Source organism: Juglans microcarpa x Juglans regia, chromosome 1S (genome assembly GCF_004785595.1).
Source record: "Juglans microcarpa x Juglans regia isolate MS1-56 chromosome 1S, Jm3101_v1.0, whole genome shotgun sequence".
In the NCBI taxonomy this organism is placed as follows: Eukaryota; Viridiplantae; Streptophyta; class Magnoliopsida; order Fagales; family Juglandaceae; genus Juglans; species Juglans microcarpa x Juglans regia.
In genome coordinates this window covers 13,368,807-13,440,895 of record NC_054595.1, presented here as the reverse complement: position 1 = coordinate 13,440,895, position 72,089 = coordinate 13,368,807, and the positions used below count along the sequence as shown (strand labels likewise).

General features: G+C 39.2%; 2 protein-coding genes and 1 long non-coding RNA gene across 3 annotated transcripts; 1 reads left to right on the top strand and 2 right to left on the bottom strand.

Annotated features, from left to right (window-relative positions):
* Positions 1–20,906: 20,906 nt before the first annotated feature.
* Positions 20,907–28,041, top strand: LOC121246189. The gene is made up of 3 exons (XR_005937074.1): positions 20,907–20,917; positions 23,844–23,855; positions 27,911–28,041. It is a non-coding gene; the product is annotated as an uncharacterized LOC121246189 (long non-coding RNA).
* Positions 26,537–49,463, bottom strand: LOC121246187 (cell wall integrity protein scw1). The gene is made up of 9 exons (XM_041144238.1): positions 49,150–49,463; positions 48,842–49,021; positions 48,681–48,756; positions 47,743–47,872; positions 47,445–47,556; positions 38,581–38,672; positions 38,388–38,457; positions 38,198–38,280; positions 26,537–27,661 (listed from the first exon to the last, which is right to left on the bottom strand). Exons 1-9 carry the CDS (start codon positions 49,294–49,296, stop codon positions 27,565–27,567), a joined length of 987 nt encoding a protein of 328 aa, XP_041000172.1. The 5' UTR covers positions 49,297–49,463; the 3' UTR covers positions 26,537–27,564.
* LOC121246188 lies at positions 35,192–36,883 on the bottom strand. Its single transcript, XM_041144239.1, has 2 exons — positions 35,434–36,883; positions 35,192–35,380 (listed from the first exon to the last, which is right to left on the bottom strand). Exon 1 carries the CDS (start codon positions 36,151–36,153, stop codon positions 35,485–35,487), a length of 669 nt encoding a protein of 222 aa, XP_041000173.1. The 5' UTR covers positions 36,154–36,883; the 3' UTR covers positions 35,192–35,380; positions 35,434–35,484.
* Positions 49,464–72,089: the final 22,626 nt, after the last annotated feature.

Here is a 72,089-nt window from a genome sequence, read left to right as displayed (position 1 = left end):
TTTGGTTTACGCCATTAGACTAGGTGATTATTTAGGATTTTATGGTGCAATAGCTAATTTTCATAATTCCAGACGAAACACCTGTTCGAAATTGTGAAATTATTTTTAGAAGTACTTCGGGATTGAATTTCGATAAACGATTTTCACAATAGGTTAATATGAATATTTAGAATTTTTCAGTACTAAGTTTATTATGCATTTTTTGGAGTGAATAGTAATCTCGATAAGCGCACCTAGTGCAATGTTTTCAAAATCACAGTGTGGAATGTCCAAATTAGGTTAGAGAAGTTTTATTTGGACACTTGGCAAGATCTTAGCCACACATAGTGAATGGTATTAGACACTTGGCACAAAGAGGAACCATTAGATGGATTTGTGAATGAAATCAAGGTGTGAGATCATGTCATCCAAGCAAGACTTTGTTTCAGCTGATCAACCAATTTGTGCCAGACCAAAGAAGGTTTCAATCCTAACGAAACCCTAAATGGTTGGAATCTAATTGAAACCCCAAAAGCTTGGTTGAAACCAAAACCCTAAACGGTTTCCCTAAACCCTAAAGTTGGCCTCCAAACCCTTTTTAACCCTATTTCTAGCATTGTGTTTAATTACTTGATTAAATTACTTCCACATGCTATTAATTAATCAAATCTTTATTAAGACATCATTATCCAACCTTTAAACCTTGGAAATTTGATTGGGCCAAGAAAAATTGGTTTTGGACTTGATAGCATCTCAAACCCTAACCAAACCCCCTTTAAACCCCAAATTGAAGCCCACTTGGTTGAGGCCCACCAAAGCCCACGAAATTGGCCACCTTGGCAAAGCTTCTTGAAGAAGTTTCCTCCCCCACATGGCAGACCACCCACTGCCATTGGCTGCACCCAATAGTGCCTTGATGTGAAGAAGAAATCCATTCCATCAACCTCCATTTCTCACAGCTACTGCAGGTAGTCTTTGCTCCTCTCTATTCTCCACTTTATGTCACATAGCCACCTCCAATCAAGGGTCATTCAAGCCCATAACTTCCTCCTCCAGGAGTCTAAAGTCATGCAAGACGCACTTCTCTCCATTTTATCACTTCATTTCCCCGTTCTTAGAGAAAAACCCAAAAGAGCTCTCTCGGACAGATTTCTGGGTCTTTTTACGTGGCCATTTTCGAGCATTTTTAGGTATTTTCTCACGATTACTCCTTCATAAAAGTTGTTCTTATTTGAGTATAGTTTCTGTGTATATTTTATTAGTCTTATTCCATGCTCATTTGATCGGTAAAAAGTATTTTTAACTATAGAAAGGTTATTCTGGGCGTGAAACTGGAGAGTATGATATATTTTGGACTTTTTGACCAAGCTAATGGACATATCTTGGTCCGAAAATTTTATAGAGTGTTTTTAGCATGTGTTTATGAATGTTCATTGAGGTTTTATTGCATGATTAAAGCTTTTGATGATAGATTTCCTTAGATTTAGAAACTCGAAAACTGGAAGTGGAAAAACATTTTTTTTTTTTGAAAGTTTGAATATTTCATGGTTTGATCTTATTCCAAAGGCTTTGATATTTTTATATGATGATCTTAAGCCTCTTACATACATTTTAGGATGATATTTTGAAGATATTTAGTATTAATTTTAAAGATATGATTTCCTATGCAAGAGAATTTCGGTTTGGCCTAAGATTTGATGTTTTTGGGTTAGATCCATGTTTTGTTGAATTTTGGCCATGTGATTTTAAGTTTTATGGTTGGATCTTCTTTAGGACACATTGTTACACCATGTGATGTTTTAGTTTGAAGATCACATCTCTTTAAGCCATGGATCAAGAGATTGATCAAAGGTAGTTGAGAGAAAAGTTTCTGTTTTGGACTAAGTTTAAAACCAAAACCTCCAAGTGTTGTTTTGTGATTTTTGGTGACTTTTGTTTGATGTTTTAAAGCATGGTTGATCTTAGAATAATGTTATGAATATGTTAGAGGTAAGATTTGATTTTTTTTTGGAATTCTTGGAGATGTTTTTATTAAGGTCAAAACTTGTGATTTAAGGGTTTACTTTTTGTTAAAAAGTTTGGGTCTTTTTACAAAAAGTTTGGTGTTGATGATTAGTTTTTCTTAATAGATATTTTAAGTGTATTTTTAAACTTAGGTTAGAAAGATCCTTGTTACAAAATTTTGGTTTAATCATGAGTTTTGAAATTTGAAAGAATTGCAACCAAAATCAAGAGATTTGGCCTATGTAGGTTTCGGCCGTAGTGATTTTTCCATAGTTATGAATGGTTTTAAATTTTTATGAGTTGATATTTGAGTCTATGACAAAATTTACATGAGGAATGTAAATTTTGGTCATTTTTGGAGTTAGGATGTGAAATCCTTAAGTTAGGGGTAAAATGGTCATTTTCCCACATGTAGAGGGTAAAATGGTAATTTTACTTCAAGTTGTCTCTTTTCACATTTCTAATTGTTAGTAATTAAATTTCTAATTTTTTAAAATACTCTCTTACAGTTCCTCATGTTTCGCACTTTATCCTCGTAGAACGCGACTATCGAGGTAAGTTAGCTCTTAACTTAGTATTAGTTTACTGTGTATGTGTGATGGGTAAGGGAACTACAATTTATGTTCCTATGTTGTTATATATGCCATGTCATCACATGTTTATCTATTACACGAATTATTCTGTCACGAAATATTTATCTGTTACACAATATATTCTGTCTCATGTTACTATTTGTTGCAAGTATGCCACATTACGTATGCTATCTGTTACATGTATGTCATGTCACGTAATATTAACTGCCACATGTTATGCAATGTTACAAAATGTTATCTGTTACATGTTATGCCAAGTTATGAAATATTGTCTACTACATGTATGCCATGTTATGAAATGTTGTCTGTTACATTTTATGTCATGTCTATCGTCTTACGTTCATGTCAGGTTACGCTACATCAGGACTTCTGTCGTTTATGTCACGTTCATGTCATGTCACGTTACGAAATGTCATATATGCAGTTAAGTTATTCATGTCAATCACGACCCTAAGCTCTAGGATGGGGTAATATCCTAGTGAAACTCCTTTGATCATGCTGGAGTGTCTAAATAGGTGTGAAATTCCCTGGGTTGATGAAGTACAGTCAACAGGTTGCGAATGGGGCCTTACTAGCTGGTCAACGGAGCGCGCCAGGCACTAACGCCGATGGAGCCACACATTATGTTATGTGTGTCCACAGCAAGTGTGGCACAAACAAATCATAGGGCCACAACAACTGTGGAGTATGAAGTATGGGGCCACAACAATTGTGGAGTATACACTACGTGAGACACAGCAATTGTGATACATAGAATACGTGGGGCCACAACAACTGTGGAGTACATATTAACGCACTCACAGCTGGTATAGACACTTGTGTTGTGATGCAGTAATCGGCAGGGACACATGGCTCAAGGGGACCTGTGTAGCACCCATATAGTCACTTTATTAATTAAGTTCATTGAATAAGATTCCAAGTTCATGTATTTCACATTGAAGTCATGTTTCACGTCATGTTATGTTCAAGTTTATGTTCATGTCAAGTTTCAAGTTCACGTCAATCATGGTAATCCCATGAGACAAGAATATGTTTCAAGTTCATGTTTATGTCATGTTATGTTGAAGTTCACGTTCACGTTATGTTTCAAGTTCACGTTTATGTTATGTTGTGCTCAGGTTCATATTATGTTCAAGTTCATGTTCAAATTATGTATGTTCATGTTCATGCTATATTTCAAGTCCATGTTATATTTCAAGTTCACGTTCATGCTATGTTGCTAGTCCATGTTATGTTTTAAGTTCACGTATATGCCATGCCACGTTAAACTAAGTTTCAGTTTCAGTTCAAGTTATGTCATTTATGCCATGCTATATGTCAAGTTATGTCATGCTTACTTATGACTTTGATTATGCATTCATGCTTTTACTTCCATGCATGCATCATTAACCTATGTGGAAGTTTCCTGTTAATTTGCTGAAATTTGTAATCAAATCTCACCGTAGTAGTCCCAACTACCATTCCCCCTGAATGGTAGGCAATGTGTCAGGATCAGAGCATGGAGCAGACACTACTAGACTGGAGGAGGTTGGCTAGACGCTGTAGACGCAACACGGAGCTTGCAGCCTCCATAGTTAGGTCTTTGGATAGTATTCCGGTATCGTTAGTCGAGTTACTCAACGAACTAGCCCAATAGTATATTTTGGCAATGTAATTATGGAGCCAGGTCTCTGTTATTCTAAGACTCGTGCTGTAATTATGGATGTCTTAAGTATGCATGGTTTATGTTTTAACTATTTGGGACATTATAAGTTTAGTACATAGTATTGCTCAAAAAAAAATTATCCGCTACGAATATTGCATAATGCTAGATGCATATTAGGAACATTGCATCTTATATGTCATGAACGGGGGCAAGTAACCTTGTGTTGTATGTCCCGATACTTCGGATGTCCATTTGATCCCAAGCGAAATTTGGGGGCGTCACAACAACTAAGTCAACTGCTCCATTTATGCCTTGTTCGCCTGCTCATACTCATCATCCTCACTTGGGTGGTTTAAAAATAGGAAATAAAACTAAAATGAGTTGAAAACTCAGTAAGAAGCTCATCATAACGTAAACATAATAAACAAAGAAATTTTCTTAAAGTTTTTCATGCTGAGTTTAAAATTATGATAATTCATACATATGCTTATGATATGCATGACTTGTCTTGAATTATTTTACTTATCATACTTATCTTACCTTCCAACACACTTAACCCTGTGTGCGAGGTTGTCCACAGGCCCCACATCCTGTGGCCACAAGTGGAACCGCTAATAGTATTCTAGCATATTATGGTGGACCACACTTAGGTCCGTGACTTGCATAACCACCCGTAAAATCGCATTGGTGCCATGCATCTAAATTGTCATCTTATTAACTGATCTTATCTAATCTTATATTTGAACATAAGAAAGCTTATGTGTCTTATACAATGTGAGATGCATAACATACATAATGCTTACATAATTATAAAATGTTGAATTAAATGCGATACAGAATTTAACATGATCATGGACTATGATGAATGATATGATTGCATAAATCATGACATACGCGGTACATAAAAAGAGGTTATCAAGAATTGGCTTTAATAATAATAATCAAACTATATGCTAATCCTAATTTATGATCAAGTTACTTACCTCATTGCACTAATTCCAAAATCTTGCCTCGCAGTTCGTATATGAAATACCATATGTCACTAATTTTCTAGAAAAACGTGCTATAATGTTATCTTTAACTCAATAAATACTATGAAAAATAATTTAATAATTATTCTATTTTATACTAATATTATATAATTATATCTTCATTTTCAATTCATAACTAGTAGTGTAATTAGGCTTTATTCTATTAAAATAAGCTGTGAAAATCTCAATTCATAAAACAAATTAAATTTTTGATTAACATAATTATTCAATTTTACAAAAAACCAATAAATCCCAATATCATTTAAATATTCCTAACATATTTCTGTATTTTTTAGTAATAACTATAATATAACAATTTTATCAAATCTGACAAAATAATAACAGAAATTCATTTACCAAATTAATCTTAATCATATTTAAAATCCAAGTCCTGGTTAAAGTACTATTATAATCTAACAATAATTTAATACTATTACCATATTATAATTTAGTAAGAAATTATATTTTATTTAAATAGATTAAATGGCCGTGGAAACTCGTTTTATAAAATGAACTTATTCATTTATAAAGGGTTGAGAATAAATAAAACTTCTATTATTTACAGCTAGAATTTGGCTGTAAAAATTAATACTTAATAACATAATTTAAATCCTTAATTATTTTTTGTAAAAGTAAAGCTTTTAGGCTAACATATTCATCCAAGTAAAACTAAGCCCAATTTAAAATATTTATTCCAGCCCAACTTAAAATGACATAAAGGTTTATTTAATAAAATAAGATCAAGCCCATCGTACAAACAAAGCCAAACTTAAAATATCACGAAGTCCATAATAATTTGCCATGTCTTATAATTCAAGGGCATAAACGTAATTTAATCTCTAGGAGACTTGCTACATGTAAGTTTAACCACTGAAGAGGAGAAGAGCAGTCTTACTTGGGGTAGTGAGCAATGTGGGGTATGGCTATGGTTTCCAGCGACGTGTGATAGTGGCTCCAGGGCAACAAAACACAAAATGAGAGAGAGAGAAAAGAGAGAGAGATTGATGTTGTCAATCTATGAAGCAAAGGAGCATAGGGAGAGAGTGAGTTTGACAGTCATGGGCTTACCGGGGCGGCACGAGGTTGACGGAAGTGAATCAAACAATAGTTTTTGTGGCAACTTGGGTGGTTTTCGATGAGTGGATTGATGGTTTGTGGATTAGCTAGTGCGACCACAACGGAGCAGCTCCTTTGTTTGACATAACTAACGCTTCCATCGTGATGTAGATGTCCTCCGTCGACATGGGAGGAGCTGGGTTCATTGGTAATGCCAAGTGTGATGGTTTCTATGGTGTAGGAGAGAGCTTGGCAGCGTGAGGTAGCAAACGTCTAAGAGTATGTAGCGACTATTTCCCGTGGCTATGACACTTGCTTGGTGGAGAGGAAACCAATGTTGGTGGTCCTTTTCTCGACAACTTTGTTGTGCGACTAGTTGTTGGCCGTGAGGAGCATCATGCGGCGGAGAGAGGTGCACGGCTACGCTTAGGGTGTTGTGATAAGTGTGATTTTTATGTTATTTTTATTACTCTTTTATTTATGAAAAGTGTCAGTTTTCCTTCAATTCTATTGATTTTATTTTATTTCTATATATTTTTCTTTATTTTCTTCGATTTGAATGAATGAGAAGATTTAGTGCGAAGGGAGAGCATTTTGGTACAAAAGATGAGACTACGGATCCAGATCGAAGAGAGGCGACGAGATCTGAAGAGAGTTGAGGAGATTTAGGCGAGGAGACCCAATGCCGACCAGAATTGGCGACAAGAGTTAGGCAATGAGCAAGATGTTTTACCTCCTAGGCGAGAAGACTTGGCAACAAGGCTCCGAGCAGTTGGATTGGGCAACCAGTCTAAACAACCAAGTTAAAAGACAACCTAAACGACATATTGGGCAACAACTAGCAAAGGCAAGCAGCTTTACCGCTCTGTAGGTTGGTGAGAGGAGTTTTCATCCCGATCAGGAACCTTATATCTTGGCCATTGGACGAGGAGACCAGTTATATTCAACGCACATGGCATCTAGCCAGTGGGACCTTTCCTAGTTCCGCAATCAATCTGCTGACCACAAAATCCTCCCGAACTCCGCAAATCAAACCGCTTATTACTGAATCTTCTATTATAGATAATCTCGTTATTCTTTGGATAATTTTCTTTTATGTTAATATTTATCTCTAGAAACTATTTTCCAGAACTTTAGGCTAGATTGTAGCCTCATTTATCTTATTTCTGGATTTAAATTTTTTACATCTATTTAATCCCCAAGTTGTGGGATGAATAGAGGGAGTTTGAGTTTTAGGGTCCAATAGTCCAGAGATTATTTGTTAAGTTTCTTTCGAGGAGGCGAATTTGGAGGGCAGGGGCGAGAATTGCATGCTTCATCAACCGACTTCAACGAAGAACACTAGTTTTATTTTTTTCTTTCCAATTTCATGACGAGCTAATTTTATTTTCTAGAGCTTTAATGTAATCTAGCATTAAACACACAATTTATATTTTGAGTTATTTTATTTCTAATATTTCCATGATTGAGTGTTTATTCCTTATTCTTAATACTTGCAATTTTGTAGTTAATTATAGTTCGATCTATTGAATCGCAATGAGACTGAGAGGTGATTTGTGATTAGAGTTTTAGGATTAAGCACCATTAGTTGAGCAAAAGTAGAGATGCTTTACCGCGATTACTAAACCTCTTTGCAATCTGTTGATTAAAGATACTTGGTCTAAGTTTTTTTATGAATGCTTGCATGCTTTTGAAACTTTGAAAAAGAAATTAATTTCAGCACCTATCATTGTATCACTGAATTGAAATTTACTTTTTGAATTAATGTGTGATGCTAGCGATAATGCTATAGGGGCTATGTTAGGGCAGAGTAAAGATAAAAAATTTCATGTTATTTATTATGCAAGTCATACCTTAATAGAAGCTCAACTTAATTATGCTACTACTGAAAAAGCATTGTTAGCGGTTGTGATTGCCTTTGACAAATTTCATTCTTATTTCATAGGTTCAATGGTGGTCGTCTACACTGATCACTCCGCTCTTAAATACTTGATGTCGAAGAGGGATGCCAAATCGAGACTGTTAAGATGGCTTTTGCTCTTACAAGAGTTCGATTTGGAAATAAAAGATAAGAAAGGTACCAAGAATGTAGTGGCCAACCACCTATCTCGTCTTGAGTTTAAAGAGGCGGCTGGCGAGAAGAAATTTCCAATTAATGAGACATTCCTAGACAAGCAATTAATGGCTATACAAGTCATTCCATGATACGCCGACATGGTAAATTATTTGGTGTCCAGAATTCTACCGGTCGAAAAGACATATCAACAAAAGAAAAAGTTCTTCTCCGACTTGAAATATTATTTTTGAGAGGAACATTTTCTATACCGACATTGTGCAGACCAGATAATCAGGAGATGTGTGCCCGACGAGAAGATGGAGAGCATACTCAGACACTGCCACTCATTGGAAGTGGGTGGCCACTTTGGTGGAGCAAAAACGGCAACAGAAGTTTTACAATGCGACTTTTATTGGCCAACTATTTTTAAAGACTTTTTTAATTTTGTAAATTTATGTGATCATTGTCAAAGGGTTGGCAACATTTCTAGGAAACATGAGATGCCTTTAAACAAAATTTTAGTGATTGAATTATTTGATGTTTGGGGTATAGATTTCATGGGTCCTTTTCTATTCTCATATTCTAATAAATTTATTTTGGTGGCTACAGATTACTCCAAATGGGTGGATGTAGTCGCCTTGCCAACCAATGATGAGAAGGTTGTAATAAAGTTCTTGCGGAAGGACATCTTTTCCTGATTCGGTACTCCAAGGGCCATAATCAATGATGGTAGAAAGCATTTTTGCAATCGCCAATTTGAAGCTCTACTGACTAAGTATGGAATTACCCATCACGTGGCGACACCATACCATCCTCAAACGGGCCAGGTGAGGTGTCTAATCGGGGAGCTGAAGTGCATACTAGAGAAGACCGTGAGTATCTCTCGGACAGATTGGGTGAGAAGGTTAGATGATGCGCTATGGGTCTATTGGGCAGCATTCAAAACACCGATCGAGATGTTGCCTTATCGGCTCGTTTATGGAAAAGCATGTCATCTACCCGTGGAGCTAGAACACAGAGCCTATTGGGAGACAAGGACACTGAACTTTGATTTACAAGCGGCTGGCGAGAAGAGAATATTGCAAATCAACGAGATGGATGAGTTACGTAATGACACTTATGAGAATGCTCAGATTTACAAAGATAAAACTAAAAGATGGTATGATAAGCATATTCTGATAAAGGAATTCGAAGTTGGGCAAAAAATTTTATTATTTAGCTCAGGACTTCAACTCTTCCCAGGAAAGTTGCGCTCTAGGTGGTTAGGATCGTTTGTGGTGACCCGTGTCTTTCCTTGTGGGGCGGTAGAAGTCCATCATGAGAAAAAGGGACATTTATAGTAAATGGTCAAAGATTAAAACCTTATGTGGATGGAGACTTTAACTCGGAAAAGTGTTCCATCGATCATGCCAGTGATAAATTATGAGAAGATAATGTCTAGCTATAAACTTTAAATAAAGCGCTTTTTGGGAGGCAACCCAAGTTTTTATTTCTTTTAAGCTTTATTTTCTTAATTCTATTCTTTTGCCTTCATCTTGCAGGAACGAAGAGACCCAAAGAGATCTCCAAGGGGTACATGGCTACACCTTCAAGAAAAACATTCAATTGGAAGAATAGAAAAATAAAATAAAAAAAAATCAGATTTTCATCTTTTAACTTCTCTCATTCTCTTCTTTAGTTTTTCTTCATCTTTCCCATTGAGGACAACATGATATTTAAGTTTTGAGGAAAGGAAATTATTTTATTTATTTCAAAAAACAATATATATATGATGATGATGATGATGATGATGATGATGATGATGATAATGATAATAATAATAATAACAACAGTATGGTTTGATGAATAAAAAGCCTATGATAAGAATATGATTGAATTTTATTATAATTTTTAGGAAAAATTCTCATTGCTTAAGTTTAGTTGTTAATTCTTTACTTGGTCTTACTTAATTTGATATTTTCTATGTTCAATGAATGTTTATAATGATCATTAATTGTTTTGCATACCTAGAGAAATTTTATATGAATTTTGTGAATTTGTATTTTGATTGCACTCGAGGCGAAATCCTAGACAGAATATTACTGGAAAAATGATTAAGGCATTATTTGGACCAATTGAACTTTTCAAGTTTACCTATTTATTATCTTTATCCCTAGTCACCCTTTTGAGCATTATTTAGTTATATGTTGGCCTTATATATATTTTTCTCTTTCTTGTAAATTTCATATTCCCCACCCTATTTGAGGTTAAACACTTATTTCTTTACCTTTCAAGAGAACTAAGTTTGCACAAAGTCACAGACTCATAAGAGCATGAAAGGTAAGAGAGGTAGAATGTCTACATGTAAAGTTAATTATAGTCATATTATCAAAATCATAAGTTTGGGGTGTGAAAAATCAACTCCTCTACTGTGTGGCAGACAAGATAAGGCCGATGAGAGCCATCCACAAAGGCAGTCGAAAAGGTATAGTTTTATTCAAAAAAAAAAAAGAAGGAAGAAGTTCGATCTGCCGAATAGAGCGATAAAGAGAGAGATCCTTGAAAGTACAATAAAGAGAGGTATGTTGAGAGATTCACAAGATTGACAATCAATGTTGGTATTAGAAGTGAGAATTTTTTTTTTTCAAACTTAAGTTCTCTTGTTTTGTTTGAGTTCTATCTTTTTTTTTTTTTTGTAGCCATCACCCTAAGCTTACATTACAAGCTTAATAAAGAACTATTAATCCCTGGTGATAGTTTATATTCTACATTAGTGAATAGTGATTTGAAAAGCAAGCCTATGGATTTTTAGAGATCCATTATTTATTTACTTGTTTGTATAAAACTATTCGGGAAGCTAATGATGAAGTGAGAATAATAGGTATGCATGAATGTGAGGATGGATAATACGGTGGAATTGAGTTTTGAATTAACTTTTGGACTTGATTGATCTTGAATGATTCTTTTGAATTATAAACTTTAGGCAATCTTTGAGGCAATAAATTTTATGAATCAAACCAATGCTTATTTTAATTTTTTTTCCCTTTTTCTTTGCTCGAGGGCTAGCAAAGCTTAAGTTTTGGGGTATTTGATAAGTGTGATTTTTATGTGATTTTTATTACTCTTTTATTTATGAAAAGTGTTAGTTTTCATTCAATTCTATTGATTTTATTTTATTTCTATATATTTTTCTTTATTTTCTTGGATTTGAAGGAATGAGAAGATTTAGTGAGAAAAAAGAGTTTTTTGATACAAAAGAGGAGACTACGGATCCAGATCGATGAGAGGCGACAAGATTTGAAGAGAACCGATGAGATCTGCCTGGTTTGGATTTAGAATGAGTTGAGATGATTTTAGATGAGTTGAATAAAATATTGTTAGAATATTATTTTTAATGTTATTATTGTTTTGAGATTTGAAAAAGTTGAATTGTTTATTATATTTTGTATGTGAATTTGAGAAATTTATAATGATGAGATGAGTTGAGATGAGTCTCGAATCCAAATGAGGCCTGCGATGAGACCCAAAGGTGACCAGAATTGGTGACAAGAGTTAGCGATGAGCGAGATGTTTTACCTCCTGGGCGAGAAGACTTGGCGATAAGGCTACGGGCAGTTAGATTGGGCAATCAGTCTAAACGACCAATTAAACAGACAACCTAAACGACATTGTGAGCAACAACTAGCAAAGGCAATCAGTATTACCGCTTGGTAGGTTGGTGAGAGGAGTGTTTCATCTCGGTCAGGAACCTTACATCTTAGCCATTAGGCAAGGAGACTAGTTATATTCAGCGCACATGGTATCTACCCGATGGGACCTTTACGAGTTCCGTAATCAATCTATTGACCACCAAATCCTCCTGAACTCCTCAAATCAAGCCGCTTATTACTGAATCCCATTTTAGATAATCTTATTATTCTTGGGATAATTTTCTTTTATGTTAATATTTATCTTTAGAAACTATTTTTCAAAACTTTAGGCTAGATTGTAGCCGCATTTATCTTGTTTTCGAATTTGAATTTTTACATCTATTTAATCCCAACTTGTGGGATGAATAGATGGAGTCTGAGTTTTAGAGTCCAATAGTCCAGAGATTATTCTTTAAGTTTCTTTCGAGGAGGCGGGTCTTGGATGGCAGAGGCGAGAGATGCATGCTTCATCAACCGACTCCAACGAAGAACACTAGTTTTATTATTTTTCTTTCCAATTTCATGATGAGCTAATTTTATTTTCTAGAACTATGATGTAGTCTAGCATTGAACACACAATTTATATTCTGAATTATTTTATTTCTAATATTTTCATGATTGAGTGTTTATTCCTTATTCTTAATGCTTTTAATTTTCTAGCTAATTATTATTCAATCTATTGAATCGCAATGAGATCAAGAGGTGGTTTGGGATTAGAGCTGTAGGATTAAGCACCACTAGTTGAGTGAAAGTATATATACTTTACTACAATTAGTATGATTTTTAAGAAAAATCTAATGAACTTGATGAATCTTCAATTAATTAAATTTACATAGAGATATGGAGTTATTAATTGGAGATCTTTTTAGTATTGTTCGATAGAAAATATTGAATAGCTAAGGATTTTTATCATCAACTTGAGATAATTGGAATTCTATAACAAGTAAGAATAAATTGTGTGGGATTTGCTAGGTGAAATCAAACACTCTAAATATATTCTTATTATCTTTAGAATCTTAATTTTAATGCTCTTTTCTTCAGCTTAATTTAGATAATCTATTCTTTAAATTTCAGTTTTCTAAATAGTAATTAATTTAGTAAACTTCAGTATTCAATAGCATAATTAATCTTTATGGGTTCGACATTCGTTTTCTTTAAAATACTTTACTACTTATTACAATCCTGTGCTCTTGCAGATATTTTCAGCACAACATATTGCTTCATGGTCGCAGCTTGGATGCTTGGCTAACGTGATGGTGGTTGTTGTTGTTGGTTAGGAGAAGCATGCAGTGGTTCTCGAACGTATGCGATGCGGAAGAAACCGTGAAGAAGGTAGAAGTAGACATGCGTGAATTTATATCTTACAGATACATATATATATGCCGCTTTTGGAAAAGAAAACCTTAGTGCATGTGCATGGGGATGAGAACGTGCACGTGGGGCTACTGCGCGACGGCATTACTCATAGTTGGTAGAAGCAGTTATTATGCTTGAGTCGTATTCCAAGGCGTGTATGTATATATACACTCTGCTAGACCAGTGGAAAACCCTAGCGAAAGAGGAGTGAGAAGTCCACTTGCATGCAGCTTATAGACGAGTCGGAAGTTTGAGCAAATGTACTTGGGCCTTGGATCCTAGGGTTTTCTCTTGGGTCCTTGTTTTGGATTCTAAAAAATAAATAAATTAATAATCCGAATGGGAAAAATCTTAAATTATAAAATGAGCCCATCTCGCCTAATAAATGGTTTCAGACTTATAACATTATTTTTGGCATAATAAAAATTTAAATGGGGCCCATTTGATCCAGAAACTTTTAAATGGGTTTCAACCTAATTATTGAGCCCCAGTAAAAATTCTACAATCCAGCAAATTATTTTTTTATTTTTTATTTTTGGAACGTGACTATTTCAAATTTTCTAATGAATCGCAATTGGGCTTTTCAATATGGCCCCTAAACATAACTTAGGCCCAATAAAATCTTCCTTAGAATAATGGGCCAAGTCATTACAAAACTACTTATCCCAAATTTAACATGTCTTTCAAAATACGTTCATATCGTTCAGGTTTCAACTTAACCCGTAATCCAAAAGTCATTCCACACCCATATTAATGTTACTTCAAAAGATTATAAAGAACATAAGAAACATCATTTGATCATTTCCCTAATGTCCGCCATCACCAGCAGAACAAGTTCTAAGTAGAAAATGATCAGCTCTATTTTGTTATCAAAAGTGAGTTCGTCATCAACTATCTTCAACCAAGTTGATTTGCCTTCTCCATCCTATTTAGCTACTTCCTGTCCTGTCACAACTTATACCATTCAAGGGTGGGAATGGTCGTGGGACTACCACGGTGAGATTCCTTGAAATCTCAGTAAGTTATGCCACAAACATATACAGAGATAATATAAACCTGATTAAGGTAAATATGAGCATCTAGTTGATCATCATGGATAGGTTAAGGAGTCCCCAAAACATTCCTATGACATGTTGCCACAAATTTTATACAAGTAGAGCAAGTCCCCATGATGATTAGGGTAGAACATCTTCGTATTGGCCTCACTTGATAAACATGTATAAAGATTCCCTAAATTGATCATGTGTAACACGAGTATTAAATTATGGACTTAGATTTTATTATTATTATTATTATTATTATTATTATTAAAAAAACTGTTTTTTAGAGATGGTGATTTTGTTTGATTGGGTTTCTCCACTCTCTCCACTCGAATATCTCTCAATTTTTTTTTCTTTTTTTTGATAGAAAAGCACTTCATTTCATAAAGGCATAACACCTTGAGATAGGTTACAATAGTGTTGATCAATGAAAATTACATTCTCAATGATAGGATGAACACTATTCCACCAAATGAACATATCTTCAATGGACCATGCATGTCTTGCAAGTTGATGGGCAGCCTCATTTGTGAATCTGCTGCTATGCTGAATACTGCACTGAGGGAAAGTTTGCATCAAATCTTTGATATCCGCTACCACAAATCTTATAGCTGCATAAGACTCAGATGATCTGTTAACCTCTTCTACCAGGAACAAACAATCACTTTCGATAATCAGCTTAGGGATGTCCATACTCATGCACAATTGAAGTCCCCTCAATAAAGCCACAACTTCTACTTGTTCTAGTTCCAGTAAAGCAGTTTCAACTCTACGAACTGCCATAAGCACTTCACCCATGTGATTCCTCATAACAGCACCCATACTAGCTTTGTTTAAATCAAATAAGAGAGCCCCATCAATATTTAGCTTAAGAGAGTCTTCTAGAGGGGGTGACCATTTGTACAATAGGTTTTTACAATTAGGAAGCCCCAACTGATGCCTAACCATAACACTATGCAATTCCTTTGTAAAAGCAAAGCCAATAACTTGCTGAGGTGGTAAAGCAATCTGTTCATGAACCATCTTGTTCATTTTGAACCAAAAGGCCCAAACCATCAAGAAAAAATCAACAAGCTCCTTAGTAGAGCCTTTGAAGAGAATATCCATTGCAGTAGTGATAAGAGCTAATTTGGCCTCCATTTTGAATAACAGAAAACTTGCGTAGTAGAAATTCATGGATGGAAGGGCATAATATCAACACATGGCTCAAATCTTCAATTGGATATTGACAAAAACAACATTGCCCCTCAATGTCCAATTTTCTCTTCTGTAGATTGGCCTTAGTTGGTAAGTTGTCTTTACATGCTCTCCAAGAAAAAACCTTAACCTTATAGGAAACTTTTAACTTCAGAGCAGTCCATAACTTTTTCATCAAAGCCCCATTAGAGGACTCCCCATGTTCAGGTTCCAAGCAAGTTTTAAAGAATCTGTAAGCACTTTTGACAGAGAAAGATCCTGACTTTTCATGTTCCCACATCCACTCATCTATTGCTCCAGTATGACTAGGATGCAATCTGATAACAACATCCACAATATTTGGATTAAATAGAGCTCTGAATTTTGCATGGTCCCACCATTTAGTACTTGGATCAATAAGAGATCAAACTTGATTATCCAATTGGTAAAGTTGCTCAATACTCTACTCATCTCCCAGTTCTTGTCTCAAGTTTCGAAATCTAGGTATCCAAGCATCATTTAAATTGGTAACCAACGGATGTACATGCATTAAAACCCTCACATATATACTCTCTTTCTCCACAATATCCCTCCCTCATGCCACTGCCAGCCCACATTGAAATTGAAAGCCATCGTAGCAATCTACTCTAACCAAGGCAGCCACCTCATCGGAAAGAAACTACCACAGAATACGCTGACGATAGGTCTCCCTCCCTCCACGACGACGTTATCAGCATATACCCTTGTCTTATTTTATTTTATGTCTCGTGCCCTGAGTTGAGGTTGTGGGTTTGCTTTTAGCCACCGTCGACCACCACAGGGAAGTCAGAACACCACTCGGGCAATACAGAAACCGCCGACCAGTCATCCTCCGTCAGACTTCCACTATTCCGGTAAGCCCCGCCGAGATCTCCTTTTCTCGTTGATTTCTTGATTCAATGGTAAGCCTAGCCACGCCACCGTCGTAGTCCTCACCTCAGCCCCAGCTCTGTCGTGTGTTTTCTCCTTTGGTGAGTCTTAAACTCCCTTTTGTCACACGGTGCTCACTCACAAATGATATTAACTGTATTTGTAAACCACAAAAGTATCCACAGACCTTGAAGCCTCATTTACCTTACTGCCCATTTTGCTCTATCACATTTCCTCAATTGAAAGGTGCTTCCTAACCTTCCATATGTTTCAATAGAGTATGCTTCACATCTAGGCCTCTTATTGTTTTGGACTTGTATTATTTTAAGTAGGCTTTGAGTTTTAAGTTGGGATGAACTTCTTTACGTGGGTTGGGCTTAAATTTTAAGTTAAGCCTAATCTTACTTGGATAAATATTTTAGCCCATAAACTCTATTTTTTACAGAAAATATCCTTGTTTGGTTACGTAGTTCAAATGAGATGAGATAAGATGAGGTTTTGTTGAAAGTTAAATAAAATATTGTTATAATATATTTTTTAATATTATTTTTATTTTGAAATTTGAAAAAGTTGAATTATTTATTATATTTTGTGTGTGAGTTTGGAAAAGTTGTAATGATTATATGAGATGAGATAATTTGGTTTTGCGTAACCAAACCAGCCCTAAGGGTTTTAAATTACATTAATAAGTATTACATTATGATTAGCCTATAGTAATCATTTACAAGGATTTTAATATTAAGTATTATTAAGTCTATTTTATGAATCACATATTGCCACTATTATTTTATAGACTTAGATAAATTATATCCCTTACTAAATTATAATTTGAAAGTTAAGATATGGTACTAGTATTTAAATAATTATATGGTGTTAGTATTCACTAATTTTTGTATAAAATAGAATATTCATTAAGTTATTCTCTATGGTGTGTAATTAATTAAGTAGAATATTACAAAACGTTTTGCTAGAGATCTTACTAACGCTTAGTACCTCATATAGGTGACAAGCTACAAAGTAAAATTCAAGATGCAGCGCAAGAAGATAAGTAGCATGATCATAACCTTCATGTGTACTATAAGTATTCTATTTTACATGAAAAATGTGTTGTTTACCTTTGTTATGTACAGTCAATTCAAGGCTAGGCCCTCTTTTTATGAACCCTCGATGAATTATGATAATATTCTTATGATACAATTACGTATGCTATGCCATGAAAACCTCCAAGCATTCAATTAGATTTTAGTCTGTTAGCATAATCGAATTATGATCCGCTAAGGAAATGGATTGCCTTTTTTATTTTTTGAGGCACTTAGAATCATAATTGGGCAAAGCGAATTGCACCATTAGACTCGTATGAATTTTTAGGATTTTATGGTGCAATAAAAAAGTTTCAATTTTTTCGAGTGACCAAACATCCATCACATCACCATGTAGGATGTCCAAATCAACCTAGGATTACTAGGGGATCTCATTGGACACATAGCACTATCGCAACCCTCTATTTGGAGCACACTTTACACTTGTTAAGTGAAGTACAAATGTATAAGGTGGATGGAGAGAGAACCAAGCAACCAACATGCCTTCTTACACCACTCACACTATTTCAACCCCCAAAGCAAAACCATGACCAGCCACCAAAGAGGCTTTGAAACCCTAATAAAATCCCAAACCCTAAAGTGAGCTACTCGGTTTTGGCCATGCAAGCTTCTCTCTTGGTTTAAACTTATCCTACAAGCAACCATCACCTGATGTACTCTCTCTTATACCCCCATTACTCCCTTACACCAAGGTACACTTATTTGACCAACCCAATTAGGTTTGGACTTGAAACCTAAGTGAAACCCTAACTAAACTCCAAATGATGCCAATCATATTTTTTGGATTTTTCTCCAACCAAAAGGCCATCTATCCCCTTGGCTCTTCACATAGGCAACCCCTTTGGAATGACTACTCTCTTGTCTGAAATTGTACCTCTTAGTTAGCCAAATAGTGTATTTAGGATTGGCAAGTCAAACACTGTGACGCCCACATACCCCGCTTGGGATTTGATGGAGACTGAAGTATCAGGACATGTAACTCAAGACTATACACCCTCGTTCACGACAATTAACATGCAATGCACTTATCATATTTCTAGTAGTATGCAATATTCACATCGCAAAAAGTTTGATTCTAAGTAAGCATAGAGCAATATATGTATGGTACCAAACAAAGTATCTATAAAAAATCCCAATGTACTTGTTTGAAATCTCCCAATATAAGAGAAGGGTTTTAAACCATAACCCATTTTTCCACCGATCTGTGATGCATCAAAAGAAACTATTCTCTTGTGGAGCATAGTGTTCTAATTGTTGTATCTCTAGACTTCGAGCGACCCCTTGGGCTTCAACAATGTATCCCTATGCATGTATTATGTAGTCAGTCACATAGTCCATCCGGTTTTCTTGAGTGAGAGCTTCCTCAAGCTCGGGTGGCAACTACGGCGTAGAATTCTTATTTAGGATATCCTGGATCTCCCTAAGGAAGTGCGAGCTAGCCTTTAGACAATAAATCACAAAATAGAACGGGGCCCCCAGGGTAAAGTCATCAATGAGGTTAGGCAATTCTTCCATCTCAAACAAAGTCTTTGGATCATGTCACAACTTCTACCATTTCAGGGAGAATAGTAATGGAAACTAGCACAGTGAGATTTCAAGAAATCTCCACAAGTAAACCAAGGACATACAAGAAGATAACATAAGCATGCAAAGGCAAACAATGAGTATCACATGCATAGCCTTAATGATTCTAAGATACAAACAAATGAGGATATTTAGTCCTCATCGAGTCCTCTCTCTCAAGGTCGCTTCTTGGAAGTCTGGATTGTTCCAAGGCACTTTGACTAGGGGTATCTTCGGATTCCTTAGTTCTTATTCCTTTGGATCTATAATCTGCGCAATCCATTCTTCGTAGGACTGGTTAGGCTAGAGCTAAATGAGACTTGGCTCCATTATCATTGGTTGTCGTTCTTCGAACCTCTTTTCAGAGAAGATATGTGGAACATGTCGTGTATGCCCTGCATTTCTACTGGTAAGTCCAAACGATAAGCTGCAGGCCTTCCACGATTTCAAAGGGTCCTACATATTGGGGATTTAGTTTTCCTCTTTTACCAAAATGGGCCACTACTTTCAGAGGAGACACCTTTACATACACCCAGTCACCTACTGAGAATTCCAGGTTTTGTCTCCTACCATTAGCATAACTTTTTTGTCTACTCTAAGCTGCCTGCATCTGTTCCCTGATTAGCAGGACCTATTTCCTGACTTCATGCATATATTCAGGGGTCTAAACCATCTAGTGGCCAAATGCCACTTATCCCTTTGGGCCTCTTTTGTGGGCTTGAGCGCCTAATGCACTGGCAATAGGATAGGGCCTATGTCCCTCACTAAATGTTCACCTCACCATTACTATTGGGCCAATTTCTAATTGAACTAAGGCTAAAAGTAATGAAAGTAATAGGGAGGACTTAGCTAAGTCTGAGTCATCACAAACACTCAACTCACTTCACTCAAAACCATCACTCGACAAGCACCATTCCAACTAGCCAATTAATGCTTTCCCATTTTTACAAGCACTGTTCCATCACTAATCATGAAACTCACCCAATCAAATCAGCCCTCACTTCTTCCCCTTTTAGCCCACGTCACTCTCCATCTTCCATCACTTTGAACTTTCCATTCTCCTTCCTTGAGAGCAAACCAAGAGTGAGATTTGGAGAGAAAGATTTGTTGCTTAGTTCTTTTGGATCTTCAAGCTTGTAAGTTTTATTTTCCTAACTTCAATCCCTTTTATTTTATGATGCTTTGAGTCTTGAGTTTGTTGGAATTATGTTGGATATTTGTATTCAAAGTTTGAAGGTTCGATGATGATGTTTTGGTGATGAGGAACTCAGTTTGAGTTTGTTTGGTATTCCTTGGAAGTTTGTGATGATATTTTGTGTAGTCCTAAATATTTCGGTTCTATGGTGTAGTGTTTTGATGTTTACACAAATTTTTGGTTGGATTTATGGCATATGAGTATTTAGTAAAAAGATTTGTATGTTCCTCTCATGTGTTAGAAACCGAGTCTATCAAGCAAGGAATTGTTGGACTAAGTCTATCCTTTTAGCTTTAGAAACTTGAATCCATGGTTTGTTTCATAAAATCTTGTTCATAAAGCTTTAATTCATGATTTAAGTTGTATTTTTAAAGCTTTAAAACTAAGGTTTTAGTTGGAGTTTTTAGGAACATGCAAAAAGGTATGTTTTTATGCAAAGTTTGAAGGATCTTAACTTGTTGGTTTCTTTGATGTTGTGATTTGCTTTGATATGTTTAAAATTGTGCTTAGATCAAGCTAGGACATGAATATGAAATGTATGGATGTGTTATTTCAAGAATATATGCATGCAACTTAGGGATTTAGCCATTTTGTTCATAGGCAAGCAAGGATTTAGCCATTTTGTTCATAGCCAAGCAAGTTTATGCTTCGGGTCCTATGGTGAATGTGCAAGCCAATTTTCATTAAGTGAACAAATTAATTTTTGTTGCTTAGATATTCATAATATCAACTAAGTTTGAGTGATTAGCATGTTAGAGGTTATGACTTGTGATCCTTTGGAGTCCTTAGTGTCAAAATTCAAGTGAAAGGCCAAAGACATCAAGATTAGGTTTGGTTTGACCTAATCTTAGTGTTTTGTGTTGATTCTTTGATACAAAGTTTATGGTCTTAAAAAATGAATGATTGGTATCTTGGCATGTTATTAGAACTAGAAAATTGATGTTATGTTGTTAAATTTGAATCTTGGCATGATGGTGTGCTTAAGGGCCAAAGAGCAAGCCAAATGTAATTTTTAAGCTAGTTAGGTTCGGCCAAGTGAAATTCTTGTATTAGATGTGATTTTTTTTTTTTTGTTAATTCTAAGCCCATAGATGAACTTAGAATGGGATTTATATGAGTCATGTAAATTTTGATAAATTTTGGGAACCATTTGTAATTTTCAAGAAGTTTAGGAGCTTATTTGCAAATTCCCATGAGTTAAGGAATAATTTTGCACATAAACTTTTAGATTGGTAAATTTTGTTTCTATGTGGTTAAATGAGAATTGCTAAACCTAGAACATCTCTCATTTCAGCCCACTCCACTTTTTGTTACGCAAGGATATTTGTAAGTTAGTTCTTGACTTAGTTGTAGTATATTTATATATGAGAGATGGTAAGATTTATGCAATAAATTCATGTTATGATTAATATTTCTGTAATTTTTATGATATACCATGTCATTATAAGCATCAATTATGAATATCTGTCACATGTCACCATTACCATGTGGCATACAAGTATGTCATGAAACTTTTTCTAAATCATTCATGAATTGTTAAGTTTTATCACGATTCCAAATGTTAGGATGTGTGATTATCCTGGTGGACCTTACATGTTTGCTCTGGAGTGATTAAAATAAGGGTAGTCCCCTGGGTTGGCAAAGAACCCTCTATCAATCTTCGATAGGATCCAAAAGAATTCTAGAGCGAAGTCAAAGGCACTCAACACCAGTATTGCTAAAACATGCTACAAGCTCAAGTTATGGAATTACCTTCGAGTAAAACCTTCATGACGTACTTACAGTTGGTGCAATGACCTATGATGTGATGTGATACCAGCAAGAGCACACAGTTTATGAAGAACCATGAAGCATCCATCATCATGTAAAAATAAGAATAAGAATGAATGAGTTATGTTTATGCAAGCATGTCATGTTCATGAAAAGTTCTTATGTTTCCAAGTTATGTTTTTGCATAAGCAAGTTCATGTCCATCATGAATACATCATGCTTACTGTCATGCATAGTTAATATACTGTTGGTAACTTAGGAGCATAACTTACTAAGATTTATAAATCTTATTGTAGTAGTCTCAACTACTATTCCCCCTAAAATGGTAAACGATGTGTCAGGGCACAAAGGAGCACCAAAGCCCCGATTGGACGATGTTGAGTAGACCGAGGAGGAGCCTCAGGGAGATGATAGAGATGATTCTTTAGTTTTTAGATATCATTTTGGAGTAGATAGCGGAGCTTTGTGAATGGCTTGGTGCTTAGACTAGATTTATGTTTGTCTGTTACTAAGGAATTGCAACTTTAGTACTATGTTTATTTTGTTTACATACTGATAAGACCTATGATGTGACTTTTGGTTATGTGAATATGAAAGGAATGTAAAGATGTTTTGGTATTAGCATTTTGGTACAATGTATGTCGTTAAAAAAAATTATTTGCTACAAATACTACATATTGTTATAAGCATACTAGGTGCATTGCATCTTAACTGTCATGAACGGAAGTATGTAATTCTGTGCTACATGTTCCGACATTTCAAACTTTGTCAAATTGCTATGATGGATGGGCATGCAAGTCACGGACCTAAACGTGGCCCTCCATATGCTATGATGTATGTGATAATACAGACTTAAGCGTGTTTTACCATATATTATGTCATGATGTATGCAGTGACATGGACCTAAGCGTGCTCTACCAAATGTTATGTTATGATTATGTGGTGCAATGAACCTAAACGTGGTTCACAATATGATTTACGTGGTCAACGACAGTTGGACTGATGCGCATATGTTATGATGACCACTAAGTAAGTGAAAGACAATATTAAAAAGTCATGTATGAATAATATGAAATGCATGGAGTCAATCACTCATCCATCCATGTTGCATGTATTGACATGATTATGTTTAGTTCCGCCTAAGTTACTAATAAATGATTTGTATGCCATATGTTTGTATGACTATGCATCAAAATTTTCAAAGTCAAACCAAATGTCAAGCTAAGTTGAGTTTACATTATGATGTGCTATTATTAAATCTTCGACTGATTTGTTTCATTGTTTATGTTTTAATGTCCCAGATGATGATTGTGTGGATATAGAGTAGGAGTGCCAGGAGTAGATTATTCTTCAAGAGACTTAGCCCTTGAATAAGTGTTATTTCCACATGGATTTAGTTATGCTTAGACATTTGAATAAGTGTTGCTGTCACATATGCCTAGCTTATGTTACATTATTATGTTTTATCTTTTACATTATGAAACCTGTTATGCTAGGTAGGTTTTATGATTCAATAAATGATTTTTTTTTTTTATGATGTTGAATCTCTTTATCGGTTATTATGCTACGAATGTACAAAATATTCCAGATCTACGAGAATGGGTGTTACACCATGTGTGGTGTCTTCGAGTCTGTTGACTGGCCAGGGGTAGATGCAATTTGCATCCAAAAAAGTAGAGAGATTGCCCAGGTTGATCCTAAGTGTTGTCTTCAGGTTTGTTGACAAGGTTGCATTATTCCTCGTGTCACATGATTTGAAATTGACGAATCAGCTTGCACGTTGATCGGGTAAAGTGATTCCCCACATTTAACGATGGAATGGTTCCCAGCTTGGTGCTTAAACAATGAGATATAATGCATTTTATGAGTTTTGATAAGAGGGTGGTTCCTTGCCTTGATAATAACTATGCATATACGAGATTTGCTTAGATGGTGATTTATCACCATGCTTATATAATTGTGTTACTCGCCATAACTATGACTATATTTATTTCTGTCGGAGGGTGATTATTCACCATGGATAAATATGTGTTCACAGATCAGTTTACATGAAGCATGCATGCATATTCACACCATTTTCTCTCATTGGTAATACTATCATAGATGTTTAACCTACCTACGACTACATTTAACTAAACCATAGACCTTGATGCAAATGTAGCCCAAGATAAGTTTCCCGTGGAAGTTGAACTAATCCCACCTGAGTCATAGAAATGGAGGCTTGTCTCCATTATTAGTTATTTGTATTTTGTTAAGATGTATTTTTATGTTAGGCAAGGAATCATGTTTGGTTCATTGTAGCTAGATGTGAAAGATGAACAATTGGTGATGTATAATATTATTTGGGAAATAAAAATAACATATGGATGTGATTATTATTAATGGATGACTCTAATACAATTAGCATTTAGTCTCTGACTAAATCTTTACTTATTTCAATGCGACTTATTTTCTTATGGCGTATTCGATCTATGATTATGCGCCTAGACCAACAGTAACCACTAGGGTATTGCCAACTGGCTGGCATCTTTGGCACCACGAATCCTTGCCAGGCTCTTTACTGAGGAAGGGATCACCATAGCACATTTTTCTAGGTTTATTGAAGGAACATAACAGCTTTCATGATTAAGTATGTGAGATTATGCAACGGTATGGCACCAATGTTCTAGTAAGGTTTACTACAATATCATGGGGCATCTGGCAGTGTAGAAACTTTGAGAGTCCATAAGGATGCAAGCTTTAACCCTGGGGCGGTCATTGAAAATTGCATTGCATATGTGGACAGTTTCCACATGGTGAAACAAAATCAATTTGTTTGTGGAACATACGTGAGCACCGACATAGTCGGAATTTGATTCCCCTAAATTCGACTTCGACTCCAACTTTGTCGGAGTCCAGATTTAAACTCCAACTCTGATTCCGACTTATGTAGACTCTAATCCAACTACGACTACGATTTGTCAAAGCGGAGTCAGATTTGAGCTTTTTTTTTAGATTTTTTTTTAGTTTCATATGTGGCCCACTTTTTAAAAGAATTTTTTGTGGAAGAGATTGCTCACAAATCATTCACTACTAATTTGTTTTCTCGGAGTCGGATTTGCTTAGCCCTAGTGGAAGAGATTGCTCACCAAAATGGAAACCACCTTCAAATGAAAAAGTTTATTAAACTTCGATAGAACAACATTCAATTCTTTATAGAAGGTAGGAGTGGGGCCTATCTTACGAGGTTGATAACACTGCTTTGTCATGGTACCAGATCGTAGACTTCATTTGTATCTTGTTAGACTTTTGCTGTTATACACCACTTTTATCCTATTTTAATCATACTAAGTAGTATGTGACACATTCATAACTATTAGATGATAAAAAAACATGTAATAAATAATTATTTAATTGTGATAAATATGTCACATCTTACTTAGTGATATGAAAATGTGATAATAATAGTGTATAAAATTTTTCGTGAAATATATGTATCTTAGGACTGCTTTGAATTTAACACAAATTGCGCGACGTGAGTTTTCAAACTATATTTAGAAAGAAAACCACAACACCCCAAATTGGTACTGGTACACAATTTGCGACGTCATACAATTTGGACAATCAGAACTTTACAAAGGGTGTACATTACAACGTCTTAATCATCTGAACATGCAATACATCCATTTAGATCATTCGGAAAATACATTGAAGAATAGGTATCAATGTATCAATTTCAAAATGCTTTCCCGTATGACTATAACATTTGGCCCCATAGGAACACATTTATATTATTGTAGTTCCTGATTTCATTTCATTTCAGTTTTTTACCCTGTAGTCGGTGCATTTATATAATTTTCTCCTGCATTTATTCAGCCACACTGAATCATTTCGATGACCCGAATTTGACTAAGGTTGCGATTGGATAGTGAAGTAATCAAAGATATTCTGTAAATAGTAATGAAAAATTAATGATAAAATATTGAATAGTAGTGAAATATTCTCAACTACCCAAACTAACCTTAAATCATTATCCCCTTAACATGTAATGCTCTTGTTTTTTACATCGCTAATCTCGGCCATCTTTGATCCCTTGGCTGTAAGTTTGAACTCGCCAACATGGTCAATGAGAATTCTTTTTCCCCAACCCAACTCTTACCAGTTTCATAAAGCTATCGATAAATTGGAAAAATATTGGAAAGAACGTCAAGAAAGGGCAGTGTGGTTTGTCATGATGGCCCAAAGGGATAAACCCCCAACCTCTCACGCACACACCCATACGCGCGCACGTACACCTGTAAACTATATGTTTACCGAAGAACACCAAAGCTCAGATAAAGAGAACCAAGGATAGTTTCAGACCCATCAAAAAGAAAATGATAAAGAAAGAAAGAAAGAAAGAAAGAGAACCAAGCATAATGTAATACCTATTTTTTAATTCTTAAAGTGAAACACTAACAACTAAACAATACCTTCCTCTGAACTTATATGTTCTCAACTTGAGGAAGCTTCCTCGTTGAGACTTTACTCCCAATATTAAAGCTACTACACTTGTACACAATGAAATTCCAGCAACCGGTAAGAAATGGGCGGAATAGGTTCCTTCCAACAATGAACCCCATGGCTCTTATTACTGCCAAGGCAGCTTAACTTAAATTTCCAGAAAAGGTTTGACACAAAAAAGCAGTTAACCACCACCACGTGTTTGACAGTAGTCCGCCCTATTAAAGTCAAATTACCTGAATCAAAAGCACCTGCAACACTTGAAATCCTCAAATGTTTGGAAGCTTTGTCATTTTGTATGCAAAATCCTGTATAAATCACACAAAATAATTCTCGACATTCTTTGCATAGCTATGCTTTGAGAAGCTTGAATGTTAAAGCAGCATTAGCTAACCTTTGCTTAATCATGAGCTAAGGACTATTGAATATGTAGGGAAAGGCTGGGGGTATGGTTGTTATGGAAATGGTAATGGCGATGATGAAAGGGAAACATGATTAGTGGTGAGTTTCTAGATATTTCACATGCACCATGAATTCCTAGGTCACCTTTAAAAGTCAGATTAGGTGAAATACCTAATAAAGGAAAATAGATAACATAGAAAGATGTTGAAGCATTCCTAGTGTTGGTGTACAGAAAAGTCAATATGAAAGTAGAAAAGTCAATGAGGAAAAGCAGGCAAATCCCACAAAACCACAGACCAATGCACTTCTACAAATGATATCAATAACTGAGCCACCTATTACATGATCCAGGCACTTCAACATGCTGAGAAATGCATGTCCTCGATAGCTTATAACATGACCAAATGGTATGTTCATGATGCCAGTACGTGCAACCATTAACATGCGGGGGAGATGCTAATGTTGATGACTTGATTATGAAATGGATGCATTCAAAAGCTGCACGGAGCATAAAGAACAGAGAGTACATCCCCTTCAAGCTACTGGTATGTCATAGCTGGCAGAGCTCCATTACTACCAGGGGCGGCAACATGGTGGCTAGCATCCTTCCTTTTCCCAAAGGGGTTCTTTGAATATGTATATACATGTCAAGAAAATCATATAAATGCAGTAAAAAAAAAATAAGTAACAGCATTAAAAATGTCACAAGCAAACTTTGCAAACTCCAGAGAGAGAAGCCTGCTGCAAAAAAGAAAAGAATAAAGAAAAATCTAGAGTGAAGTTCTTTTGATGAATCCTTGATAATTAAATCATATAAAACAGTGCACAATTCTCCTAAATATTAATGATGTTCGAGTTCAATTAGTTTGTACTGAATTGTATTAGTTTGTACTGAAGCATGTAATAAGTTAACAGATTGTTAGCTGCCATGGACTCTAATTTTGCTGGTATGAATGAAATTCTATTCATCTCCAAATTCTGCACCAATTGTGTGATATGATAATGCCGATAGATCAGGATGGTTATCTCATCCACTTATTAAGGGATAATTAATGCTTATCTACGTCCTCAGCACCTCTATAAATAACACCTAAAGGTAACAGATAATGCATGATTATTACTTATATACTTATATTGGGATTACGTCTCTCTAACTTAGGCATTGGAGGTCCTCTAGGCATCCAGTGCCGCTCCCTCATCTATTGCAAGTCATCTGACTAGTCGGTAGTGTGAAACACGTCATTTACAGTGGCGCCGTCTGTGGGATCTATACAAACTTCAGCGTGATTTTCACATGCCAATTACTAAGCGATCTCAAGCAACCTGCAATCAAGAGATGAATGCAGCGGAGGTAGATGGAAGGCTCGTAGAAGTCGAGGAGAAGTTGAGAAAGGCTGTGGCAGTAGTGGAGCAGTTACAAAAGGAGAATGAAGAGTTGAAGCAGCAAGCAGCTACACCACGTCCAATATGGACAAGTGGAAGGACATGCACACAGCGCAAGAGGCGTGAACGATGAAGAGCTGGAAAAGAAGAGGTTACATGACAAACTGCGTAGCCTCGTTGACAAATATGAAGAGATGGCAAGGATGGGAGGGTCCTCTTCTGTAGAACTGCTTTACCAGACCGACCTTCCTTACAACGAGGAAGTAATGACAATGCCCCTCCCACCAAAGTTTAAGGTTTTTAGACCGACATGTATGACGGGTCGCGGGACCCTATAGATCACCTGGAGAACTTCAAAGTGCACATAACTCTCCAAGGCTTTCCTGAAGAGGTGGCTTGAAAGGCTTTCCTGTTAACGTTAAAGGGAATAGCACATGGTTGGTTTGGGACTTTGCGTCCAGGATCCATTAGTAGTTTTGAGGAATTAGCCAAGCAGTTCCTAACGCAATTCATGGCAAGTAGGAGGCGCCAAAGACCAGCCACCTATCTACTCACCATCAAACAAAGAGAAGGAGAGAGCATGAAAGCATATCTAACCCGCTTCAACAGAGAGAAGTTGACCACGGATGATTAAGACAAAAAGATCACACTAGCCGCCCTCTTGGCGGGGCATATGGCCTCGGAGCCCCTTCATGGCTGAGCTGGCCAGGAAGACCCCTCCACCTTGAGGGAGTTCGGGGATAGGGCAGACGACTTCGTTGAGGACACGTTATAGGCTCATTTGGAGCCCAAGAAACAGGAAGGAAAGTCAGAGATTAAGAACTCAAATGGCGCCAAAGACAAAGACCGAGTAGGGTCATCAAGACGGGAGGTGTGAAAAATAATCCAATCAACGAAAACAGGGGCACCACTAGGGTTGTACAACAAATCGGAGAACCGATCGGGACCGACTCAAACCGGCCGGCTAAGCTCGGAATCGGCCGAAACCGGTGGAGAACCGGTTGGCGGGCGGTACAAAATTGAGAAAACCGATATCAGCCAGTTCGGCATCGGTTCGAACCTGGTTCAAACAACTAAACCGGCCGACTAAACAAATTAATTTTTTTTATATGCTCTGCACTTAAAATGACGCCGTTCTACTTAAGTTTAAGTGGAACGGCGTCGTTTACTCCTATAGTTGTGTTTTAAACATAACTGAAACGAAGCCGTTTGATAATAAACCAAACGGCATCATTTTATTTATAATGCATTAAAACAAATAACTAGAACGACACCGTTTGGTTTAAACCAGACGGCGTCGTTTCGATATCAATCTGTCTTCTTACTCGCGTCTCAGTTCTCATCCTCGCTTTCTCTCTCCTCTGCAACTCTCTCTCTCTCTCTAGTCTCTACTCTCTCAGACGAAGCTCGGTCTTAGAACCGACCGTGAACCGCCACAGAAATGAAGCATCTACCGGCGTCGGCGTTTCTCCTCCCCATCGACCGATTTCGGCCGATTTTCTCCCCCAAAACTTAAGCATCGGTCGGCGTCGGTTTTTCCCAAAAACCGCGCCGAAGGGGTCGGTTTTCACCCCTAGGCACCACCTCATCCACAATAATCTAAGTGTGCAAGAAAACGACCAGGCGGCAAGAAAGGAAGAACGCTTGCTAGCGAGAGGGCAGCGCTATTGCAAGTACCACCAGTAGGACACTCATTGGATAGAAGACTGTTCGACATTCAAAAAGAGGGTAGCCAGCCTGGCAGGAAGCGGGGAGCTCGAACGAATGTTGGCCGAGTATCTCAAGCCTACGAGAGAAGAAGGTCGTGAGCGTGAACCCAGATGACACCTAAACACACCAAACTAAATCCCACCCCTACCATCTCATTCAGAAATGAAGACAGCCAAAAGGTCCTGTACCCCCACCATGATGCCTTGGTTGTCACCCTCCTGATAGCCAACTACACGACTAGACCGGTTCTAGATGATAACAGGAGCTCAACTAACATCTTATTCTAGGATGCTTTCATCAGAATGGGCATTAGCCCTAATAGGTTACGCCCTTCGCCATCTCCCCTGAAAGGGTTCTCAGGAGAAGCAGTCCAACCCATGGGTGCCATCACGCTGCCAATCACAGTTGGCCAAAGCGCCCACATAGTTACCACAATGATGGATTTTCTGGTGGTTAAGGCTTCGTTGTCTTACAACGCCATATTGGGGAGACCAACCCTGAACGACTTAAAGATAGTCACATCTACCTACCACTTGAAGATGAAATCTTCGACAAAAACAAGCGTCGGCGAGGTTCGTGGAGAGCAAATCCTGGCTCGAGAATGTTACGTTCAAGAGCTGAAGGCGGGGTGCCTAGCGTGTGTGTCACGGTCAGTCTAAACAAAAGGTCACCACCCCCACCCTTGGTAGAAATTGGCCAAGACAGAATTGAGAGACGAGAACAACTTGATGAAGGCCGAGGCAAATGAACCACTAGAAATGGTAGCCTCACATCTAGAACACCCAAACACCAGGACAAGGGTCAAGACGAGACTCCCACCGGAACACAGAGAGGCGTTGAAACAATTGCTAATCAAACACCAAGATGTGTTTGCCTGGAGCCACGAAGATATGCCAGGGATTGACAACGCCATCACAGAGCACATGTTGTGCGTCAACCTGGAGGCCAAAAAGGTGCGCCAAAAGAGGTGGTCATTTATTACGGAAAAGTGCACGGCCAAAGTTAAGGAGATGGACCGTCTCTTGGCAGCGGAATTTATAGAGAAACGTACTACCTAGAGTGGCTCTCCAACGTGGTACTAGTTAAAAAAACTAACAGGAAGTGGAGAATGTGTTTAGACTTCACTGACCTCAACAAAGCCTACCCCAAAGACAGTTTTTCACTACCACGAATTGATGTCATTGTAGATGCCACAGTAGAATACAAAGTTTTGAGCTTAATGGACGCGTATTTAGGGTACAATCAAATCGGAATGAATAAGGCGGACGACGAGAAAACGACATTCATCACCGACAGAGGCCTTTATTGTTACCAAGTGATGCCCTTCGGGTTGAAGAACGCTGGACCGACCTATCAAAGGCTGGTCAATCGGATGTTCAAGCATCAAATTGGAAAATCTATGGAGGTGTACATCGACGACTTACTAGTAAAGAGCAAGGAACCTGCCCAGCACCTAGCAGACCTTAGAGAATCATTCGTGGTGCTACACAAATACAAGGTGAAGTTGAACCTAGCTAAGTGCGCCTTCAGAGTCAACTCGGGAAAGTTTTTGGGCTTTATTGTCCCGGAGAGAGGTATTGAGGCGAACATCGAAAAGATCGACGCCATCTTAAATATGGCGCCGCCAAGAAGCATTAATGACGCCCAACGGCTGGCAGGTAGAGTAGCCGCATTGAATAGATTCGTATCGAGGTCTACGGACAAGTGTCTTCTTTTCTTTAAGGTCCTGCGAAAAGCACCCATTGAATGAGTACGTGGCCCACCCACCTCTATTAAAACATCCCAATCAAGGGACATTTTATATGTGTACCAATGTCTCCCCTCACGCCGTCTCGGCGGTCTTAATCAAAGAAGAAGAAGCAACACAAGCGCTGGTATACTACACAAGTTGTGCGCTAAGAGGAGCCGAGATCACGTCCCGCGGATGGAAATGATGGCATTTGCACTGGTGACAGCTGCCAGAAGGTTACGACCATATTTTCAGACCCACCCAATAAAAGTACTAACAGAGCAGCCCCTCGACAGAATACTACAGAAGCCAAACAGTTCAGGAAGATTGATTTCATATTCGATAGAGCTCAACGAGTTTGAAATCAACTATGTGCCCAGAAGTGTAGTGACGGGGCAAGCCGTAGTAGACTTTGTTGCCGAATTCACCGATTTTCTAGCGGATATTGAAATGGCGCATCATAGCCAACCCTGGGTAGTGTTTGTTGATGGATCCGCTGCCAGAAGGGAGGAGGTATAGGGATCTACATCGTTGACGAGGCAGGTCAGGAGTACTACTACATGGTCACGCTTATTCAAGACCACCAATAATGAAGCCGAGTATGAGGCCCTAATAGCATAACTCTCAAATGCGAAGACTCTAGGCGCCAGAGAGATCAAAGCCAAAGTCGACTCTCAAATAATGGTAAACCAAGTAACTGGAGTTTACGCAACAAAAGGGGAGACTGAAAAAGTACCTAAACCAGGTGCTAGAAATCCGCAACCAGCTCGCTTATTTTTTGTCTTGGGCAAGTACCAAGGGCAGATAACGCAATAGTGGATAGGCTAGCTAAAGCCACCTCTACAACAGATGACACGGACTTGCCTTGGGAAGTAGAAAGGAGGGTGATAGAGATGCCAACAATCGGAGTACAGGTGAACCACGTTGCGGAGGGGAAGGAGGCGGCAAGGAAAGTTAAAAGGAATGCAACGCGGTTTGTTAAAGTTGATGGAATCTTGTACAGGAAGGGCTTCGCCACCCCCTGCTAAGGTGCATCTCGCCCCAAGAAGCACAGATAGTCTTGGCAGAAATACATGAAAGGCTTTAGCGAGGAAAGCCCTCAAGGCGGGCTACTATTGGCCAACGCCTTAAGAGACGCCAAACAGTTTGCAAAAAGGTGCACTCAGTGCCAAGTCTATGCTCCCGTTACACACTGTCCACCTAAGAAACTGCTCTCCATTACTACCCCATGGCCATTTGCCCAATGGGGGGTTGATCTGGTCAGCCCCTACCCGCCAGGGAAGGGAGAGGTAAAGCACATAGTCGTCGCAACGGATTACTTCACTAAATGGGCGGAAGCATCGGCCCTCGCAACCATAATAGCAAAGACTATCACCAGATTTCTGTGGAAGAGCATCGTGTGTAGGTTTGAGATTCCCAATAGTATAATCTCCAACAACAGGAAGCAGTTAGACTCAGAGCATTACAAAGAATGGTGTCAAGAGTTGGGCATCCAGATAAAATATTCGTTATCAAGACACCCACAAGCCAACGGACAAGCAAAGTCAACAAACAAGTCCCTCATCGGGATCTTAAAGAAGCAGCTCGGCATCAAGAAGGGAGAATGGGCGTAAAAGCTCCTAGGAGTCCTATGTGCCTATAGGACAATCGTGAAGACCCCAACAGGCGAGATGCCATTCACCCTGGCCTTTAGAAGCGAAGCAGTCGCTCCAGTAGAAGTCAACATGCCCACATATCAGACCAGCCACTTTAACCAAGTTGAAAATAAGGCACTCGAGTAACACATCGACCTACTAGAGGAAAAGAGGGAAGAAGCGAAGATCCAGAACATCCTCAACAAAAAGAAGGTCGAGCACTACTTCAACAAGCGAGTCAAGCCCAAGTCTTTCAAAGTAGGCAACTTGGTACTGAAGGAAATGGGAATGACAACCCAAGACGAGGAGAAACTCAACCCACGTTGGGAAGGACCTTACATGGTCGTTGCCACCAACAGACCAGGTTCTTACCGTCTGAAGGACAGTCAAGGAAAGGAGTTGCCCTTGGAACGCCAAGCATCTGAAGAGGTTTTACCCTTAGATATTTTGTAAAATTTATGTTTTTGACAAGTGACAAGTCAATAAAGGCGGACGGTTGTTCGGTTCATGCATTTAATAACAGTTAGCCACCAACATCGAGTCCAAAGACTCGTGGTGCAATGAATGGGTGTGGAGGTCAATAGACCCCACGACCCCCACAGTTAGCCATCATTGTCGAGTTTAAAGACTCGCAGTGTAACGAATGGGCGTGGAGGTGAATAGACCCCGCGACCCCAACAATTAGCTACCAATGTCGAGTCCAAAGACTCACGATGCAACGAATGGGCGTGGAGGTTAATAGACCTCGCGACCCCAACACTTAGCCACCAGGGTCGAGCCAAAAGACTCGCAATGCAACGAATGGGCATAACGACTTGAAGGCCCCACGAGGGGCATTAAGTCCAAAAGACTCACATCAGAAAGGGACGCATCAACATTCAATCAATAAAGAGGCCAAACCAAGGGCCAACACTGTCAAACAAAGAAAACAAGAGTAAAGTAAACAACATCAACAATGAGGAGGTCGTTCAGTGAGGAGATGTTATTTTTGCGACGACAACGTCCCGCTAGGCTTGGAGGAAGAAGGCGAGGCAGGAAAGGTGTCAGGCATAGTGTTGCACCCCAGGGCGTCCACAAATTGGCACTTGAGGATGCAAACAAATCAACTCACCATTGGCGGAAGCCAATTGGGACTCCAACTTGTGTAGCTTCGCCTTTTGTTCTTTCACCGAGGTGTCCAAGCGCATCATGGTTCTCGTCGTCTTATCCAGCACGGCGTCAGTGTCCTCCCTGTTCTTCTTGGAGGCGGCAAACCTCAACTCCAACCTTTCATAATTCCTTTGTGCCTCGGACGCTTGAAGGTTGAACTGCCTAAGCTCCTCTCCATGTGATGCTTTCACCTCTAACAACTCAAGGGCGAGTCTCTTGCGCTCCTCAGAGGAAGACAATGCTTGAGCAAACTCCCGACAGCGTTGCTCAGCCTCCGCCTGCGACTGCTGAGAGGCGGCCATCGCCTCACTCAGGCATGATACTTGGGCCTAGCAAATGCCCATTCCAATTCTACCAGCCGTAGAGCATAACTGTCACGAGCTTGGAGGGATTGGGCCCGAAGCAATTCACTGCGAAACTCACACGACTCTTCGCGGAGAGACTCAAGGTTGGCTTCTAAGGCACGAATGTGCCCATTAGCCTGTTCCAAGTAGCACTCCACCTCAATCTTCTCGGCCAGAAATCGAGCTATCTCCTTAGCGAAAAACCCGAAGATCCACCTCTACCCACTTGCTCTGGCCGCCGTATGAGTTCCCCCCTAATGAGGAATGCACCAAAGGCAGGAAAGGGGTAGCTGGAACTTCCAACTCAGATACAAATGCAGTGTGGCCTTCACCTTGGCCCCTCCCCATGGTCACCAAAACTCGCGTCGCCAACATCCAGATCAGCTTCGTCTTCCTCTTCCCTCACCTCTTCCAAGGAGGAACCATCCCCCTCCCGGGGAGTCATGGAGTCCCCATCACCGTTGAAGGAAAAAGGAGAAGGGGAGGGAATAGAGACCCTCTCTTGATCCCTTAGTGGGGTTTCACCCCTCGAGATGATCGCAGGAAGGGGGAACTCAGCGTGGAATCTTGCCCCCCACAGGTTTCAGTAGCTGCAAGTGTGACAATCCCGGACACACCCATGGAAAAGGTGTAATAGATATCTTTAGATATCTCGCCGCCACTGAGAGTCAAAGTCGAGGAGGGAAGGGAAGGAAACTCAAAAGGTGAAGTACCTGTTGAACAGTACCTCTTAGGGGGCAAGTCGAAATCAAAGGTCGTCGCTAAGTCAACGAGGGCTTGCCCCATGAGCCCATTGAGGTCGCCAAGACCTAGCGATGTTGGTGGCGACACCCTCACAGGATAGCCTCTGGGCGTCTCACTCCCAACAGCAACAGTAGAATCAAAAACCACAACCCTTGCTAATTCCACCTTTGGCTCCACACTGGAGTCTGTAGTCTCACTCTCACCGTCTTCACTACAATTGGGGTGCTTTTGGGGAGGGTCAGCAGACTGAGAAGCACACCTCGTTGCAAGAGGCGCCACAGCCTTAAGTTTACGCCCCCAAACATGGGCCCGGTTGGGCACCACAAGGAACCTGTCAATGTTGGCAACGGTCAAAAGTTGCTTGGCCTCCCAAGCCGCCATCATTCTCTCTAGCCCAATTGAGGATGATATCAACGCAGGAGCATTCTTTGTCATTTAGCTCCAGCAAGAGACTTTTGTCATCATGGATTTTGCCTTAATTCGCACGAATGAGGAAATCTCGAAGGGGAATTTTAGAGGCGGGAAATTCCCAACCTCCACCAGACAAAGAAAAATTTTCTTTGCCATTGTTTGGCATTAGAGTGGCAGGGCTCAAACATTGCCAGGCGTTGTGAACGAACATAGAAACTACAGATGTTACCTAGCAATCCCTTCATGGAGTAAAAAGATAAGAATTCTTTGGCGGTCAAGTCTGGGTACATCTCCCCCAAAGGCTCCAAGGTCATGCACAAAACCACACACGAGCATCGTAGAACATGCCATGCGTGTGAATGAAGTTGGGTGAGGGCCAACCCTAGAAAATCCAAAACATCACGAACTGGGCGAATGAAGGGGAATCGCAAACCATACGCTAGGGCACAAATCGGTAAAGCAACAAATCCCACGTACCCTTCCTTATCGACGCATCCTCCCTCTCGGAAGGAGAGCTCCACAGAATCCAGGATGAGATAGGTGGACCTCAACTTCGTCAAGTCCCACTCTGTGAGAGTGGAACGCCAAGTGAATCCTTCAAAGAATGGAGGGGCTCGATCCTCGGAAGGCACGATGACAGATTGGAAGGAAGCCCTTGCAGGAGTCTAGGTCAAAGGTTGGTTAGGACTACGTGAGGAGCCGCGGCTAGCCATGAAAGAGAATGCGAGAAAATAACAAGAAATTGGGCCCAAGAAAATTAATTTCCTATGTGCTGGCAGAAAGAAAATTAGCGAGGTAACTGGAAATGATGTTTAGGTCCCATGGTAATAAGCCCATGGCTAGAGGACAGGTTCAGCCTATGAGCACAAGACTGGGGGACTCACAGCCCAAGGAACCCATGGAACCAATTGTGTGATGTGATAACGCCGCTAGATCAAGGTGGTTACCTCGTCCACTTATTAAGGGATAATTATTGGTTATTCATGTCCTCAACACTTTTATAAATAACACCTAAAGGTAACAGATAATGCATGATTATTACTTATATACTTATATTGAGGTTATGTCTCTCTAACTTAGGCATCGGAACTCCTCTGGACATCCAGCACCGCCCCCTCATCTGTTGCAGGTCATACGAGTAGTCGGTGGTGTGAAACACGTCATTTACAAACTCCATTTCTGTTTCTGACTAAACAAACACAGACTAAAACCCATAACATTTTAAAACCAAAAGGAGAGAAAAAAAAAAAAAAAAAAACTCAGGAAAAAATCCCAAAAATCTCTTTCATTTTAATAGCCCAAAAACGCCTACCTGTATAGAAGGACTAGTTGAGAAAGGAAGATAAGTGGTGGTAGAGTTTGAAGAGGAGTGAGGAATGGAGGAAGTAAAGGTGCGGAGTTAGGAGAAAAAGGGGTGGTGGTGAGTTCAGTAAAGCATTGATTGAGGGCTGAAATGTCCGTGGACCTTACTAAAAGTGCCCATTCCCTCTCTCTCTTATACGAGTGCCGTAATACTACACGGTGTCAGTTTGGGTAACAAGAAAAATCCTGTTATTTTTGCCACAGTACCCAAGCTGGACCCCAACTAGTGATAGGAAAGTCAATTCCTTTTGCTTGGGGGGGGGGGGGGGGGGGGGGGGGGGGGGGGGGGGGGGGGGGGGTGTTGAACGAGTAGGCTAATCAAATTTTATAACCCATATTAAGCACTTCAACAACATAAACTCTACAATATCAACTCATATGAGCTGACCACATTGACTCCAACCTCAACAAACCCACATGCATAATATAGAGTAAGATCAAGAGGCAAAAGCAATTGTTTTCACTTAGTAGTTTCTTCAATTTCTCTTTGATTAGATCAAGGCAACTACTGGATTCCTTTCTACTTCTTTCAGGGTATTTTTGGACCTTTGCAACCACAAACTTTAGCTTCTGTGTCTAATAAAAAGAATTATCTATGCACACCCTTACAGAGCTTTTTCTCAATAAAATAGATTCATAATGCAAGAAAAACGTTAAATTCATTAAGAAATAATACTTATGCAATGACAGAACGTTATAAGGATATTGTATCCGCATGCCAACTGAACCAGAACTGGGGATAACAGCACCCTGCAAACTATGGTGTACATTGGTGGCACTATTTATGTCCTGCACCAATAATGCAGAAACCAATATGATGCAACCTTCAGACGTTAGAAATATCTAACAAATTTTAAAAAATAACCTAAGTAACACATTGTATTTGAATTACTTACTTCAAACTCAATAAAGCAAACAGTGTGCCTTTCCTGTCTCAAGATCTTCATTTGCTTAAAGCCAGGTTGTCTGCATGACCAAATTTGTGGAGTAATTGAGATGATTCCAATAATCATGTTGGCATCTAAAAAGTGATTTATAAATTTTTCAACAGCTAACAGAGTTGGCAGTGATAAGTGGAACATTACATACACGCTAAAAAGGCCCCGCAGTTCTTCCTCATTTATGTTCTCTCCCAAATTACCAATGAAAAGGGTATTGCATGGAGGGTTATCTTTTACATTCTGTGGTAAAAATAAGAAAATGAAATTAGAAAGCCTAAGCCTCCGACAACACACTCAACAGAAACACCCAGGTCTGATCACAATTAAATAACAAGCACCCAAACAGACAACCCACATATAAATGTTTTTATTCCATACACATAATATTCATGGACATAGATATACAAATTACAAAGCTCCTGTAATATACTAAATTAGAATAAATATAGCTATAACCTTATGAGCATGACATTACAATTAAATGGGATCTTCATATTTTCTATTTAAAAGGCAAGTATGATATAAAAAAAAAAAAAAATGTATATTACCAGACAATGCATGTATAATAAATAGAGAAGCTATTGACAAATGCTATCATCAATGTGGATCGAACCATTTGCTATTTTCCTCGCATTATAACTCACATGAAAATGGATTCCTTTCTTCCTTCAGTTTTTCTCATCAACAATCTATTTGAAAAAGGTTTGGAACTTAAGGTAAAAAAGTTTTCTTTCACTAAATTAATTTCTTCACAAAGTCAGTGTAACTACAATAAACACACATGCTATATAGGAAATTTGGAGGGCAAAGTTGCAAGTTGCAAACTGACTTGACCCATCACTTTAAAATATCAATGACAGAAAAGTAAAAAAAGAAAGAAAAAAAGAAAGAAAGAAAGAAAGAAAGAGAAGAAAAGTAATGAACAAATGACAAATAAGGTACATTTTATAATGATTGTTGGGGAACCCACATCCTCATGTATTTCCGTTTTGCTAAATAATGAAACGGCTTTGCTACAAAAAAAAAAAAAAAAAAGCTATGTGTTGCAGCTAAAAATGAGTGGTAACATAAAAGATCTCATCTGTTAACTAAATATTTTCAAGGCTGTTTACTCTCTCTCTCTCTCACACACACACACGCACACAATAGGAAGCGTATATCTCATGTTTGTGTTCTTCCAAGCCTCTAGAAAACTTTTAAAACCCATACAACACCACCTATGAGATAAACTAGCAACTGTGGTTTGTCTACTAGCTAATAGAGAAACTACCAAGTGTTTTGCACTTTTCACCACAAATTACCAAAACCGACATATTGTACCTTCAAACTACTACTAGGAATTGACAAATAAAACTCCATCCAAATTTGACCATTAAGATGGTGAAGAGTAAGTTATGTTTGGCAAGTGGGATGAGACACAAAATTCTAATCTCATCATTACAACTTTTTCAAATTCCCACATAAAAATAATAAGCAATTCAACTTTTTCAAATCCCAATTCAATTTTTCAAATCCCAAAACAATAATAATATTAAAAAATAATATTTTAAACTTTCATCTAAAACCAAAAATTCTCATCTCACTATCCAAACGAGATGTAGTACAATCTTAGCTGATGGATCTAAATGAAGAGTAATATTTAACAATCAATGATAGTTGAGGGTGCAACATGTCGCTTTTGGTAATTGGTGGCGTTAAGTGTAAAAAACTTGATAGTTCAGTCGTATAAGTGTGCTTAACCCATATACAACAATCAGAACCATAAAAACTAATATTTTTGTTATAGGAAGAACAATAAAATTTGATAATAATAGCTAACTCTTGTATACCCCATGTACTTGGGCTACGCCTATTCTTATTAATATAATCGCGCTAAGGACCCCGGCGACCCCACAGGATTTCATGGATTGGGCTAACGACATTGTCAACGCCGAAGATACCCCTCCAAGCCTTGATCGCCCCGAGCAACACAAGTGCAGAGCGGGCCGTGAGTGGATCCAAGCAGAGCACTAGCACAAAGACCAATTGGAAGGAGACCAAAACAAAGAAGGGGAAAAACGAAAAAAGGAGAAGGACACCCACGTGAGGGCAGCGACCCGTGACCAAAGTGCTCACACATATTGCACCTACCACGAAGAGAAGGGTCATCGAACCGAAGACTCATGGCAACCTTTCTCGTGGTCAAGGCTCACTCCTCTTACAACGCCATAATTAGGCAGCCAATCTCGATGTACCACCTAAAGATGAAGTTCCCAACAAAGGAGGGCAATAGAAGTAGTGTACAGCAAGCAAGTAATGGCAAGGGAGTGCTATGTGCAAGAATTGCGGGGCAAGGACTGCGTCGAGTATTGGGCGGTATAAAAAACAAAAAAGGAAAGAACAAACATTGCTCTATTTGCTCTATACAATCAAAGGTGGGAAGCGAGGTCCGGAAAGACGTTGGGCATCAAGTCACACCCCAGAGAATCGAGAGAGTTGCGATCTTCCCTGGTAGGCACAAACCAGGCCAAGTCTAGGGTACCAGAAGCGTCGTGGGGGTTTGCCTCCAGACATCAAGTGTACCCACAGCTTCAGGCTTGGTCACGGAGACGCTTGGCTGCCGCAATTTGGGATGTTATCATGGCTAGTTTCTCACAGTCGGCAGCCTCGAGTTTCTTCACCCGCTCCTCACGGGACCTCAACTCTTCCTTGAGCTATAGATGGGACGCGAACAACTCGATGTATAGGTCCTCAACCTTCTCCTTACCTCACCAGAGTGTCGCGTTCTATACCGCCAATGCGTCTTTCTTGGATTGGAGTTCTTGAAAGCGAGTATCTAAGTCCCGATGGATATCTGCAGCTTCTACCAGCATGGCAACGTAGTCCAAACAACGCTGCTAACCCTCCCTCGCCTCTTCCTCCCAAGCGGAGTGCCCATTTATGTTCCTGACCCCTCTCTTCTGTAGCAACCCTAACAGCGGCCTTGAGGCGAGATATCTCATGCGAGATACCTCCTGCCTTAGCACCTCCCTGCCAGCACGAAGATCAGATCCCTCTTTATGAAGGCCCTTAATGATATGCCGTGCCCGTTTTTGGCCTTTATCTCCTCGTAGGCCATCTCGGCACGCTCCAATACCGCCTTGAGCCTAAACATCTTGCAGTACGCCCTCCCGCCCAAGCTGCGCAAGGCTTCAACTTCATTCTCTACCTTGGCCCGACCATCCACAACCTAGACCACCAAGAATTTGAACCCTTGTCAAGCAAAGTAAAAATAATTAGACAGCCAAAATCCATAAGCAAACAAGCGTGCTGAACGAAATGGGGAGAAGAAGCTCACTAGGGAAGGGATGCTACTAAGCTGGTCGACCATCTCCCTTATCGCCTTCACCCTAGCCCAATCGGCACCCCTTACCGAAGGACGAGACAACTAAGTGACATCCATGCTCTGTGGCGCCTACCTACCAAGAAGCTCGAGGGCGAAGGTATGGGAAGCGCCCGAAGTGCGCGTCATCACCTGGCCATGAGAAAAGACCTTCATCAGTAGAGCCTGTTGATCGGGAAACTTCATAGAAATTTGTGGCCGAGGAAGAATCCTACTTGACAAAAGGGCCAGTCGAGGACAAAGAAGCCAAGGATCCATCTTCACTCAGCAACACGAGGTTTTCGCAAGAGAGGCCCTTGGGAGCAGAGGGCTCGAGGCGTGGGTTATCATCGCCACCGTCCCGAATAGTCCCCTTTGGTCGATAAGAAGCACCCACTAGAGCCGATGTAGCCTCCTTGTTGCTAGCTCCTGAAGTGGGACAAGTATGCCCAGACACCTCCAGGCGCTCGGCGACGACAGCCACCCTAGGGGCACACAAATCCAAATGCCACAGGGCCCCAAGGAATGCAGCCTCCAGCTCTTCGTCGTCCTAGTCAAGGCTGGCGCCCCCCCCCCCCCCCCGGGGATCGACTAACGGGGTAGCAGTAACGTCCTAGAAAAATGGCAAGGTAGGCTTCACCTCTGCGGGAGAAGATCTAGACTGCCTCGAATCGCCAGCAGGCTCCTCCAACTTAGGAGAGACTATCTCGTCCTCCAAACAATACCTCTTTGCCGCCCTCCCTGATAGGCCCTCCCCGACTAGCCCTTTGGTGGCAACTTCACCCCACGCAACATCAGACACTCCTTCAGGAAGTCATGACCCAGCACGTGAGACCAGTCAGGCGCAATAAGAAACTAGGTGATGTTCTCCTTGATCAAGACATCGGGACTGGTCTCATGACAAGAAATCAGGTGATCTTGATCAAGAAGACGCCATTCCTGACCTCTCCTTCATGCTCCCAAAACCAGGAGTACATCAGTTGAATGCAAACCCATCGAGCTCAAATAGGTCGAATATGTCCTTATCAATGGGGAACTCCCCAATAAGATCAGACAGGGAACTCCTGGGCAATGACTTCCCCGAGCAGGAACTATTCCTCTCCCAATACAAAGAAAAACTTGTTCAACCACAGCTTGGCGTTGGAATGACGAGCCTCAAGTTGGGCGAGTCGAAATATAGTGCAGGAGCGGAAGCTGCAGATGTTCCCATCCAACACCGGTCCGTGTGGGTGAACAAGAACTCCTAAGCAGTCAAATCAAAGCATTTGTCTTCGATAGACTCCAGGACCATACGCCATGCCACATAGCATGGCATCAAGATTCTCTACGCATTGGGGTGCACCTGAGCCAAGGCCATGCCCAAGAAGTCCAGGACGTCGCAGACCAAGCGGCAAAGAGGGAGCCTCACGCCCTACGAAAACATGCCGAAGTATAGGGCCACCTCCTTGACGTTGCTCTCAAGGTCAACGGCCCCACTACTTGATGCTGGAACCTCCAAGGCCACAGAGTCTGGGATTCTGTAAGAACCACGGAGGTGATGGGAGAAGGGTTGGGCCCGCCCCCCCCCCCCCCCCCCCCCCCCCCCCCCCCAAAAAAAAAAAAAAATTGAAGCCCATGATCAATGGTCTGGCAAACCACGGAGGTGACGGGAGAAGGGTCCAAACAGGCTCAGGGAGGGGGAGAAGCAACCAATGGTTTCCCCCAAACACAGCTCATTAATGAGGAAAAGAACAGCCGGGATCATGTCCCCTGCAGGATCAATCACATTAAATGCTACTTCGAGTAGCCAGCCCCAAGGTCGAGCCCCTGTTGTTGACAAAAGGGACTGCCAGTTCTAGTGAAAATGCTCAACCTTGGAGGTCGATATTACTTCAGGCCTCTGTTTGCAAGGGCTGTATCAGGAAGGTCTTGCAAGGCGAGGCCATTGGTGAGACTAATGTCTTTTCCAGCCATTCAAGTTTCGTCGGAAACTAGTAGAGGTTCTCGAGGGAGTGATGTGATGGAGGCAAGCGGTGAGTTAGAACATAGTGTCATGCATGCAAACTCTTTCCTCATTCACATGCTAAGACGAGCGGTGTTGAAGTCACCGAGGGAGGCATGTCAGGTTGGGAAAACAAAGTTGTTGTAGGTGATGAAGAAAGAGCTTGACGAAATTAAAGAGAAGATCAACATTCTTCTCCTGGGGATTGATATGGAGATGGGCTTGGTTGTGGGTTTGGGTCATAAGTCACGGGCTCGTACGCAAGAAGTTGGTTGAGGCACAATTAGCAATGAGGGGAAGATTGAGTCTTTGGGCTGCCTCACCAGGCCCAGGCCTAGCAAGATGGAGAAACAAAAAAAATTGGGCCAAGCCAGGCAATGTAGTGGGTCAAGAATGTATCCAGGTCATATAGGCAGGCTTCTAGTTTGACCTCGAACAGTCTTTGTTCTGTGTCGATAGTTGCTCCTTCGGCACCGAGGCTTACATAGATGTTTTAGAAGAGTAAGAAGTGAATGAAAATTTTAGCATGGGAGAAATCAATTCCTACTATGAGTAGGAATGCCATTTTGCTACTAACCCTATTTGAGGGATAAATGTAGCGATGAGTACAGACTTAGTCGGAGTCGGATTCTCCTAAATCCGACTCCGACTCCGACCTTGTCGAGCGGAGTCGGATTTGGACTTTTAGCTTTGAGCTTTTTTTTTTAGTTTCATATTTAGCCCATTTAAAAAAAAAAATAGTGGGATTTCAAATTTTAATTTTTCCAAAATATTGAAAAACTAAAACTAAATCATTCATTGTTAATTTACTTATCTACTAATATCTAACTTATTTCTATACTAGACTTATACTATAGTGTCTAATTACATGTTATCATACTATAGTATTACATATTATTTTTAGTGTCTACTTGTATTCTTTTTTATAAGTAAGAAACTTTATTGTCTAATTGCATGTTATTATACTATAGTATTACATGTTATCATATTATACTAGTGTCTAACTTATTTATAACTTATTTATAACTTATTTCTATACTAGACTTATTTCTAGTATCTAATTACATGTTATTACTAGTAAATTAGTATTATATGTTATTAACTTTATAGTTATTTATATAGTAGTGTCTAATTTATTTCTATACAAGACTTATACTATAATGTCTAATTACATCTTACTATACTAATGTCTTAACATATTTCTAACTTATATACTAGACTTTCTAGTGCCTAATTACATGTCATTATACTTTAGTAAATTAGTATGTGTTATTAATTTATTATAGCAGACTTATTTAGATACCAATGTCTAACTTATGTCTATACTTAATTATGTATGGTAATAATAATATGATGTTTATATATACTAAACTATCATTAGTCTATTTATATTAGGAAAATGCTAGTATGACTCCTAAATGTGCACACTCATATATTTTAATTTTTTTTTCTTTTTTAGTTTTTTCTTAATAGCTAAGGAATTGATTATTAATGAATTTGTATTTTTTTTTTTCTTAATGGTTAAGGATGTTTAAAAAATGCTTAAAAAAAAAAAAAAGAAAAAAACCCATTTGCACTAGTGTGCATATTTGGGGTGCACATTTGGTGTGCACCCTAGTATTGTCCTTTATATTATATTATAAGTGCATTATTTTTTAGCTCATACTAGTATATTATTGAATTTAACTATGTAACTTCTAGTTATATAAAAATATAACTATACTAGTATATATAATTTTTTTGTTTTTGATAAGTACTAGTATATATAATAAATATACAGATAAATACATATTTTTATAACATATATACAATATTAAAGTCGGATTTAGAGTCAGAAGCAAAGTCAGAGTTGGAGCATAAAGTCGGAGTTGGATCGAATCAGAATCGGAGTTGGTCCAGCGACACCTCCAATTTCGACTGAAAAATTAAAAGAATATAAGGCACTAATGGGGGATTAAACTCCAGAAATTATACCCCAAATTTGGGGCCAGAAGTCCCTAAACATCACCAAGAACCCAAGGGTAGATTTGCTGGAAATTCCAACATGTGCCCTTTGCATCATAAATCAATGACTAATCTTTTAGAGACCTATCAATTGTAGAATGGTTGGAAGTGAGTGTTGCAAGGCTTAGCACATTAGGATGCATGAAAACAAGTCAAATACATACTACACTAGAAGCAAGTTAACCTACAAGGTATGATGTGATCATCCATAAACGAGATTTATTCTCTCTTAAAATACAAGTGTCAGATAAAGAAAAATAGATCTATTTCTACTTACAAAAGCATGAATAAAAGATACAAAGACATTAGCATGAGTAAAGTACTTTTATAGCGATGGTTATAAATGTGCTTCCTAGGTTGCAATAGAAGTGTCGATATTGTGCAAGCTAGAAAATGAGATAAGCAGCATAATCATGCCTTTAATAGGTATTGTAAAATGTTATATTTTCGAAAACTATTAAGTTACAGCATTGATATTGACCATTCACGTAAGCCCCTTTTTTATGCACCTATGGAATGATACATTCTTCAAGTAAAGTTTTGCAAATGATTTGAAGTGATGCATGTGCTATTGGTAATACTAATATGGTAAAGACTGTGAATATTATGATATGCAAGTTATGAGATTTATGATTATGCTTATGCTTATGTTATGAATGTTTTAGCTTATGATATGAAAACTATAGCATATGTTTATATTTTGGTCATATGTTGATGCTTGGTACCAATGCAAAGCTATGGGTGTGTGGACAAGCCACATTGAATACCTTTGAGAAGGTGTGGTCAACCTAGGATAATTACATCCAATAGGATAGCAAAAACCCTTATGGCCAACAGACATAGGATCCGCACAACCTTGCACACAAGGGTTAACACGTGCTGGCTATTATGGAAGTAGATGATATGTGCGCGAACATTTTACTCTCTCTAAGGATGTTTTCAAAAATAGACCTAACTTTTTACTATAAGATGTGTACTATTTACTAAATATTTGACTCAGTTTCGCTTTCATGTTTTAAATGTACCAAGTGAAGAGGATGAGGATGAGCAAGTGGGCTAGAACTATTCAATGAGTCTAACTTATCAAAAAACTATTCAACGAGTCTATGACTTAGGCTGCGTTTAGATGTTGAACTGAGTTGAGTTGAGTTGAGATAATAAAATATTGTTAAAATATTATTTTTTAATATTATTATTATTTTGAGATTTGAAAAAGTTGAATTATGTATTATATTTTATGTTGGGATTTGAAAAAGTTGTAATGATAAGTTGAGATGAGTTTACTTACCAAACGAAGCCTTAGTCAAGTCCTAAAAAGTACATCAGAATTGAAGATACAAGTCATAGTGACTATTGAAACAAGATAAAAAGTGAATCAGAATTAAAGATACAAGTCATAGATCACTCTTGGTAGAATAGGAGAATTTTTTTTTTATAAGTAAAAATTTTATTCATCATAATAGTAATAGGCGAAGCCCATGTACACATGAAGTATACGAATAGGAGAATTTGTTCAGTAACAACTCATCAACATTGCACAAAATGATTGTATAATTAAGATATGAAAGGCAAGTTGAGACAGGTGGTCCATTAGAAGAGTATATGCACAATAATAAGGTAAAGAATACTTCAAAATAAACTGCTCAAATTGAGATGCAACAACAGAAACCTGCCACATAGCTATTACCTGAACAGGTACATAATTGTTAGGTGCTGGCACGGGAGAGGGAGCAGGCATTGGTACTGGAGGAACTGGGTAGCCTCCATATGGATCATATGGAGGAGGTGGCGCCATAAACCTAGGCCACAGGAGCAAAGCCAAAATGAGACTGAGTAATAAAAAAAAACTTGATATGTAGCTACTTATCAAAAATTAATAAAAAGATGAAATAATGCTTACAATTACGTCTTTCTTAATACTTCTAATCCTTTTCATATCTAATATTGAGGAGATCATTAACAGCAATAGATATTTATTTCCTTACCCATGTGGTCCCCAAATGTGTGCTGGAGGAGGATGAAAGGGAGATGGACTGGTATAACCAGTGTGTGTATAGTCACCACCAGTTCGCAAGCGTTTACTCTGATCATAGGTGCTTGAATCCGCTACTATTCCTGCATATAAGTTGAGATTAGTGAGTTGCAACACAGTACATCAAAATAGCCAAACCATTAAGGTATAGACAGGCACAATCTTTCCAAGATGTATACGATATACATTCCACACAAAAGTTATACTAATTCTTTTTTTTCATTTATACTTTGTTTCAACAGAACTGGACATACTAGTGATTCAATCAAAACTCCCACCCAGACTGTACAAAAACAAGGTCATGTCCCCAAAAATGGTTAGGACCAAGGCTGAAAATTTATTTATCTCACCTAATCAGCAACAACCTGTAGAATACTGCACAGGTACTTGGGAGAGAGAGGGAGAGAGAGAGAGAGAGAGAGTGAGTGTTACAGAATGGTCTCAAGGGATAAGCAAATATAGAATCTCTTGAGGGATTTGACATCTCAGATAATATATTAATTTCTATTACCAGAAAAAGGTTATTGGAAATTTGCAATATTACCAGAGATGATTTGACAACCAAAATGATAATAGTTGAACATCGGCACGATACATTAAGGGTAGGTTTGAATAGTGAGTTGAGATGAGATAGGATAAAAATTGAATAAAATATTATTAAAATATTATTTTTTTAATATTATTATTATTTTAAGATTTGAAAAAGTTGGATTGTTTATTCTATTTTGTGTAGAAATTTAAGAAAATTGTAATGATTAGATGAGATGAGATTAGATTAAATGTTTTTTTTATCCAAACCTAGCATAAAGCAATATTTCGAACATCTCTCTTATTTCATCCCTCCAAACACAAAATAAAAAAGCAGAAAAAGGTAATAAAACGCAATCCTACCTCTTTTGATAAAAAGATTTTTCTTGGCCATCTCGGTGTGCAACACGGACTTCGACTCCACATCAAACACCATTTCCTGAACCGACAAAGATAAAAACATTTAATTGAAATCTGAAAAGGAAAAAAGGAGCTAGAAATCAGGATAAAACAATTAAAGAAACCTGAAGGGCATCTTTGGCGGCAACAGCAAGCTGAGCAGTAGAGAAGAGAGCGAAACCCATGGGCTTCTCGCCTTTGAAGTTCACTTGTGAAGCCTCGTATCCAGGCAGCCATCTCAGTAGATTCAGTAGCTCTCTCTCTTTCACATCCTCTGGAAGACCCGTGATGAATATTGTACGCACCTATTATCCCAAAACCACAAAATAATAAAATGAATAAATCTTAGATCTGTATATATTTAGTTACATATACCAGAAAAGACCTATTCCCATTATTTAACGGAGCAAAAGCTTTTGGAGAGAGAGAGAACCTCATCAGAGGCGGAGCGGGCGGGGTTGTCTATGACGATAGGGGGAGGAAGAGGAACGGTGGCGGCGACAGAAGGGGGTGGAGCAGGAGGGGCAGTGGCAGCTGGTGCCCACTGCTGGAGGTATGGGTGGATGCCAGTTCCTGCCATCAGGTGATTACTTTGCGAACTAACAACGAAGCAGATGAGATATCGAAAACCCTAGTTCGGCTTGAGACTCTTTTAGAGTTCTTGAACGAAATGGAACAGAGAAAAAAAATGGAAAATAGGGGAAAAGAAAAGCAAGGTGAAATGCAACGAAATGAATGGATAGTCGACGTGCTGTGCCCCTATACGTGGAGATAAGCTGAAAGTCAGACCATTGGTTTTTTTTATTTTTAGGGGCTAATCAGACGAATTTGTTCTCCATTTTAGAGCATGTTTGGCTAACGAAATAATAGTAGAATTTTATAAATAATAATACGATAACTTAAATTAGATTATTTTATTAAATTTTAAAAAATAGAAAATTAAATTAAACAAAATTTATTATAAAGTTAAAAAATTATTTTAAATTGATATGTTAATATTATTTTTATTTTAAATTTTAAAAAAATTGTATTATTTTTAAATTTTGTTCGAAAGTTTGAAAAAATTATAATTAGATAATAATAGATGAAAAAATTGAATATTTAAAATTTAAAAATATCTTGTATTTAAATAATATTTAAAAATAAAATTATGATAAATTTAAGATGAGATGTTTTCAACTCATCTCGACTTTACTATCATAATTGTTAATATCATGTTTCGCACCTAGTTGGGTCAGGTTCCGGCAACTTGGGTCTCCAGAATTTAGGCCTGCAAAAGATAGAGAATGGGGAAACTAGGAGAGGACAGCTTTGGGGCCAAGGAGTCTCTAATGCTAAAGTTAGTATATTCTCTTGAAAGTTTGTAAATAAGTGAAATAGTCTAGTGACCAGAGAGACCTTCTTGTATATGGGGCTTGATATTTATACCACGAATCTGGGGGAATAGATCTTGTATGTTTCTACGAAGTTTGTTCCTCTCATACTATTCATGTTGTTAGAGTCCTTTAATATGGTGTGGCTATGTGACGGCACCTTCAATGTGGCGTGTAGCTCAGTAGTGGTGTCATTAATGCGGCGTGGTTTTCTAGCCTTACTTTTATCATTTGTGAGTCGTAGATGTTCTCGTGTTAGTAGATCGAGGGTTCTCCGTATTTCTTGCTATGTTTTGTACAAGTTTCCAAGTCCAATACGTGGTCGCGCGATATTAGGCTGATCTATCATGTCAGTCACTTGATTCATTTCCCTGGCAGGCACCTTGCTTCAAGCTTGGTCCTAGTGACCCTATGGCTGGATATTAGGCCGAGGCCTAATGAGCTTTGTGAAGTGGGGAAAATCCCCTTATAGACCCTGCCAATTCCAAGTCTGAGGGGAATATTTCCTTTATTCCCTTAGTCCTTGTACTGCAAGACTGCTCGACCTCTTTTATTTTGAGTCAGGCAACGGTTGGTCTCCAACTTTTATGGCTACATTGTGACGGTTCTATTTCGCATTGAATGGCGCCCCTTCGGTCCCCTAATCATGACCTCATGTCAAACAGTTATTTATTTCTCACGTCATATCAATAGATACACTCTATTGAAATCGCGACAATCAAGGGATTATGGTGCTTTGGGAGGCACGTGGAGTTATATTGCCTCGGGAGGTCAACTATCGATCTTGCCTATATAAAGCCCCATCCTCCCCTGTGGTAGTTCAATTCACTTATTTCCTCTTCTACTTTGTTGTTTGCGTTCCTTTCCCTTTTTTAGACTCATTCTTTCTCATTGTTCTCTTCTAGTTTTCCTCCTAAATCCTTTTATCTTCCCTCTGATTACCAATGGCCCCAAAGAAATCTTCGCGTCCTTCTGCATCGGTTGGGCCCTCTGATGATACACGAGCCACGAGTGGCGAGGGCGACATCGTTCCAGAAGAGTTCGTCAATTTTACGTGGCAATCGGTGGTGACTCCTGCAACAGACCGCTAGAAATTCAATGGTGAAATTTCTATTGACTTTAGGAATCTCGTAAAAACTCCATAAGTTTTCACGAATCGACCAATCACATAGGTTTTAGTTTGTCAACATAGTCAGTGTTATCACTCACTATGATGCCAGAAGTGCGATTATAATTATTTGAGTAGTTATAAGTGTCAGAATGCGTTATGGTCTGCGCCATTAGATTCAATTGATTATTATGATTTTATGACGCAATAAGTTCATTTTCATATTTTCAGACGAAATGCCTGTTTGAAACTATGAAATCATTTTTAGGAGACTTCGGGGTTGAATTTCAATAAACAATTTTCACTATAGGTTAATATGAATATTTAGAAATTTTTAGTGCTATGTTTATAATTCACTTTTCTAGACTGAATAGTAACCTCGATAAGCGCATCAAGTGCAGTGTTTCAAAATCACAATATGAAATGTCCAAATTAGATTAGAAAAGTTTTATTTGGACACTTGGCAAGATCTTAGCCACATATATTGAATAGTATTAGACAATTGGCATCATAAGAAACGTTTGATGGATTTAAAGGAAATCAATGTGTGAGATCGTGTCACCTTAGCAAAAACCTTATTTCATCTGACCAATCAAATTGTGCCAAATTAAAGAGGATTTCCACTCTTGTGAAATCCTATATGGTTGGAATCCAACTGAGAACCCAAAAGCATGGTGGAAATTGAAATCCTAAATGGTTTTATCCAAATCATAAAGTTGACCTCCAAAACTTAAATGAATCAGTTTTTAGCATTGTGATTAATCGCTTGATTAAATTACTCCCACGTGCTATTAATCCTTCAAATTTGTGTTAGAACATCATTATCCAACCTTATTAACCTTGAAAATTTGATTGAGCCAAGAGATATTGGATTTGAGTTTGATAGCAACCCAAACCTCTTGAAAATCCAAAATTTAGGCTCATTCTGTTTAGGCTCACGAATTTGGTCATCTTAACATTGCTTTTTGACTAAGCAAGTTCACTCCCCACATGGCTAACCAAATTTGTTCAGATGATTTTTGAAGTAAAAGGCTAAAGGGGCCTCCTCACTCTTTCAATTCTACACTTAACTTTGAGAAAATATCTTGGGCTAATTTTTATATATTGAATTGGGTAGAAAAGACCAATACTCAAGCTCTATTTCAGCCTTATCATCTTTTATAACTTGTCTAAGAAGCTCTCCAGCCCACTTCCCACAAAAAGCATCTCTCATTTACACTTTTCTTTGATAAAACACAAAAGACACTTTTGGACAGCTTTTCTGAACTCTTTTGCACGCCTTATTCGAGACTTTTATAAGTGTTTTCTCACAAATCTTCCTTCATGAAAGTTGTTCTTTTTTTAATCTAGTTTATGTGGATACCTTATTTGTTCCATTTAAAGATCATTTAATTGGTCAAAAATTTTTTAAACCCAGAAAGGTCATTCTGAGCGATAAAATAGAGAGTGTGTTATATTTTGAGTTTTTGACGAAACTAATGAATAGATCTTGGTTTGAAATTTTTATAGAGTACTGTTAACATGTGTAGATGATTATTGGTTGAGGATTTGTTGCATGATTAAAAGTTTTGTTAGAGTATTTTCTTAAATCTAGAAACTTAGAAACTGGAAGAGGGAAAACAGTTTTTGTTTTGTGAAAGTTTAGATCTTTTATGGTCTAATCTTATTCCAATGGCTTTGATATTTTTATTTAAGGATCCTAAACCTCTTATATACATGTTAGAATTTTTTTTTGAAGATATTTGATGTTAGTTTCAAAGATATAAAATTTTATGCAAGGAGATATTTGGTTAGGCCAAAGTGATGATGTTCTCGACCCTTCTTATGTTGGCCACGATTCTTATTTCAGCCTCCAGTCTAACTTTTTCCAGCAAATCAAGTTGTTCCTCCAGCAACCTATCATTGGATTCTTGCTCGAAATGCTGAACTCTGTAGATGGGGATTCAAATCTCTGTTGGTGGCACCGCCTCGTGGCTGTAAGTGAAGGTAAAAGGAGTTTCTCTAGTCGGCGTTTTCACTGTGACTCGGTAGGCTAACAAGATGGTGGGGAGTTCTTCTGCCCATGCCCCATTTCTGTCATCAAGCCGCTTCTTGCTTGAGCATTCCCATCAGTGTTTTGTTGGTCGCCTCCATTTGCCCGTTAGACTGGGGGTGTTTTTGGGGACGAGTACCAGAACTCGATCCCAAATTCCCAACACCAATTATGGTAGTGATTAGAATCAAAGTGTCTCCCATTATCCGATATGATAGTATGCGGGATGCCAAATCTACAAAGCACCATCTTCCACAGGAATCGTGTGATGTTGTTTGCCGTAATGGTTGCTAAAGCCCCGACCTCGACCCACTTGATGAAGTAGTCCACAGCCACCACCACAAACCTTACTCTTCCTTTGCCTGGGGGAAGTGGGCCGACTAGGTTAATTCCCTATTGGGCGAAAGGCCAAGGTGACGTGATTGACATCAATTATTCTGGTGGACAGTGGGGCACCTTGGCGTATTCTTGGCAGTTCCGACATTTTTGTGCATAGTTCTCGACATCCAGTAGGGCCCGGGACTAGTAATAACCCGCCTTCATTACCTTTCTGGCTAGTACCCTTTCTCTTGAGTGACTCCCAGAGATCCCTTCGTATATTTTTGCCAACACGTATTGCACTTTTTCCAGGGAGATGCACCTTAAGATAGGAGCCGAGTGGCCCCTCTGATACAGAATTTCCTCGATTAGAGTGTAGCGCGCTGCTCTATTTCTAATCTTCCTAGCCTCGTGTCTATCTTCTAGCACCTCATTGGTTTCTAAGCATCTATGTATGTCCTCTGCCCAACCTGGGGCTCCTGACAATATTTCCATTACCTCAATCCCTACAGTAGGTACTTCTACGGTTCGGGTCATTATCTGCTCTGACAGGGGGAGTCCTCTTATTTGGATGCCACGCATGCCAGCTTGTTGGCTTTCTGATTTTCTGCCCTCGGTACTTGTTGAATCTGGAAATATTTGAAATAGGGGCGCTCGGCTTCTACTAATGCTAAGTATTTGTTCAATTTTTTGCTTTTTACAGCAAACTCTCATCTCACTTGATTGACCACTACCTGAGAGTTGACCCGTACCTCGATTTCAGTGGTGCCTAGAGACATGACCACCATTACCCCTGAAAGCAACGCTTCATACTCCACCTCGATATTCGTTGTTTTGAACGCCAACTTGATGGCGTAATTATACTCTTCTCCCTCAGATGTAACAATGTGCACTCCCTCTCCCCCTCCAGCCCGACAAGATAAGCCGTCAACTAATACTTGCCAGGGCTTCACGGGAGGTACATTATCGTTCTCTGCCGGGAAACCTGTAAACTCAACAACAAATTCTGCTAGCACTTGTCCTTTGATGGTGTTTCGCGATGCCTATTCAATCTCGAAATCGCTCAACTTCACTGCCCAGTTCATGAGCCGGCCTGAGGCGTTTGGTCGTTGTAGTACCTATTTTACCGAGTTTCAGTGAGGACCTTTACTAGGTGAGCCTGGAAGTACAAGCATAGCTTGCACATGGTTACTACCAGAGCAAAGGCTAGTTGTTCTATGAGGGGATATCTAGCTTTAGCCCTCGATACACTCGATGATAAGTGTTATTTTTATGTGATTTTTATCACTATTTTATTTATGAAAAATGTCATATTCCCTTTAATACTATTGATTTTTGTTTATTTCTACATATTTTTATTTATTTTCTTGGATTTGAATGAATGAAAAGATTTAGTGCAAAATGAGAGCATTTTAGTACAAAAGAAGAGACTACGGATTCAGACGATGAGAGGCAGCAAAGAGATTTCTCTCGCCCAGAGGCGAGAAGATTTACCTAGGGGTGTGCAAAATTCTGAAAATTCCGACTCCGTCCGACTTCCACTCCGACTCCGACTCCGACTTCGTCGGAGTCATTGGAATTCGGAGTAGCTCCGAATATCTATTCGGAGTCGGAGCTCCAAGAAGCTCCGATTCCGACTCCGAAATTTTTTTTTACTGTACACTTGCACTCGAGCGAGGTGTCGAGCGCAAGTCGAGCACACGTTGTATTGAACATTGGCTCGATCGACATATCGAGCGGAAGTCGAGCGAACCTTTCTAAAAGAGTTCCGCTAGAGCGCCACGTCGAGCGCACGTCGAGCTCCGATCTTATGTCTGAGCTCCTATAGGAGGTCAGAGCTCCGATAGGAGGTCAGAGCTCCGACCTCCGATCGGAGTCGGAGTCAGAGCTCCAATTTGGCTCCGACTCTTGTCGGAGTCGGAGGTCGGAAACGAGCACTCCGACTCCGTCGGAGTCGGAGCCCAGCCCTAGATTTACCAGAAGACACGAAGATTTGGTGACAAGGCTCTAGGTTGTTAGATTAGGTGACTACTCTAAACGACTAACTTAAGAGACCAACCTAAACGACAATGTGGGCAACAACTAGAAAATGTGAGAGGAGTCTTTCTTCCTAGTCAGGAATCTTTCTACTCGGTAGGGGAGGAGAGGGTAGTGTGGTCTTTGTGACCTCCATGCCCGTTTCTTTGTAACATCCACGCATGTTCATTTGTGATCTCCACGCCAGTTATATTCATCGCACACGACATCTACTTGGTGGGATAATTCCTCTCGACCAGGATCAATCTACTGCTGACCACCAAATCCAAGTTCCGAAATCAATTTGTTGGCGACCAAATCCTCCTGAATCCCGCAATTCAAGCTACGTATCACTGAATCTTTCATTTTAGATAATTCCAATATTATTGGGATACTTTCCTTTTATGTTAACATCTATATTTAGAAATTATTTTTCTGATCTTTAGGCCAGATTTTAGACGCAGTTATCTTGTTTCCAGATTTGAATTTTGACATCTATTTAATCTCGTCTTGTGGGATGAATATTGGGAGTTCTGAATTGGAGTCGAGAGTTTTTATGTTTAAGAGTCTGAATCTGAGTTTAGAGTTCCAGAATTTATTCTTTAGGTGTTCTTTCGAGAAGGCGGAACTGATGGGTACAGGTGAAAGTCACATGCTTTATCAACCAACTTTAATGAAGAACACCAGTTTTATTCTTTTTTTTTTCAATTTCATTATGAACTAATTCTATTTTCTAGGGCTTTGATGTAGCTTAGGATTGAGCACACAATTTATGTTCCAAGTTATTTTATTTTTAATATTTCCATGATTGAGTGTATATTCTTTGTTCCTAATGCTTACAATTTTCTAGCTAACTATCGTTTGATCTTTTAGATTGCAATGAGACCGAGAGGTGATTTGTGATTAAAACTTTAGGATTAAACACCATTAATGGAGCAAAAGCAGATATACTTTACTGCGACTAGTGTGATTTTTAAGAAAAATCTAAAAAACTTAAGGCTCGGTTTGTATTCGCAACCCATCTCAACTCATCTCACTGCTATTCATTACTATTCATCAACTTTAACTCACAAATCTCACTACTATTCACAACCCATCTCAATTTATCTTAACTCATCTTCGAATCCAAACGACACTTAATGAGTTGCCAATTAGTTAAATTCACATATAGATATCAAGTTATTAGTTGGAGATATTTTCAATATCATTCGAGAGAAAATATTGAATAGTTACGGAACTTTTATCATCAACTTGGGATAATTGAGATTCTATAACAAATATGCAATATGTAAAAGTGGTGAAAATATCACTTGTCATGTAAGTATGTACTCAATGTATCATATAACATGATATTTTATACTCAAAATGAAAATTGAAACATGAATGTGGCATTGATTAATAATTCATAAATAATCTATCAATGTGTAAGTTAGAGACCAACTTATAAACTTCTTGAATTTTCGAAAAAGGTCGTAGCGGCTGAAATCAAATTCGTACTAAGTTAAGATTAATACTACTATGGATGAGGTTCATAAACAAGGGCTTAAAAAATGGGTATTTACAAAAATACCCTTAAACTTCCAAAATTGTCATTAACGCCTTAAATTTTCACTATTTGCAAACAAATTTCAAATTCAACCAAATTTCATGGACCTCATATTTTTTATATTCTAAAGTTATCTAAACTCTTAAAATTATAAAATTCAAAGTAGAACTAGCTCAAATACTCTTAACCCGTGGCATGCACTCTAGTTGATGCTTTCAAATATTTTCAATTATTGATCCCTATGAATGCATGCTTAAGCAAATTTCTTTAATCATAAACAATCACCAAAGTCTTTAATGATGTGATAAAGGTTAGTTCTTGGATAATCAAGTTCATCCCAACACCTAATCATGGCTAAGAACCTTAATCTTCGATAATCCTCCATAAATCAAGTTTGATATTCTTAGTGCAAATCATCAAGGTATGCTTTCAAAATTCATCCAAAACATGTAAATTTCATTCTTATCCCAATCAGAAGGTTCCTTTATGCTTTAATCACCAAGCCTAGGTGGGATAAATCAAACTTCATGCCTTAATCACAAACTTACTAAAACTTATGCATGCTTTGATGATCAAAACAAGATAGAATTAAAACTTATCATGGCATACTTTTAATAAAAAATCAAACATTCCATAATCATTCTAAGACATTAATAAATCATATCAAAAATTACTTAAGACATGCCATAGTTAAATTTCCACTTAAAACAATTTAAACACTTAAATCATCGTTAATGAACCCGGTTTAGCATTAAGCATGGTAACCTTTTCTAAACTCAACCAAAATTCACTCCAACACTTGAAAACAATGCTTGACATGTAAACTAAGATCAAGGGCAAGAAGTCTTACAAATTTCGTAGCCCATTCAAGCTCCTAGCTCAAGAACTCATAAGAACTTCCAATAACAGTCAAACTCACTCACTTTTTGTTTCTCTCAAAACTAAGGGGGAAGATTGCTCTCTATGCTCAAGGGGGTGCTGGAGATGAGGTATGAAGGAAATGAGGGGGTGAAGGGCCTTGTGGCCTAGAGGATGGAGGCGTTGGCTTTGGCCCATGGTGATTGGTTGAGGTGGGCGGTGGTGAAGGGCTAAAATTTCCAAATTTGCCTTCATCACCTTGTGTCACCTTGTGTAGGGGAAATAGTGGCCTGAAACCATCATAATTTCTTCCCTACAGTGTCTATATTACTCCTGTGGATGTTGGTCAAGTCGTGGTGTAGAGGAGAGATGAGAAAAACCATCAAAACCACCTAAGGGGATTGACGAGTTCAAGTGGTTTCCTTGGGCAGATTTGATCATCACTTTGTCTCTCCTCCTGGAATCTTCTTCAAGGCTGAATTGTGCAGAGGTAAGGTTATTTCTTGAAGTCTTTTTTTGGTGGTAGAAGATGGATGGTTGGCTGCCAAGTGAATCATGGAGGTGCAGCTCAAGAAGGTCATGCAAGGGAGGTGGTTGCCGAGTGAAGGGTTCTTGGATGCCTTTCGGTTTTTGGTGCCTTCTATGGGTGGTGAGGCTTGGTCAAATACTCATGATGGCCATTGGCCTCTTGGGGATTGGGTGGTGCTGGAGGTAGCGTGGGGTGGTGGCTCAGCCATGGTAGGTGGGTGGTTGAAACTCAACCCAACCGGTTCCTATTCAACTAGTCCCTTGGTGCAATTCAGTTTTGGTTAAGGACTAGGTTTTTGAAACCAATTTTGTCCAAAGCTTGGCCTGGGTTTGAAGGGGTTATAAGACGTGTCTAAGGACCATATTAATCCTGAGAAAAAGGCACAAAACTATTTGGCCTAATGGCAAATCAGTCCATGCACTCAGGGCATACATATATGCCAATTGGTGTAGTTCTGGAGTTTGATATGTCATTTCCTCTAATGATATGTGTGAAAGTTTATCTAGGATTTTAGTATGATCTAAGAGTGATGTAATTGAGTAATAAAATAAGAAAATTTCAGATCAAAAGGTTATGAAAAGATTAAGAATGAAATTAAACTTCAAAACATGGTTTAAAGATCACTAATCTTGGGTAAGTTGATTAATAGTCTTAACCAATTTTAAAACTTAATTTGGGTACTTAGGGTATGACATGGGCTTAAGGAAACCTATAGTATGGTGCATTGGGCTTTTAATTGGAAGTGCAAAAATGGAAGACAAGGCTTTTGATCCTTGATGGGCTTAAAAGGGCCATGAGTGTGGGTAAGGACTCATGGGATTTTGGGCTTGAGTGAAAGGGGGCCTTGTTTCCAGATTTTGAAGATGAAAAACAGGCCTTAAGTCCACAAAGGTGGGGCTTGAAAGGGCTTGCCTTGACCTAATTGGGCCATGGGTCAATTCTACACCAAGTTTGGCCTAATGGCCTTAAGCCTTCCTTATATTTGGGCCAAGGCTATCTACAAAACCTTGAATTGCTAAGAGGCTTGGTTTAAGGCTTCTAAGGCTAGGCCCATAAATGTTCTAAGGTCCTAAAGGCCTTTCTAGAATCACTAATGGGGCTTGCTTCTCTAACCCTTTGCTTAATGATACTAAGTGCCAAGGTCTAAACTAATCTAATTGTCAACATTGAAGTAAGTAAATAAAATAATAAAACAAAATAATATAATAATAATAAAAATATATATATATATATATATAAAGCCGAAAATCATAAGCTTTATCTAGAGCGTTTAAAGGTTAATCCTAATGGTTAATTAGGCGGGGTGTTATATCCTCCCCCTCTTAAAACAAGATTTCGTCCTCGAAATCGGGGTCAAAGCAAGATTTGCAATAAGCAAAAGTCAAGTGTGACTCACCAACCATGCTAAAGCTCAGGGCTCGATGGGGGTCTCTCATTACCATCCACTGACGTCTCATCCTGAGTGTGGTAATAGTACTCATCCTCCTCCGAATCATAGAAAGTGTTAACTTTCTCCTCATTGCATCTCCACTACCTATATTCCTTGTCCTCAAGCCAAGGGTTTCCCTCTCACGAAAACGAACGCGACTCAAAAAAGCGTAAAAAAAATTTGATGTGTTGAAGGGAGTGGGGTCAAGAATAAGTGGCTCTAGCTCTATCTGACGTTGCTTAGCAGCTTGGCTTGACTCAGGCTGATCTGGCATAACTGAGAGAGTTGAACGAGGTCATCTATCGAACGAGAGCATAACTAAGCCATCTAGTCCTAGTCTCTCCCATCTATCGAACAAGGTCATAAGGCTGACGCTCCTCATGTGGCAGCGCTCTCCTCAAACGGATGCTACCTCTCCCATGGTACTCCAGCCTCTCCTGTTAAGCCCAAAATATATTGATTATACAGTCTAGTGGTCTCTGTCACTGCTTAGCTCTCAACGTCCACAGTCGACTGGGGGTCATATAAGTCCGACGGGTGATCCTACCATTACCAGCCATGGTGTAATTGAAAATGACGAGAAAGAATGCGAATTACATAGCGAAATAACAATGGATGCCATGCATGAATGGATGCGAATGTCATGATGTGATGTCAAACAATGCCAAACAAGTAGGGGTATTTGCTTCTCATATCAGATTCTTTTTCCCATGCAGCTTCCTTAATATCGTGATTCCGCCACAGAACTTTAACCAAAGGAATTTTTCGATTTCGAAGTTCCTTATCCTTTCAATCTTTGATCTAAATAGGAACTTTTTCTTAAGTTAGGTCAGGTTGGAGTGAAATATCCCTCGTATCAACAACTGATGGTATCTGTCCCTCGAAGCTCTTCTTGAGGAAGATACATGAAAGACATTGTGAATTCCTTGGAAGTCAGCGGGAAGATCCAGTCTATAAGTGACTACTCACACTCTTTCCAGTATCTCATAAGGTCCTACGTATCTTGGACTTAGCTTCCCCTTTCCAAATCGAAAGACTCCTTTCATGGGAAATACTTTGAGATAGACACAATCACCAACTTCGAACTCGAGGTTCCTTCTTCAACGTTCGGCATAGCTATTCTGCCTATCTTGGGCTGCCTTCATCCTTTCCCATATTTGATAGATTTGATCCTTCATTTCTTGAAGAATCTTTGTACCATAAATCTTTCCTTCTCCTACTTCATCCCAGTATAAGGGAGACCTGCATTTCCTTCCGTATAAAGCTTCGTAAGGTGCCATATGAAGGTGGTCTGGAAGTTATTATTGTAAGCAAACTCAATTAATGGTAAGAGCTTCTCCCAATCATCATTTTCTTGCAAAACACACGCCCTTAGCATGTCTTCCAAAGTCTGAATTGTCTGTTCAGTTTGCTCATTAGGTTGAGGGTGATTGCACTACTAAATTTCAACTTGGTGCCTAAAGCGTCCTGAAGGCCTTGCCAAAAATGAAAGGTGAAATGCATATCCCTATATGATACAATTGCTTTTGGAACTCCACGTAGTCGCACTATTTCTTATACAAATAGCCGAGTTAACTTTTCCATAAGGTCGGTATTTTTCACTGCCCAAAAGTGAGCACCTTTCGTAAAGCGATCGACCACGACCCAAATAGAGTTATTTTCCTTCGAAGTTCTTGGTAATCCAATTACATAGTCCATGCATATGTCCTCCCATTTCCATTCCAGGATTTGAAGCAGCTGTAAATTTCCAACGGGTTTTTGATGTTCTGCTTTGATTGTTCTACAAACCGAGTATCTATTAATATACTCTGCTACATCTTTCTGTAAGCCTTCCCACAGAAAGTGTTGCTTCAAATCTCGATACATCTTTGTGCTTCCTAGGTGAGCCGTGTATGGAGTCTGATGTGCTTCTCTTAATATCTTATCTCTGATCTCCTGATTAGCTGGAATAACCTTTCGGTTTTTGTAACACAACAACCCATCATCTTTGAGGGTGAAACCTTCTGGTCCCTCATTCTTTTCTACCTTCTGCCTGATTTCTGCCTATTTGGGATCCTCCATTTGACACTTTTTCACCTCTTCCCATTCTATTGGTACAATTTCTTGTACTGTGGTGAAGGATGCCTCGGCAGGAAGATCCTTGATCAGCAAACTCCTCATGCTATGCAGATGAGATTCTACTTCCAAGGTGATGCCCGTGGGATCATCCTCTTATGCCTTCCGACTCAATGCATCCGTTACTGTATTAGCCTTGCCAGGGTGATACTTGATTTCACACTGCTAGTCGCTAATAGTTTCTAACCACTTTCTCTGCCTCATATTTAAATTTTGCTGACTGAATAAGTACTTGAGGCTCCTGTGATCGGTGTAGATTTCGCATTTTGCGCCATGCAAGTAATGCCTCCAAATCTTTAAAGCAAAAACTACGGCAGCTAGTTCCAAATCATGGGTGGAGTAGTGAAGCGTAGGTGACAACCTGCTCTTCTTGCATGAGCACACATCCAAGTCCTGATTTGGATGCGTCACTGAAAACCACGTAGGGCTTATAAGGTTTAGGTAGGGCTAAGTATTGGCGCAGTTGTGAGCCTTCCCTTGAGTTCCACAAAACTCTGCTCACACTTCTCTGTCCAAATATGCTTAGTGTTTTTCTCGGTTAGGGCATTAAGAGGTCCTGCCAACTTAGAGAATCCTTCCACGAATCGTCGATAGTAACTAGCTAATCCTAGGAAACTCTGAATTTCATGCACATTTGTCTGACGCTTCCAATTTACCATGGCTACGATCTTGCTGGGATCAACTGATACTCCTTGACTTGAGATTACGCGCCCTAAAAATTTTACCTCCTTGAGCCAAAACTCACATTTGCTGAATTTGGCATACAACCGATGTTCTTTCAGCCTTTCCAGTGCCAAACGGAGATGCTTCTTGTGATCTTCTTCGCTCCTTGAGTATATTAATATATCATCAAAGAATACGACAACAAAGCTATCCTGGTAAGGTATGAATACTCTATTCATCATATCCATGAATGTGGCAGGGGCATTGGTTAGACCAAAGGACATCACTAAGAATTCATAGTGACCGTATCTAGTCCGAAATGCCGTTTTAGGGATATCATTCTCCCTAATCTTGAGCTAATGGTAACCAGACCTTAAGTCTATCTTTGATAACACTGATGCTCCTTGCAGTTGATCTAACAAGTCATCGATACATGGTAACGGGTACTTGTTTTTAACCGTTACTTTGTTCAATTTCCTGTAATCAATGCACATACTTAATGATATATCATTCTTCTTAACGAACAGAACTGGCGCACCCCAAGGTGATGAACTAGGTCGAATAAAACTCTTCTCCAGTAGCTCTTTTATCTGCTTCTTTAGTTCTTTTAGTTCTAAAGGGTTCTAAAGGGGTCATACGATAAGGGGCTTTATGGACAAGGGTTGTAGCAGGCTCTAGCTCTATAGTGAATTCTGTTTCTCTATCGGGGGGTAATCTGGGTAGATCGTTAGTGAAAACCTCAGTATATGACATGAGCTTAAAGAAACCCATGGTATGGTGCATTGGGCTTTTAATTGGAAGTGTAAAAATGGAAGATAAGGCTTTTGGGCCTTGATAGGCTTAAAAGGGCCATGAGTGTGGGTAAAGGGCTCAAAGGCTTGAGTGAGAGGGGGCCTTGTTTCCAGATTTTGAAGATCAAAAAGAGACCTCAAGTCCACAAAGGTGGGGCTTGAAAGGGATTATCTTGACCTAATTGGGCCATGGGTCAATTCTACATCAAGTTTGGCCCAAAGGCCTTAAGCCTTCCTTATACTTCGGCCAAGACTATCTAGTAAGCCTTGAATTCCTAAGAGGCATGGTTTAAGGCTTCTAAGGCTTGGCCCATAAATGTTTTAAGGTCCTAAAGGTCTTTCTAGAATCACTAATGGGCTTGCGTCTCTAACCCTTTGCTTAATGATACTAAGTATCATGGTCTAAACTAATCTCACTGTCAACATTGAAGTAAGTAAATAAAATAATCAAACAAAATAATATATATATATAAAATAATAAAAAAAATATATAAAGCCCAAAATGATAAGCTTAATCTAGAGTATTGAAAGGTTAATCCTAATGGTTAATTAGGCGAGATGTTACAAGCTTACGTTGCTTTTGTAGGATCATGCTTACAAGTGCTCGTGTTTCAGCCAATCATAGTGAATGAGGTTATGAAACTATTTTACCATTTGATAAATGTTGAATGCCATTGTTCATATGTGTAAACCAAGTATTGTTCTAATATTTTCAAGCCGTAACCTAAGATGTTCAAAACTTGACTACATGATTGCGTGACTCATGACATTCACATGGTCGATGAAAAGAAAAAGTATTACAAGTCTGATGTCACATGCATTTGGGTTGCACATTGTTTTCAAAGAAAAGAGTTTGTACACGTTTATTACGACCCCGAATGTTAGGATGAGGAAATGTCCTTGTGGAACTCCTATGTCCACTTTAGAGTGATTAAAATGGAGTGATAGCCCCTGGGTCGACAAAAAACTATCCACGGACATTGTATGGATCCTTGTGGAAAGGATACCGGAATGAGGTAACACCTAAATCTAGTGGGTGCAACACATTGAAAATATGGTGAAGGCAAAATATGCGAACTGCCATATCATATTGTATATGTGGTGAAAGCAAAATATTCAAACTGCCTTATAAGTTCAGAATTATGACGTAGTCACTATGGTCCAGTGGGCCATTGGATGATGCGGTAACTAGCTGGGAACCAACAGTGCATAGGGGAGCCATGAGGTGTCCAACTATATGTTATAAGAAATGAACAAGGCATGAGCCTAAAGATATGATACATGTTTATCGATCAATATGAAAAGATGGAAAATATATTCTGTTGTTTTAAGGTCAAAGTTGCATAAGATAAGTTTTACATCAAGTACATGTCCATGCATTCATTTCATGGTTTGTCTTTTTATGCCTATGTTATCTGTCGTATGTTGTGTGTTTACTTATTGAGATTTCTCAAAATCTTACCGTGATTGTTTCTACTACCATTTTCAACCCTAAATGGTAAAAGTTGTTACAGGATGGGAAGAGACTGACCATGAGGAAGCGCAAGAGGCCAGCACCCTGGATAGTTAAGGAGGCCCTGAAGAGCCATGAAAGCTCGTTGGAGCCATCCATTGTGGAAAGGCTTGAAGCCGCCAATTAGTTTATCATCGAAGTGATGCAGCTCTTTGAAGAGCTAAGGAGGATACTAAACAAGGACAAGGCAGAATATGGATGGCCTTGCAAGGTTTTGTTTTTTAGGGGGATCTCAGAACTTGTAGTCACATAGTCACAAGAGGATTTATGGTTTATTTTTTAGACCCATTTGTTTTGGCAAAATTCAAACAGTATCTATTTTGGAAATATTTTGAACAAGTGAAATCATTTTGGGATAAATAGCTTATGGTACCATGCTATTTTACAATTACTATAAATCTTAGATTTACACGAATTATTCCGTTGCGAATTATTACATACTGCTAGAATACAATAAGTGTATTGCATCTTAAATGTCATGTACGGGGGTATGTAGCCTTGGGTTACATGCCTCGACGCTTCAGTCACCATCCAATCCCAAGCGAGGGCTGGGGGGGCATCACTGAGCGGTGGTATTAGAGCAATTATGTCTCTGGGTAAACCCACAAGTTGTCCTAGGGATACATGATACCAAATACTAGGTTTGCAATCTTATAGTTATAGGCTTTAATCTTATAGTTGTAGGCTTGGATCTTTGTAAAAGTGTGAACGGAAGCAAAGTATTCAATATGGGCCACGAATGTAGAGTAAAGAAAATGTGGTTTTCCTATGAGAAAGAAGCTGACATGCATTGGTTTTGTACATTTCAGGAGGAAAGAGAATCTATGGCACGTGGTCGATGTGAAGAGACCTTTCCAAGATCGAGAGATCAGAAGGCTAGGAACTCTCCATTAGAAGGAGGACAGGCAACAATGGAAGCTATTTGTCAAATGATGGAAGTGGTATGAAACTAGATGATGCAAGGAAAGAATGCTAGGCAAAAGCAGCCTAGAGGAGAAAATCGAGGATGTCCATTTGAAAGATTCCTAGTGTATAGATACTCGAGCTTCATGGGTACAGAAGGAGGCTTAAGAGCCAATAAGTAGCTTATCGACTTGGAAAGAACCTTCGATATCAGTGGATATACGGAGGAGCAAAAAGTCCAGTACGTCAGACACTTGCTTCAAGGAGAAGCCTATATATGGTGGGACACGTAATGATAATTGTTGGCATGCAGTTGGGTGACATAGCTACTCTCAATTGGGAACAATTTAAAAAGGAATTTGACAGTTGTTTCTTTCTGGAAATGACGAAGCAGCAGAAAGCATTAGAATTCGCAAATCTAACACAAGGTAGTCAGACGGTATAATAGAATGCATCCCAATTTATGGAGCTGGGGAGATCGCCCCTCATTTAATTGCAACAAAGAAGATGTAGGCTAGAAAGTTTCAAGATGGATTGCAACCACAAATTCAGAATTAAGTTGCAAGCCCGTGGATTGAGAATTTCCAAGAATTGGTAAATGTTGCTTTGATAGTAGAGACAAAGCAATGGACTGAAAGAGGGGAATGCCTTACTCTCCTGGAAGGAACATGTAAAAGAGAAAGGTCCCCACCACCATGGATAAAGGAAAATGTGTAATGGTCAGGAGCATGGTTCCCCTCACACCACCACCATGCTGAAGATGCAGACGAAGGCATAACAATGAATGTCGGTTAGCCACTGAAGCATGTTTTAAATGTGGTCAGACTGGCCACATGATTCAAGATTGTCCACGCAACACGCATGGAGGAGCAGCAACACTAGGTGGCAGAGTAAAGACCTTTGTGAAGGCTAAGGTTTATGCCATCACACTGGGAGAGATGAATTTGGAAGTAGACGAGGAAACGGATGTCAAAGTAATCACCAATAATATTTCCAACCCTACCCTAACTAGTAGCTAGTGTTTGTTTGAGAATCCATGAATAACCCTAGTTATCCTATTAGGTAAGGATAAGTTGATGCAACACATGGCTTGTGCTCTGTTTGATTCTGGAGCATCGTAATCTTTCAGTTTTGTGCAAAGACGTGAATTGAATGTGGAAACATTGTCTCGAAAGGTTCTAGTAGCTATTCCAAATAGGAGAATAATTGGATGCATGCGTATAATTAAGGAGTGTCCGTTGGAGGTCGTGGGTTTAACTTTGACTGCTAACCAAATATTTTTCCCTCTAATGGAATTCGACTTAATCATAGGGATGGATTGACTATCAAGGCATTACGCCAAAATAGATTGCCGAAGGAAGGAGGTGGTATTTGATTTGCCCTCAAAAGATAGAATCTATTACATGGGAGAGATAACTAAGTTAGTTCCGTCGGTGGTAACGACCAGATAGGTCAAGAAGAGTTTGATGAGAGGAGCTACCGCTTATCTCGTAGTTATGACTAGTACGATGGAGGAGCCTAAGGGAGTCTAGGGAATCCCTATGATAGAAGATTTCCTTAAAGTTTTTGCCGACAATTTGCCTAGATTACCCCCGGATCGAGAAACAAAATTCACAATTGAACTAGAGCCAACAACGACCCCTGTACACAATGCACCTTACAGAATGGCCCCGACAGAATTGAAGGAATTAAAGGTTCAAATTTAGGAACTCTTGGAGAGGGGTTTTATTCACCCTAGTTCATCTCCTTGGGGAGCACCAGTCCTATTCGTGGAAAAAGAAAGGAAGGTAATTGCTATAGTCCCAGAATTGAAGGAAAAGATTTTGAGGGAAGCTCATTGTACCCCTTATACGACTCATCCTAGTAGCATTAAGATGTATCAGGATCTAAAAGGTCAATTTTGGTGGGAAGGAATCAAGAAGGACATAGCAGAATTCGTAGCAAAATGCTTCGTTTGCCAATTGGTGAAGGCTGAACATCAAAGGCCAGCTGGAGAATTGCAGTCGTTATTGATCCCCGAGTGGAAATAGGAAGATGTGTCCATGGACTTTGTGATAGGTCTGCCAAGGACATCATCAGGAAAGAACTCCATTTGGGTTGCAGTCGACATGCTGAAGAAGAGTGCAAATTTTCTGCCCATAGCTAATACAGACTATGAATAAGCTTTCTTGAGTTTATGTTAAAGAAATAGTTTGATTGCACGGAGTATCTAAGTCCATAGTGTCCAACAGAGATACATAATTCACTTCACGTTTTTGGCAGAGTTTACAAAAGATGCTAGGTACCAGTTTAAGGTTTAGTAGTGCATATATTTGCAAACAGATAGACAAACTGAATGCACAATCCAAATGTTGGAGGACATGTTGCAAGCATGTGTGTTGGAACTAAGCGGCGATTGAGAAAGTCAATTGCTTTTGATAGAATTTGCTTATAACAACAGTTTTCAGGCCACGAAATAGATAGCGCCTTATAAGGCACTTTAGTGGAGAAAGTGTAGGTCCCTGTTGTATTGGGAAAAATTTGGAGAAAAGAAGATATAAGGGCCCAAATACTTGCAAGAAGTTTGAAAGCAAGTAGCATTGATCAAAGAAGGGATGAAAGCGGCCCAAAATCGACAGAAAAGTTATGCCGATAGCTGACGAAGAAATCTGAAATTTGCCATAGGAGATTGAGTGTATATTAAGGTTTCACCTATGAAAGGAGTTGTACAGTTTGGCAAGAGAGGAAAATTGAGTCCCCGGTATGTAGGACCATATGAAGGCGTGGAAAGAATTGGTTCTGTGGCATATCGATTGGATTTACCAACTGAAATGCAAGGAGTACATGATGTGTTTCATGTATCATCTTTAAAGAAGAGTTTTGAGAAAAAATGATCAGTAGTGATGGAGCCCAGCAGTATTTGGCTTCAGCCCAACTTATCATACGAGGAATGACCAGTGCAGATTGTGGATAGTAAGGAGCAAGAATTGAGGAATCGGAAGATATCCTTAGTGAAAGTGCTTTGGAATAATCCAGATTTTCTAGAAGCAACCTAGGAAAGAGAAACTTTAATGAGGACTAAATACCCTCACTTGTTTGTCGTTGTATTTTGGCTTCTTTAATATAAATTCTTGTTTGATTTTATCTTTTTTTTTTGTTTGTAACATTGTATGTGCCTACCATACCCTTGAAACAGGGCATATGACCTAGAAAAACCTCACGTATGTCTGTATCTTCAATAACTCAAATTAGAGAAAGACAAGAACGTAGTTGCAGAAATCCGCAAGAGAGAAGAGACCAGATGATGGCTGCTCACTGGCAACAAATGGAGAAGTTTGAGCATCATCGTACCCATATGATGGATGCAAATTTTTGAGGAATATTTTCTTGAGACGGACGTTACTGCAAGAAGAGCAGCAACTCCCGCATGACCCATTAGTATGAAAAGATGCCGAGAGAATACATTTGCTGGGACTCAACCAAGAGGCAAAGACTAGCCGTGCTGCAGAAGCTCGTGCGAGTAGGTATACGCCTTTTGAGACTTGGATACCTCTACGGACCATATTCGTTTTCTTGAGGAGGGTCAACCCATAAAATACACTAAGCTCAAAATTAAGCATAAGTCGAATGAGATGCTGGTGAATAAGTATTAGGATTATGATCTGGATGCGATATTCTTTTATCTCAAGATTCAGTGACAGAAGAAGAAAATGGAGTATCACCCCCATCATCATCATCATTTGAAGATTCCACAGCAGCCACCAATAGAGGTAATAATTGAGTTAGCACTTGTTACGAGTTGTTCTCTGTTGATGGTTACAATGCCGATCTCGAGGAAGAAATATTTTCTTAAGGGGGGAGGATGTGATAACCCGGACTTAGCCAAGTCTTCGCCTGTCTTATGTCCCCATGTTGGGCCATGCATAAGGTTTAGAGTCCTTAAAAAACCTTGGGGCTTTATTAGTTAATTATTTGCCATAGTCTATTTGGCATCTAAGCTCAAGAGAGAGGCCCAACAAAGTCCTTAGAATCATGTCATCACTTCAAATTAGGGTTTGGAGACCTAGTGGAACTAAGGGCACACGCCTAACACACTAAAGATTTAGCCACATGTCACACACAATGCACAATGAACCTAGACTTGATTTAGGGAAATATCGGTGAGAGACTTTAGGGTTTTGGTAACCCAAAAGCCCCACACACCTCCCACGAGTTTTGGTAATTACCAAAGCTTTGTGCAATGATTTGGAAAAGAAGGAGAAACCTAGAGCCGCTACCAACTAAAGGCACGGAACCCCAAGGAAACCCTTAGGGTTTCTGCCATGACGATTACACGCCACCTATAACAAGTTCACCCACCTTTTGACATGTGCCACACATGTAAAGGGATGAGAGGATTTCAAGAAGATGGTTTATGGAAGTGGCATATGGGGGATGCCAAAGGGTTTAGGCACAAGTTCCCAGGAGGATCCTAGGGCTTGAACAAGGGTGCTTCACGCCCATTTAAGAAAGACCAACCCATTTTTTGCCAAGTGTCACGCATGCGTTGGATAGGGTTCTTTTCTAGAGGATGTAATGATTGGAATGGGAAGGGACGCCTAGGAAGATGCAAACCCTAGTCCCTAGAATCTCGACCACTACACTCACTCACCCTCTCCCGCCACTTGTCACTCTTTAGGGTTTCAAGAAGGAAATGGGGGAAGGGAAAGGGCGCCTAGGAAGATGCATCACATGCTACCCCAAGATGTGAGTGGAAAGACACACACACGACATTGCCAAGTGGCAAGCATGCACTTGCCCATTCTCCAATAATGATTAGGGTTTTAGTGAAAAGACCTTTGAGCCCCAGAGGTTCAGTGAACCTGGATATAGAAGAGGGAATCAGAGTGGCATTAGGGTTTTGGTTTTGGAGCAACATGCCACTTGTTAAGAGACCTTTGAGTTCCCAAGAAAAACAAAGATATTAGAAGACGAAGAGGGATTTAGCCAAATGATGAGGGATATGCCACATGGCACCGATGCAATGATTTCGTGCATTTCCAAGGTGAACTATGAGAGGAAATGGAAGGGACATATAAAAGCATAGAGGCCAACGGTTAGAAGGCCTTCCAGATGCCATTGTTCATGCTTTGCAAACTCTTCCACCTCCCACACACCCAAACCTACTTTCTCTCAATTTTCTCTCCAAACAAACACCATCTTCCACTCTTCTTAGTCAGGAGCTAGGAAGAAAGTGACAACCACGTTCTCAAGGAACATGTTGCTTGGTATGTGGCGCCCTCAGCCCCTGCTTGGAATTGAACGGTGATTGAAACATCGGGACATGTAACACAAGGCTACACACCCCTTGTACATGACAGATAATATGCTATGCACCTAAGTACACTAGTAGTATGCAATAATATAGCAACAAAAAATAGTAAAAGTCAGATAATCTAAGCAATGCGATAATCAATTGCAAAGCACATGGCACCGTTACTAACAAAATACTCCAGCATTGTCCATTTCTATAATCATGCATCATAAAAGATATAGCATTCCAAAAGCATACATTATATTTTAATCTCCCAAAACTTAGGCCTTCTCAAAACATTGTTCCTCAAAAGGTTTCTTTTCTTTTTCACAAAATAACTTAGGTTTCCATTTTCTTCATCGCTATTGTCCCATCAGGAAACGTACACCAGAAAACCCCATGGGATTGTTGAGGCTCGGGCGGTGTCAAACCTAAGTCCTTTGATGTTGCCTTTGCATTAGCCGAGGCCTTCGAGGCTCACTCCAGATAAGAAGACAGTTGGTCCATATTCCACCCAATTTTCAAATTCTTGGATGGTTGATAGATCGTAGCATCTATCTCGATCTCATTAATACTAATTAGGTTCTCCTTGAGAAGCTTAGTCGTGTGTTTTAATGCGTTAGTAGTATAGTCATGACAAGCCTGAATAGTAAACGGGCCTCTCCTCGCCTACCGGTGAAAGACTCCTATCGTATTTTCTAGTTGTTGCCCACGATGTCGTTTCAATTGGTCTCTTTAAGTTGGTCGTTTAGACTAGTCGCCCAATCTAATTGCCTAGAGCCTTATCGCCAAATCTTCAAGCCTTCTAGTCGCGAATCTCCTCGCCTACTGAGAGGTAAGTCTTCTCGCCTTTGGGCAAGAAAGATCTCTTTGCTGCTCAGGGGACAAGGCTCCTCGCCCAAATCTC

Coding starts and splice junctions, on each gene's coding strand:
- LOC121246188 (XM_041144239.1), bottom strand. CDS start 36,153: ATGACAAAGAATGCTCCTGCGTTGATATCATCCTCAATTGGGCTAGAG.
- LOC121246187 (XM_041144238.1), bottom strand. CDS start 49,296: ATGGCAGGAACTGGCATCCACCCATACCTCCAGCAGTGGGCACCAGCT. Junction 49,022..49,149: donor CCCGCTCCGCCTCTGATGAG/GTTCTCTCTCTC, acceptor TTGGGATAATAG/GTGCGTACAATATTCATCAC. Junction 47,873..48,680: donor AAATCTTTTTATCAAAAGAG/GTAGGATTGCGT, acceptor ACTTATATGCAG/GAATAGTAGCGGATTCAAGC.